General features: G+C 41.6%; 1 pseudogene; it reads left to right on the forward strand.

The window, feature by feature from the left end:
• Window positions 1-6,763: 6,763 nt before the first annotated feature.
• LOC126082512 (zinc finger protein 883-like) lies at window positions 6,764-44,131 on the forward strand (annotated as a pseudogene).
• The last annotated feature ends 27,958 nt before the right edge of the window (window positions 44,132-72,089 follow it).

Here is a 72,089-nt window from a genome sequence, read left to right on the forward strand (position 1 = left end):
TTATGCATCTATTCCATGTCTATTCCACATCAGTTCCACAACTATCCCATGACTATTTCACATCTATTTCATGTGTACTCCACATCTATTCCACATAATCTATTCGATGTATATTCCATATCATCTATTCTACTTCTACTCCATGTCCATTCTACGTCTATTCCAAGTGTATTCTACATGTATTCCACATCATCTATTCCATGTCTAGTCCACATCTATTCCACCACTATTCCACATCTACTGCACATCTATTACACCTCTCTATTACCCACATCTATTCCATGTCTATTGAACATCTATTTCAGTCTATTCCACATCTACTCACCGTATTCCACAACTATTCTACCTCTATTTCACCTCTACTCCACACCGATTCCATATCCATTCCACATCTACTCCACATCATCTAACCCATATTTATTCCACATCTATTCCACGTCTGTTTCATGTCTATTCCACATTATGTACTCCACGTCTATTCCAAGTTTATTCCACATCTATTCCAAGCCTATTCCACATCTATTCCAAGCCTATTCCACGTCCATTCCAACTCTATTCCACGACTATTCTACTTCTATTCCATGTCTATTTCATATCTGCTTCACCTCTATTTCACATCTATTCCACTTCTACCCTACATCTATTCCATATCATCTATTATACGTCTCTTCCACATCTATTTCACATCTATTCCACATCTACTCCAAGTCAATTCAACATCCATTCCAAGCTGATTCAGCATTTATTCCACCTATATTGCACATTTATTCATATCTGTTGTTGTTAGGTGCCATCGAGTCCATTCTGACTCATAGCAACCCTATGTACAACAGGACAAAACACCACCCTATTCTGTGTCATTCTCACAATCCTTTTTATGCTTGAGCCCATTGTTGCAGCCACTGCATCAATCCATCTTGTTGAGGGTCTTCCTCTTTTTCACTGACCCTCTATTTTACCAAGCATGATGTCCTTCTCCAGGGACTGGTCCCTCCTGATAACATGTCCAAAGTATGTGAGATCAAGTTTCAACAACCTTGCTTCTAAGGAGAATTCTAGCTGTACTTCTTCCAAGACAGATTTGTTTATTCTTTTTGCAGTCCATGGTATATTCAATATTCTTCGCCAACACCACAATTCAAAGGTGTCAATTCTTCTTTGGACTTCCTAATTTATCATCCAGCTTTCACATGAATGTGAGGCAATTGAAAACACCATCGTTTGGGTCAGGTGCACTTTAGTCTTCAAGATGACATGTTTGCTTTTCAACACTTTAAAGAAGTCTTTTGCAGCAGATTTGCCTAAGGCAATGTGTCTTTTGATCGTTTGATTGCTGCTTCCGTGGACTCCAATTGTGGATACAAGTAAAATGAAATCCTTGACAACTTCAATCTTTTCTCCATTTATCATGACGTTAGTTATTGGTCCAGATGTGATATTTGTTTTCTTTATGTTGAGGTGTAATCCGTACTGAAGGCTGTGGTCTTTGATCTTCATCAGGAAGTACTTCAAGTCCTCCTCGCTTTCAGCAAGGAAGGTTGTGTCACCTGTATAACACAGGTTGTTAATGAGCTTTCCTTCAATCCTCATGGCACATTCTTCTTTGTATAGTCCAGCTTCTTGGATTATTTACTCAGCATACAGATTGAGTAGATATGATGAAAAGATACAACCCTGACAAACACCTTTCCTAACTTTAAACCACGAAGTATCCCCTCGTTCTGTTCAAATGACTGCCTCTTGATCTATGTACAGCTTCCTCATGAGCACAATTAAGTGTACTGGAATCCACACTTTATTTGTTATGATCCACACAGTCCAGTGCTTTGGTATTCTCTGCTTTCAGCCAGGATCCATCTGGCATCAGCAATGGTATCCCTGGTTCCATGTCCGACTCTGAATACAGATTGAATTTCTGGCAGTTCTCTGTCTATGTACTGCTGCAGCCACTTTTGAATGATCTTCAGCAAAATTTTACTTGCATGTGATTTCAATGATATTGTTTGATAATTTCCACATTCTGTTGCATCACTTTTCTTGGGAATAGGCATAAATATGGATCTCTTCCAGTCCGTTGGCCAGGTAGCTGTCTTCCAAATGTCTTGGCATAGACAAGTGAGCATCCGTTTGTCAGAACATCTCAGTTTGTATTCCATCAATTCCTGGAGCCTTGTTTTTTTGCCAATGCCTTCAGTGCAGCTTGGACTTCATCCTTCAGCACCATTGGTTCCTGGTCACGTGCTACCTCCTGAAGTGGTTGAATGTCGACTAATTCTTTTTGGTACAGTGATTCTGTATATTCCTTTCATCTTCTCTTGAAGCTTCATGCATTGTTTAATATTTTCTCCCATAGAATCCTTCAACATTGCAACTCAAGGTTTCAATTTTTTCTTTGGTTCTTTCAGCTTGAGAAATGCCGAGAATGTTCTCCCCTTTTGGTTTTCTATCTCCAACTCTTTGAACATGTCATCATAATACTTTACTTTGTCTTCTCGAGCTACCCTTGGAAATCTTCTCTTCAGCCCTTTTACTTCATCATTTTTTCCTTTTGCTTTAGCTACTTGACATTCAAAAGCAAGTTTCAGAGTTTCTTCTGACATCCACTTTGGTCTTTTCTTTCTTTCCTGTCTTGTAAATGACCTTTTGCTTTCTTCATGTATGGTGTCCTTGATGTCATTCCACAACTCTTCTGGTCTTTGGTCATTAGTGTTCAACGCATCAAATCTATTCTTGAGATAGTCTCTAAATTCAGGTGGGATATACTCAAGGTTGGACTTAGGCTCTTGTGGACTTGTTCTAATTTTCTTCAGTTTCAACTCGAACTTGCATATGTGCAATTGATGGTCTGTTCCACAGTCAGCTCCTGGCCTTGTTCTGACTGATGATATCGAGCTTTTCCATCGTCTCTTTCCACAGATGTAGTTGATTTGATTACTGTGTATTCCATCTGGCAAGGTCCATGTGTATAGTTGCTGTTTATGTTGTTGAAAAGAGATATTTGCAATGAAGAAGTCATTGATCTTTCAAAATTCGCTCATGCCATCTCGGCATCATTATATTTTCCAACTACCGATCCTTCTTCGTTTCCAACTTTTGCATTCCAATCACTAGTAATTATCAATGTGCTCCAATTGCATATTTGATCAATTTCAGACTGCAGAAGTTGGTAAAAAAATCTTCAGTTTCTTCATCTTTGGTCTTAGTGGTTGGTGCGTAAATTTGAATAATAGTCTTATTAACTAGACTTCCTTGTAGGCATAAGGATATTATCCTGTCACAGCATTGTACTTTAGCATAGATCTTGAAATTTTCTTTTTGATGATTAATGCAACACCATTCCTCTTCAAGTTGTCACACCTACTGTGTGCTGTTGATTTTACATTCCTTATCTCTAAACTTCATAACAACTTTGGAAGATTAGGTATCAATATCCTGTAAAAATGATGTGGGGGCAGTGTCTGACCTCCTCCACCCCACAAGGGGAAGGAGAACCAAGATTAACAGCTCAAGGCTGACTCCCGTGAGGTCGGGGCCAGACAAGTCCCCTCTCTCCCCTATTTTTACAAATTCTAACACAAACCGTCGCTCACACCTCACTCTCCACTTCTCTGCTGTGTTCGATAATTCATTGCAATGGCCACACAGAACTCACAGAACTTACTCATGATTATGGAGTTTATTAGGGAAGTAACAGGTTACAATTCAGGCTCAGGACACTCAGGATACATTTCTCTCATCAGGACAGCCTCTTCCTAGCCGTGCTTGTAGGCATGCCTCTCCCTGGCCCTAGGCCTCTCCCTGAAGACACTCAGCTTTCTCTTTCCATGGGCCTGGAAGCCCACCGCACTGTCTCCTGCTACGGGGTCTCTGCTGCTGGGTCTCTCCTGTCACTGCTCCTCACCCTCTTTGGGGCTACAGCTTGCTCCCTATCTCCTGCTTCTAGGAGCTTCTCAGCTCAGGGATCCCAGGTCCAAATGACACTCTCTCTGCTCCTGGCTGTTCTTTGGTGGTGGCAGGATCCTCCTCTCTGCTCTGGAATTGGCTCTCTTTTAAGACAAAACTGACCAATTCCCTTGGTAGGCCACAATTACCCTATCACACAATCACTTGGGTGGGGGTTACAAGACCCTGGCTAGAAAAAAGTATTTAACCTGCGCCCACCCCCTGGCTTTTCTAGCCAAGGTTCTTTCATGTTTGAATGATAACTTCCACTCCCAATCATTTTACCACTCCAAAACTGCCCTGAGGGTGAGGCTGTTCAGGTTATTCAGGTACCAGCCATTCAGGTTTGCTGTAGGTGTCCATCTGATTTGGTCAGGCTCTCCAACAGTTCGTCTAGTCTTTGACTTCACCCTTTCTGGCCTCTGGTAAAATTTAACTGAGAGAAGATAATTTCCTTGCTCTGAGCCTCACAAGGTATCAGCATAACAAAACCTTTAACGGACTTTAGGTTCAGCCACTGTAATACAGCAGTGCCTCTGCCTTAGTCCACTTTTATACTTACAGCTTCTACAGTTATAATTTTTACAATCACGATTAACTCTGTTAACAATTAGCCCTCACAGCTGAATCATATAATCCTATCAGCATCTTCCCCCACCCTCTCTCCCCAGGCCCATCAGGAAAAGAATAGGAATCTATTCAGTAGGGATCCCCCTTTGTCCTCCTCATTTTGAGCGTAAGCACACTCACGAAAGCTTGTAAGCTAGCTGCTTCACACCTTTATCTCCTTCCCCCCATTTGAGATAATAGCCAATGTTTAAATTGCCCATCCCTATCAAACCAGTACTGAGGAGACAAACATGTTCCTCGGTATTGAAGATTCTTCTGTTCCAAGTGGAACTTTGAGCATCTACGTCCATAAGCAAAGTCCAGCCCAGGGCAAGTCATCAAATTGCAGCAATCTACACCAGCTCATGGTGTCAAACATCTTTCTCTTCATTTGGTTGAGTTCTGGTCAGCTCATTCCTAGCCATCCAAGCTAGGACATACTGGGAGTTCACACACACCTCTCGGCACTTCAGGCAGCCCCTTCACACACTCTCATCCCTGGCCCCCTTGGGTTAGGTCAATGGGTTCCACCCATAAACTTCAAGAGTCCAACAGCTCCTTTTACTTCTAACCAGCCAGACTTCCTCTTTCTCTCACTCCCTAGCCGCCATGGGCTAAGTCAATAGGTACCAATGGAAGATATCCAAAATCGGCCCATCTCTTCATTGCTGCATTTCTCCCACTTCCACTCATTGAGTGGACCCAGGTGGTCACCACAAGTGAGGAGACCGTACTCATAGGCTCCCTTTAACTTCCAGTCCTGGAAGAGGTTCCTTCCTATAGGCACTGACGTTTCCTGCCTGGATGCAACCATCAGCAAACCACTTGCTTGAAATTCAAAAAAGCAAAGCAACCAATTTTTTTTCCTGTAAATTCTTCCTTCAAATGCAATCTTCTGTTCTCTTAGCAGCTCTGGGTGGTTCTGCATGTTTTTTCAAATGCAAGTCTGGGTGGGGCTCTGGTTTTCAACCTAAGGCCCCAACTCTATACACAGGGCTACTGCATTCAACCAACATGTGCTTCCCTTGGGCAAATCCTAGTTCTCCTTTTAGCATATCCAATCAAGTATTAGCTGAAGGTGCAGTTGCACACTTTCTGTAATAATACCCAATATTCATTTCTAGTATACATTTAGGTCCACGTTACGACATTAGGTTAGAGAAACATTCAATATCCATAGTACATTCAGATAAATGCAAAATCCTAAACACATAACCTTTTGAAAACATTCCAGTTTAGTCATCTGTATACCTTAACTATCTTTCCTTATATACTTATGGCCTTGGGCCTCTGGTTAGGTGGAAACAGAAGAGTCTGGCTCCCCATCTGTCATCCTGCTTATCTGGCTGGGCTTTTGCCCCAGGCCAGCCACTTCAGATGCAGCTTTTCAAACATTACAAGTAATGACGACCAAAGTAGTGATCTCTTCAAACCTCTTCAAAAGTTTCACTTCCCAAACCCCTTCATTCTTTCTCTTTCAAAGTCCCATGCTTTCATGAGTCCAAAGCCATTGCAAAGAATCGCTCTTCTGATGCCAATTATAAAAATGGCTTGAGGGCAGTGTCTGACCTCCTCTTAATTCACAAGGGGAAAGGAGAATCAAGATCAACAGTGCAAGGCTGATTCCCATGAGGCAGAGGTCTGACATGCCTCCTCTCTCTGCCTTATTTACTAATTCTAACACCAATTCTTCCTCCCACAGCACTCTCTACTGGGTTCAATAATTCATTGCAATGGCCACACAGAACTGACAGACCATACTCACAATTATGGGGTTTATTAGGGAAGTAACAGTTACAATTCAGGCTCAAGAACACTCAGGGTACAGTTCTTCTATTAGGATAGTTTCTACCCAGCCATGCTCACAGGCACACCTCTCCCTGGCCCTCAGTCTCTGCCCAAAGGCACTCAGCTCTCTCTCCATGGGCCAGAAAAACCACCACATCGTGTCTTGTTGCCAGGCCTTCCCTTCCTTGGTGGTGGTGGGATCCTCCTCTCTGCTCAGGGAGATTGCTCTTAAAAGAGACAAAACTGATCAATCCCCTTGGTAGGCCACAATTACCCTATCACACAATCACCTGGGTGGGAGTTACAAGACCATAGCACAAAAGTGATTAATCAATAATCAATCGCACCACAGCTGCTGGTTTGGGGGTCCCTTGTAAGCTTCGCTGTCCAGCTGCGACACACACAAAGCTTGAGGAGGCGGTGGATGAAAGTCATCCAGGCTATCTTCGCCAGGTTTCCAGGCTCAGTGGAGGAGGTGGGGGTGGGAGAAGAGCTTCAGGTGTGGGGTTGGAAGCGGCACTGGGTTGCAAGACCTTTACAAACACTTCATTGTCATAATCCTCCTGAGGCAGTGGGGAGGCCTGCAGAATCAACTCGGATATTTGGAGGGAGATCCTCCCTGGACCCCTTGGGGCCCCAACAGGTATGTCTGGCTCAGAAGTGCTGCTTAAACTTGGAAGACTCTGCTGTTTTTTGCAGTGCTTCAGGTTTACAAACTCTGGTGACAAGGATTCCTCAGGAAGGCTGTCCTCTCGGACTGTGCAGGCCCATTTTACTGAAGGGGGACAAGGCCTCTGAGGCAGCAAGAACTTTTTCTCATCCCCTCCCTTATCCCGTTCTCTGGGCTGGTGGATTCCAGGCCTCTGAGACCCGGAGGCTGGGTCAGGCTGGGACCACTGGCTTCTGGAGGTTATTCCAGGGGTGCCTGGCTGTGCTTCCCAGCCTGCTGGACAGCAGCAGCCTGTGAGTGGTAGGTGGATGGCACAGTGGAAGTTAGAGTGGAGCTGAGTGGGGTCAGTGGTCCCATTCTGGTGTCTATAAGATTGCTCTGAATTCCTGCTGGCAGTGGCCTGGGGCAAGGTGTCCCGCTAGCTTGTCTACAAGGGTCCAGGGTTCTAGGACATTCACTGTGAACTGAGGGGCCACCAATTGCTCTGCAGCCTGCACTACCCCAACAAGGTCTAGGATGGTGTGTGAACAGTGGCATCTCTTCACAGCCTCTTTCTGAACAACTGAGTAACCTAGATCCAGGGCCAGCCAAGGAGCATGAATTCTTCACAAGAAGACCAAAGCTATTGTTGTCACTCAAAAGCATATCCTGATGCTTTTTGTCTGCAGCGGGAGATGACCTGGACTACACGTGGACAGGGACAGCCAGGATGTGTGAGTGCTCCAGCAGGTCCTCAGCTGACTTGGGCTTCCTGGTCCTCCCAGCTGTGGCTCCCCAGATGTATGTCTTCCCAGGGGTCCTGTCTACACTCTAGGGACCCTGAGGCCCACAATTGGCCTCTACCTCCACCGAGCTGCTTGGACCCAGTTGGCACCCTTGAGGCCTGGTGATCCCCATGCCTATTCCACATCTAATTCATGTCTATTTCGCCTCTGTTCCACATCAATTTCACATTTATTCCACACCTATTCCATGTCATCTATTCCACATCTTTTCCATGTCTTTTCCACATCCATTCCACATCATCTATTCCACCTCTATTCCATGTCTATTACTCACCTATTTCACATCGTCTATTTATACCACATCTATTCCACGTTTTTTCCACGTTTCACGTGTATTCTACGTCTATTCCATCTTTATTCCATGTCTATTACACCTCTATTTCATGTCTATTCCAAGTATGTCCCACCTCATTTATTCCACTTCTGTTCCAAATCACCTGTTCAAAGTGTATTCTTCACCTACTCCAAGTCTGTTCCATGTTGATTCCATGCCTATGCCACATCATCTATTCCATATCTTTCTACATCTATTCCATGCCTATTCCACGCCTATTCCATACCTATTTCACATCTATTCCACATCTATTGAACATTTATTCCACATCTATTTCATGCCTATTCCACACATATTCCATATCATCTATTCCACATCTTTTCTAGGTCTATTCCATGTCTGCTTTGCATTGAATTGTTTCCCCAAAAAATATGTGTCAACTTGGTTAGGCTCTGACTCCCAGTATTGTGTGGTTGTCCTCCATTTTGTGACAGATGTAATTTTCTTATGTGTTGTAAATCCTAACCTGCCTGTGGTTAATGAGGCAAGATTAGATTATGTTAAAAAGGATTAGGGTGGGATGTAACACCCTTACCCAGGTCACATCCCTGATCCAATGTAAAGGGAGTTCCCCTGGGGTGTGTCCTGTACAGACTTTTATCTCACAAGAGACAAAAGGAAAGGGAAGCGAGAGTTTAGGAACTCATACCGCCAAGAAAGCAGTGCCAGGAGCAGAGCATGTCCTTTGGACCTGAGGTTCCTCTGAGGAGAAGCTCCTAGACCAGGGAGAAGATTGATGACAAGGACCTTCCCCCAGAGTTGACAGTGAGAAAGCCTTCCCCTGGAGCTGGCACCCTGAATTCAGGTTTGTAGCCTACTGGACTGTGAGAGAATAAACTTCTTTTTGTTAAAGCCATCCACTTGTGGTATTTCTGTTCTATCAGCACTAGAGGACTAAGACAACATCTATTTCACGTCTATTCCATGTCTACTCCACATCTATTCCATGTCTATTGGACATCTATTTCAGGCCTATTCCACATCTGTTCCATGTCTCCTCCACATCTATTCTGTATCTATTTCACATCTATTCCTCCTCATTTATTCCACTTCTATTCCAAATCAACTATTCCACATCTATTCTACATCTATTCATAGTCTGTTCAATGTCGATTCCACGTCTATTCCACATCATCTATTCCACGTCTATTTTGTGTCTGTTCCACCTCTATTTCTCATCTATTTCACATCATTTATTTCACATCTATTCCACATGTATTTCACCTCTATTCCACACCTATGCCACATCATCTATTCCACATCTTTTCCACATCTATGCCACATTGTTTCCACACCTGTTTCATATCATCTCTTCCACGTTTATTCCATATCTATTCCATGTCTTTACCATGTCTATTACGTGTCTATTTCATATCTATTACTCATCTATTCCACACCTGTTTCACATATATTCCAAATCATCTATTCCACATCTATGCCGCATCTATTCCACATTTATTTCATGTCTATTTCTCGACTATTTCATCTATTCCATGTCTATTCCACATCTCTACCACATCTGTTCCACCTCTATTCCGTGTCTATTATACATCTATTACTCATCCTTTCCAAACCTATTCCACAACTATTTTATAGTTATTCCACATCTATTCCATGTTTATTCACATGTATTTTATGTCTATTCCACCTCTATCCCATAACTATTAACACCTCTACTCCATGTCTATTCCACATATATTTCACATCTATTCCAAATATTTTCCACAACTATCCCACATTCATTCCACATCATCTATTCTATGCCTATTCCTTATCTTCTATCCCATGTCTATTCCACATACTCTATTCCACTTTTATACCACGTCCATTCCATGTCTATTCCACCTCTATTACAGAGCTATTCCGCATCTATTCCACATTGTCTATTCCATGTCTATTCTTCATATATTGTATGTCTACCCAAGTCTATTCCTCGTCTATTCCACCTCTATTCTACATCTACTCCACAGTTATTTCACATGTATTCCACCTCTGTTCTACCTTTATTCTACATGTATTCCAACTTATTTATACCATTTCTATTCCACATCATCTATTCCACATCTACTCTACGTTTATTCCAAGTCTATTCCATGTCTATTTCATGTCAATTGAAATTCTATTCCACATCTATTCCACGACAATTACAAATCTATTCCACGTCTATACCACATCTACTCAATCTCTATTCCACGTCTATTACACATCTACGCCACCTCATCTCTTACACGTCTATTTCACACCATCTGTTCCATGTCTATGCCCCGTCTATTCCACTATTCCACCCTTATTTGACATCTATTCCACAAATCTATATCAATTCCACATCTATTCCACACCTATTCCACATTTATTCCACATCGTCTATTTCACATCTATTCCACATCATCTATTTCATACCTATTACACATCTATTCCATATTATCTATTCCATGTCTATTTCACATCTATTCCACTTCTATTCTACTTCTACTCCACCTCATTTATTCCACTTCTATTCCAAATCATCTATTCTATGTCTATTCCCAGTCTGCCCCATGTTGATAACATGTCAATTCCATATCCTCTATTCCATGGCTATTCCACATTGATTCCACATTTACTCCACCCATACTCCATACCTATTCCATATTTATTCCAAATCATCTATTCCACACCATTTATTCCACATCTTTTCCACACCTATTTCACAGTTTTCACATCTATTCCATATCATCTATTCCACATCTGTTCCACATTTATACCATGTCTATTCCACCTCTATTCCACGTCTACTTCATATCTATTACTCATCTAATCCACATCTATTACACACCTATTTCACATATATTACACATCTATTCCGTGTCTATTGCACTTCTATTTCACATCTATTCCAACTCTCTTTCACCTCTATTTGACATATATTTCATATCCTACATCTATTCCAAATCTGCCCCAAATCAATTCCATATCATCTATTCCATGTCATTGCCACATCATCTATTCTATGTCTATTCCACATCTACTATTCATCTACTATTCCACGTCTATTTAACATCATCTATTCCACATTCATACTCTGTCTATTCCATGTTTATTCCACGTTTTTTTCAGGTGCATTCCTTGTCTATTCTACATCTATTCCACGACTATGCCACATCTATTACACCTCTACTCCAAGTCTATTCCATGTCTTTTCCATCAGTATTCCATCCCTGCTGTTGTTGTTAGGTGCCTTCCAGTTGGTTCTTACTCATAGCAACCCTGTGTACAACAGAACGAAACACTGCCCAGTCCTGTTATCATCACAATCATTGTTATGCTTGAGCCCATTGTTGCAGCCACTATGTAAATCCATCTCATTGAGGGTTTTCCTCTTTTTTGCTGACCCTCTACTTTACCAAGCATGATGTCCTTCTCCAGGGACTGATCCCTCCTGATAACATGTCCAAAGTATGTGAGATGTAGTCTCGCCATCCTTGCTTCTAAGGAGTATTCTGGTTGTACTTCTTCCAAGACAGATTTGTCCATTCTTTTGGCAGCCTGTGATATATTCAATACTCTTCACCAACACCATAATTCAAAGGTGTCAATTCCTCTTTGGTCTTCCTTATTCATCATCCAGCTTTCACATGCATATAAGGCAATTGAAAGCACCAAGGCTTGGGTCGGGTGCACCTTATTCCTCAAAGTGACTTCTTTGCTTTTCAACACTTTCAAGAGGTCTTTTGCAGTGGATTTGCCCAATGCAATGTGTCTTTTGATTTCTTGACTGCTGCTTCCATGGCTGTTAATTGTGGATCCAAGTAAAATGAAATCCTTGACAACTTCAATCTTTTCCCCATTTATCATGATGCTGTTTATTGATCCAGTTGTGAAGTTTTGTTTTTTTTTTTTTTTTTATGTTGAGGCATAATCCATACAGAAGGCTGTGGTCTTTGATCTTCATCAGTAAGTGCTTCAAGTTCTCTTCACTTTCAGCAAGGAAGGTTGTGTCATTTGTTGTTAATGAGTTCAGGTTGTTAATGAGTCTTCCTCCAATCCTGAGGCCCGTATTTCTTCACTCAGTTCAGTTTCTGAGATTATTTGCTCAGCATACAGATCAAATAAGTATGAAAAAAGAGTACAACCCTGATGCACACCTTTCCTGATTTTAAACCATGCAGCATCTCCTTGTTCTGTTTGAACAACTGCTTCTTGATTTATGTATACGTTCCTCATGAGCACAATTAAGTGTTCTGGAATCCCCATTCTCCACAACTTTATCCATAATTTGTTATGACCCATACAGTCGAATGCTTTTGCATAGTCAATAAAACACATGTAAACATGGTTCTGGTGTTCTTTGCTTTCAGCAAGAATCCATCAGACATCAGCTATGATATCCCCAGTTCCATGTCCTCTTCTGAATCCAGCTTGAATTTCTGGCAGTTCCCTGTGGATATACTGCTGCAGCCCCTTTTAATGGTCTTCAGCAAAATTTTACTTGCATGTGATATTAATGATATTGTTTGATAATTTCCACATTCGGTGGGATCACCTTTCTTGGGAATAGGCATAAATATGGATCTCTTCCAGTCGGCTGGCCAGGTAGCTGCCTTCCAAATTTCTTGGCATAGACAAGCGAGCACTTCCAGCATTGCATCTGTTTGTTGAAACATCTCAATTGGTATTCTGTCAATTCCTGGAGCCTTGTTTTTTGTCAGTGCCTTCAGTGCAGCTTGGCTCTCTTTCTTTAGTACTATCAGTTCCTGATCATATGCTACCTCCTGAAATGGTTGAACATTGACCAATTCTTTTTGGTACAGTGACTCTTGTGTATTCTTTCCATCTTCTTATGATCCTTCCTACATTGTTTAATATTTTCCCCATAGAATCTGTCAATATTACAATACAGATTTAAGTATAAAAACTAGTATTCTAGATTGCTTTAATCTTAATTTTCAAAGTTCTTGTTTTAGTTTAAAAACCATAATGAATTTATTCTTTGTTTCATTAGTTTTATCCTGTTTTTGTAGCACGTTTACAGCACAAATTAGCTTCTCATTCAAAAATGTATACACAAATTGTTTTGTGACATTGGTTGCAATCCCTGCAATGTGTCACAAAAACAATACAAGAAAAAAAAATGACAGAATAAACAGGCTGCTAGAAACCATACAAAAGCAACAACTCAAAATCCAAAAGATGAGCAACAAACTTTCAGAATTAGATAACTCAATAGAGGGTGATAGGAGCAAAATTGAGACAATGAAAGTCAGAATTAGTGAAATTGAGGATAAACCTTTTGACTCCAATTTGTTGGAAGAAAAAACAGAAAAAATAATGAAAAATGAAGAACACCTAAGAATTATGTGGGATACTATGAAAAGGAAAAATCTATGACTGATTGAAGTTCCAGAATAGAGGTGGGGGGCATAACAGAAAACACAGAGAGAACTGTTGAAGATTTGCTGGCAGGAAACTTCCCTAATATCATAAAAGACAAGAAGGTATCTATCCAAGAAGCTCAATGAACCCATATTCGGTATATCCCAAGATCACCAAGACATAATGATATGGATTGAATTGTGTCCCCCCAAAATGTGTGTCAACTTGGCTAGGCCATGATTCCCAGTATTGTGTGATTATCCACCATTTTGTCACCTGATGTCATTTTCCTATGTGTTGTAAATCCTATCTATCTCTATAATGTTAATGAGGCAGAATTAAAGGCAGTTATGTCAATGATGCAGGACACAATCTACAAGATTAGATCACGTCTTAAATCAATCTCTTTTGAAATATAAAAGAGGGAAGTGAGCAGAGAGACGGGGGACCTCCTACTACCAAGAAAGCAGAGCCAGGAGTGCATGCCCTTTGGACCCAGAGTCCCTGCACTGAAAAGCTCCTAAAACCAAACCAAAACCAAACCCAGTGCCATCAAGTCGCGTCTGACTCACAGCAACCCTATAGAACAGAGTAGAACTGCCCCATAGAGTTTCCAAGGAGCGCCTGGCAGATTTGAACTGGCGACTCTTTGGTTAGGAGCCTAGCACTTAACCACTACGCCACCAGGGTGGTGTAACCAGTGGTTAAGTGCTACTGCTGCTAACCAAGAGGTCAGCAGTTCAAATCCTCAAGGCACTCCTTGGAAACTCTATCGGGCAGTTCTGCTCTGTCCTATAGGGTCGCTATGAGTCAGAATCGACTCGATGGCAGTGGGAAAAGCTCCTAAACTGGGGAAAATTGATATCAAGGAACTTCTTTCAGAGCTGACAGAGACAAAGCCTTCCCCTGGAGCTAGTGCCCTGAATTCGGACTTTTAGCCTACAAGAGTGTGAGAGAGTTCATTTTTCTTTGTTAAAGCCATCCATTTGTGGTATTTCTGTTATAGCAGCACTAGATAAGTAAGACACATATCATAATCAAACTTGCTAAAACCAAAGAAAAAGAAAGAATCCTGACAGCGGCTAGGGATATCAGAAAATAACCTACAAGGGAGAACCAATAAGACTAAGCTGTGGTTACCGAGCAAAAACCATGCGGCAAGAAGGTAACTGGATGACATATATAAACCCCTGAAGGACAAAAATTGCCAGCCAAGAATTATATATCCAAAAAAATTGTCTCTCAAATATGATGGCGATATTAGGTCATTTCCAGGTAAACAGAAATTAAGGGAATGTGTAAAAATCAGACCAAAATTACAAAAAATATTAAAGGGAGTCATCTAGTTAGAGAAGCAAAAACACTAGACAACAATCTAAGACTAGGACACAGGATAGATCAACCAGATACCAACCCAGAGAGGGACTCCTCAAAAATAAAACAAAGCTAAAAGACTGAAAATAGGGAACCAGAGACTTAAATATGTAAATGACCACAATATCAGAAAACAAAAACAAGGCAAAAAATGATGTAGTCATAGAACTTCCATACGGAGAGGACGTCAAGGTGATATCAAGTAATAAAAGACTGGTTTAAACTTAGAAAAATAAAGGTAAATTTCAAGGTAATCTCAAAGGATGCTAAGAAACCTACCCATCAAAATAAAAAAGAAGAAAAACATAAAAACTTAACAAACACAAAGTCAACAATAATAAAATAAATGAAAAGAAAATTCATAAACACAAAAATTAAGCGGAACAAAGACTCTGTCTGCCCCGCAAAAGAAAATTACAGCAGTAAACTCACACCTATCAATAATTACACTGAATGTAAATAGCCTAAATGCACCGGTAAAAGACAGAGAGTGGCAGAATGGATTAAAAAACAGGATCCATCTATATGCTGTCTACAAGAGACACTCCTGGGACACAAAGACATAAACAAACTAAACCTGAAAGGATGGAAAAAAACATATCAAGCAAACAATAACCAAAAAAGACAGGAGTGGCAATGTTAATCTCTGATAAAATAGACTTTCAAGCAAAATTCACCATAAAGCATAAGGAAGGTCACTCTATAGTGACTAAGGAGGACATACTCTTAATAAAAATGTATGCACTCCATGACAGGGCTCCAAAATACCTAAAACGAAGTCTAATGGCATTGAAAAGACAGTTCCACAACGGTAGTAGGAGACTTCAACACAGGAGACTGGGTGAAAAGACACAAACATCTAGAAAGTAGCTCAGTAAAAAAAAGGTCTACTGCCGTTGAGTCAATTCTGACTTATAGTGACTCTAAGGACAGGGTAGAATTGCCCCATAGAGTTTCCAAGGAGCACCTAGGCGGATTTGAATTGCTGACCTCTTGTTTTTTTTTGTTTAGCAGCCATGGCACTTAACCACTACGGCAGCAGAGTTCCTTGGGGAAGCACACAGCTCTAAATGGAGGAGTGGAAAGCTCAGGCCGGGCGGGGCCCAGCGCACCCCTGCCCCGCCCAGTCTGAGGCCCCGCCCCACCATTTCCAACCCCAGGCCCCGCCCCCTGCGGCAGCCCCACCACGCCTCCTGCACTGCTCCGCCACGCCCCCCGCACGCCCCCCCATCGGCCGCGCCAATCCGCCGCTCCCTGCCCAGCCCCGCCTGGAGCGCCATTTCCTGCCGACTAGGCGGAGGCTCGCTGGAGCGGCGGTCCCACGAGGGTGAGTGGGTGTTGTCTTTCTAGTTCACACGCGCGCTCCGCGTTGCCTCCTCTACCCCTCCTCTCCGCTTGGGGTCCCGGGATCCCTGTGGACGTTCAAGTCCTGGCGCCCGCCCGGCTGTCGTCCCGGGTCCCCGTCCGTTTCTCGTTAAAGGAGCCCCGAGCCGGAGCGCCCGGCCTTCCTGCCTCCGAGGGTGATCCGCCTGCCCCCTTTCCTGTTGGACCGCTCCCGCCACCTCGCGCCAGCGAAGGCCCCTCGGGGCTTGTCGCCTGCGCCCCAGCGCTGTCTCCTATGCTCTCGGGGCGGCCCCAGCCGCGCCCATGGCCCGGGGATGCGAGTCAGAAAGTTTTGTTCAGTTTATCATTTTCAAATAATCTGTTTATTCCTTTCATTCCTGAAGCTTATCATTTCTTGAAAGTTTTATTGATATTTGCTTAATTTTTAATGTGATATTTGGGTTTCCTTTTTCCCTCTCTTGCTTTACAGATTTGAACAGTCGGTTTATTTGTTTTCAGCCCCTGCAGCCCCCTTTTTTTTTTTAAAGGTTCCAGGGTGGCTCAAACGTTTGCGCTGGTGTGCTGAGCAGTTTGAATCCACTCAGTGGCACCGCGGGAGAGAAGCCTGTTCCTTTGTAAAGACGACAGCCAGGAAAACCCTGTGGAGCCGTTCTTGGCTGTAACACATGGGGTTGCCATGACCTGAACTGACACCAGGACTATTTTTTGTTTTTGTGTTTCCCCTTTCTTTGTTTTTAGTATTACGTTTTTAAAAAATACATTTATTTCAAGATTAGGGCTTTGACCACATTACCTGGCTTTGAGTACTTTGATTCTTCGTGGTGACAGTGGCTTCAGGTTGTTCGTTTACCAGTTGTCACATAGGTCATAAAAACTTTTCTTAGGATCAGATTCTAAGTATGTAAACTATAATTTTGGTTTTTGATTTTAGTTTTGCTTCCACTATATGATTTTTATTTACTTTCATTTTGATTTAGCTCTGCAACAACTATGGTAGACCTCATACTGCCTATTCTTTTTTTTTTTTTTTTTTGAGCTTGTTTCACAGCTTTATTTCTAATTGAAGACAACATAATATTCAGTGATAGGAGAATTGTTAAATACGGTAACATATTGTCTTATTTGAAATTAGCTGACATTTTCTCAGTGACTCGATACGTGGTCATAATTGATGAATGTTTAATTGGTATATCCGTGTCTTTGATAAAGGTTCAGTGTGTATTCGCTAATTTGTTGTTGTTAGGTGCCCTGAAGTTGATTCTAACAGGTAGTGACACCATGTGACAAAAAACTGCCCCATAGGATTTTCTAGGCTCTAATCTTTAACGGGGAGCCCTTGGTGGCACAGTGGTTAAAAGCTCAGCTGTTAACCAAAAGGTTGGCAATCCGAATCCACCAGCTGCTCCTTGAAAACCCTGTGGAGCAGTTCTACTCTGTCCTGTAGGGTTGCTATAAGTCAGAATTTACTCCATGGCAAGGGGTTTGCTTTGGTTTTTTGTAATGTTTAAGGGAGCAGATTGCCTGGTCTTGGATTCGAACCGGCACCCTTTCATTTAGCAGCTGGGTGTGTAACCACTGCACCGCCAGGGCCCCTTATTCACTAATTCAGATATACTAAATCTTTAGTGGAAACCCTGGCGGTGTAGTGGTTAAGAGCTACAGCTGCTAACCAAAGGGTTAGTGGTTCAAATCCACCAGGCGCTCCTCGGAAACTCTGTGGGGCAGTTCTCTATTTTAATCCTCAGTTTGCTTACGTTTTATTGTATTATGTTGTTGCTGCTGTTAGGTGCCGTCGAGTCTGTTATGACTCACAGCGGCCCTGTGTACAACAGGATGAAATACTGCCCAGTCCTGCGCCATCCTCATTATTGTGGCTATGTTTAAGCCCATTGTTGTAGCCACCGTGTCAGCCCATCTTGTTAGGGTTTTCCTCTTTTTTGCTGATCCTGTACTTTACCAAGCCTGATGCCCATCTCCAGGACTGGTCCCTCCTGATAAAATGTCCAAAGTACATGAGTTGAAGTCTCACCATCCTTTCTTCAAAGGAACATTCTGGATGTACTGCTTCCAAGATAGATCTGTTCTGGTAGTCCATGGTGTATTCAATATTCTTCGCCAGCACCACGATGCAAAGGCGTCAGTTCTTCTTCCGTCTTCCTTATTCATTGTCCAGCTTTCCCATGCATATGAGGCGATTGAAAATACCACGGCCTGTGTCAGGTGCCCCTTAGTCCTCAAAGCAGCATCTTTGCTTTTCAACACTTTTTAAAGAGGTCTTTTGCAGCAGATTGGCCCAGTGCAATACATCATTTGATTTCTTGACTGCTGCTTCCATGGGCATTGATTGTGGATCCAAGTAAAATGAAATCCTCAACAACTTCAGTATTTTCTCTGTTATTGTATGCATTACAACCAAAACATGTTGCCATCAAGTCGATTCTGACTCATAGCGACCCTACAGGACGGAGTAGAACTGCCCCATAGGGTTTCCAAGGAGCGACTGGTGGATACAAACTGCCAGCCTTTTTGTTTAGCAGTTGAGTGAGTTCTTTAACCACTGCGCCACCAGGGGTCCATATGCATTATAGACATGGTGATTTCAGTGGGAATTGTTTTTAATTTTTCCCTTCGAGCTTGATTAGTCAATTTTTTTAAATTTGTTTCCATTTAATCATGTTTCCGGCATACATTTTTATGTGCATACGTAGATGCGAAATATCCTATCTTCTTGTTTAATTTTCCTTTTTGCTAGTTGCCATTGAGTTGCTTTCGTCTCACGGCAACACCATGTGTTACAGAGTAGAACTGCTCCATAGGATTTTTTATTGACTGTAATCTTACTGGAAAATGAAGGCACTGTTTGTATACTGTACCTTCTTATTGCAACCAAACAAAAACCCTTTGCCAGCAAGTCAATTCCGATTCGTTGTGACCCTGTAGGACAGAGTAGAACTGCTCCAGAGGGTTTCCAAGGGGCAGCTGGTAGATTCACAGTACCGACCTTTGGTTAGCAGCTGGGCCCCCCTTATTGCAGCGGGGTTGCTCTAATGGGTAATCATGTATGGATTTCCTTTGTAATCCACACAGATGTCCCAGGAACAATCTTTATTCTTTCTCCTTTTCTTTCAAGAAAATTAAATAAAGCACTACCGGATTTCGTACAACTATAGTTAGCCAAACTCCAGGTTAAGGGCACTGGCCTCCAGACTGCCAAATCTAAGACTTCTGATACCAACTACAAGTTAGGGAGTTTACCAAAACCACCCTTAGATTCCAGGTAAAAATACTCTCAGAACTCACTGGAAGCTGTTATACTCATGATCGCAGCGTTACGGGGAAAACATAGAAATGAGAACCAGCCAAAGAAGAGACACAGGGCAGAGTACAGGAGGATTCCAGATGTCAAGCTTCCACACCCTCAGGTAATCATACCTGTGGAGTATTGCCGGCCCTAGATGCTCACACGCACTTCACTGTCCAGAGTCCTTTTATCTTTTTTTATTTTTTGCTTCTTCATCACACTGATGTGATTGATTGACTTATTGCCCACGTGGCTCAACTCCAGCCCTCCGCTTGCATTCCCATCCCCTAAGTCTGGCTGGTATCATGGTGGGGGCCCAGAGCCCTGTCATAAGAAACCCAAACTTCCTTTTGTAAATGCCTCTGCATCCCTTTTCTTCTAGCCTGTGGTTAAACATTACATATTTCAGAAGAGCAGACTGCTTGGCTTCCTAATCAACTCACCCTCACGCCCCCGTGCAAAATCCCAGATAACCGTCCAGAGACAGTCCCTCCCCTCATTGGCTTTCCCTTCCCCCCGACATGTCACATCTGGGCATCCAGGTCAGGACCTCATGCCTTCTCTGCCAAATTCGTACTTCCCAGACCCCCCGTTTCCTACCACTTATTTTAAATTAGCCAGTCGTCCCTATGCTCATGAAATAAAATGTCTTCCCCCCTTTGGACCCTATTAAAGGCTGAGCCTAGGTCTGTTTGCGAGCTTTGATTCTCTACTTCTTTGGCTCTCACTGTGTGGCCCTCGAGTGTGCTCCCCCCCCGGGCCCTGTGAGTCATAAACAGTCATTTCCTCGTTTTGGTTGTTGAATGTTAAAGTGCGGCTTTGTAACCAAATAAAACCTCCACCTAATTTCCACTCAGTGGTCTCTCCAGCTGACCCCGTTCTGGGTGGCCGTGTGTTTCCTCCTACAGTGGGCTCTCATTTACCTCTTCATATTTGTCTAACGTTAACACGAGCCGCAACTCTTTGATCAAATGATTGGTCTTTCTGGCATGACCAGCTTCCACTCTGTCACCTCTTTAGTATAAACTATCAGGCAAGGACCAAGGGGCCTACCAGGAATCACAAAGGTAGCGCTGTCACTCTGGAAGTTCCAAGGGCTTAGAGGTTACTCCCAGGAGCCAGGACAAAGGGCAGAACTCTCTTCGTTGTTACTAGTTGCCATTGGGTCCATTCTGACTCATGGCGACCCCATGTGTTCAGAGTAGAACTGCTCCATAGGGTTTCAAGGCTGTGCCCTTTTGGAAGCAGATCGCTAGGCCTTTCTGTCTTCAGAGGCACCCTTGGGTAGGTTTGAACTGCCAACCTTTTGGCTAGTAGCCGAGCACTTGACTGTGCCACCCAGCTGCCATAGCTCCCTCTCCTTTACTACAGAAGTAGAATTTAAATACGTTCATTGTACTAAAATGCTGAAAAACATCAACGGAAAATGATGATGAAAATCCATTGCTCAAAGACAGCTGCTCTTTTTTCGGTTAATTATACTGTTGGTGTGCATGCACCATCGGTTTCTATGAAAGACATTTTATCATTTCATAAACAAGTTTTACATATTTTTCCCATGGCCTTAAATATTTTTATACTATCATGTCAATAAGGAGCCCTGGTGGCGAAATGTTTAAGCGCACAGCTACTAACTGAAAGGTTAGCGGATTACGCCACCCAGCTGCTCTGTGGGAAAAAGACTTGGCAATCTGCTTCCAACTCATAGTGACCATATAGGACAGAGTAGAAGTGCCCCATAGGGCTTCCCAGGAGTGAGTGGTAGAACTGCCGACCTTTTGGTTAGCACCTGAGCCCTTACCACTGCACCACCAGGACTCCCTCATAAAAATTTCGTCCTAGAAAACCCTATGGGGCAGTTCTGCTTGGTCATATGGGGTAACTAGGAGTCAGAATCAACTTGATTGCACCTGACAACAACAATATCATCATGTTAATAGTAGTAAAAATAGCAACTAATTGTATATAGCCATGTACGTGTACATACGTAATGACTTTTTAACTAATTCTTTGTTGTTGGTTTTTAACTTGTTTCAAGCTTTCTCAGTTTGGAAACCCTCTGCCAGTGTCCTTTCAGTGGTGTATAATTTACTTGACTTTTTGATTCTTTGGGCTCGGTTCTAGAACCCAGCCACCTGCTTTCTGCCATTTGTTAAGATGTTTGACCCAAGGCAAGTTGGAGTCTGTGACACAGTTTTGTTCTCCCTCAGGTGAGAACAGGTCATTTCTGTTACGATCACAGGGTTAGATCCTAACCTTTCTTTTAAGCCTCTTACGGACTCTTTGTCATGCTTAGTGAAATGAATTGTTGGTCTTGTTCATCTGAGAAATTATACCTCACTTGGTAAATAGAACGTAATATTTATCACTTGGTTAAAGAAAACCATATGTTGGATTGTTTTTTCATTTGTATATTTCTTTTACCATCCACACAAATATAAAATCCATAGCAGATCTTATAGTCTCAGCAATAACTCCCCGTTCTCCCCTCCCGAGTCCCTGGTAGCAATAAAGTTTGGTCTCTATGCTTTGATTATAGATTAAAATTAGGGATCTATAACTTATTCACGATTATCTTACCCATCCATACCCTTACCTCAATCAAAGCTGATTCATATGCTTCTTGACTCCCCATGTGAAAATAAGAACAACCCCTCCGACACCACCAACACCACACTGTGGGCACTTGGTGAAATGTGTTTTTCATGTTAACTACCGTTGATGTTGTTGATGAATAAAGAAGACCGAAGAAGAATTGACACCTTTGAATTGTGGTGTTGGAGAATAATATTGAATATACTATAAAAAATGGACGGCCAAAAGAACGAACAAATCTGTCTTGGAAGAAGTACAACCGAATGCTCCTTAGAAGTAAGGATGGCAAGACTACATGTCACATACCTTGGACATATTGTCAGGAGGGATCAGTTCCTGGAGAAGGACATCATGCTTGGTAAAGTAGAAGGGTCAGCAAAGAAGAGGAAGCCCCTCAATGAGATGGATTGACACAGTGACTGCAACAATGGGCTTAAGCATAACGACGATTGTGAGAATGATGCAGGACCGGGCAGTGTTTCATTCTGTTGTACATGGGGTCACTATGAGTCAGAACCAACTCAACGGCACCTAACAACAACCACTGATAATACAAGGATTTGTCTGTCCGTAGATTTCCCCCAGAAGGAGTGGGTATGTTGTGTCCTGCTTAGAGGGCTTTGTAAAGGGACATAATATTGGTGAACTACGGGAACCTGGTCTACCTGGGTGAGGTAGGAGAAGCCAGGATCTGCACTTGGATGTCTTTGCATTTTACATTGTGAGTCTCTTGAGAGCCTCTGCCTTTTTTGACTGAGTTTCCATTTCCTTCTTTATGGCAGTGATTGAGGCTTTGTCAATTCAGAACTGAAGAGCTTCATAGCGTGGCATGTGAACTTTTACCTTCCCCTTTCTTCAAATGATCTGCCCTGGGTTGATGGTGGTTCCGGAACTTGAGCGTACATAAAACCTGTGGCCGGCATTTCAGACATCCAGTGTCCTGGTCACTCCTCTGTGCTTTTGATTTAGCAGTTCATAGAAGAGTGCTTAGAGGTCTGCACCTTTAAAACGATCCCTAAGCATTTAGAAGGAAGAGGCCAGTGGCTCCTTTTTTTAAAAAAAGTATTGTGGTAAAATATATATAACTAAAATTTTACCATTTTCACTATTTATAAGTGTATTCTTCAGTGATATTAAATACATTAATGCTGTGCAGCTGTCTCCATCATCCAATTCCAAAACTTTTTCATCATTCAGACAGAAACTTACCACCCCTTAAGCAATAACTTCCAGTTCCCTTCTCCCCTGAGTCCCAGGCAGCCACTGATACGCTTTGGTGTCTATGCTTTTGCCTGTTCTATGTATTTCATGTAAATTATATAGAATTTGCCCTGTTATGTCTCACTGATTTTACTTAGCACAGGGTTTTCAAGGTTCTTCCATACTGAAGCATGAACAGAATTTCTCTTATGAATGAATAATATTTCATGTTTTTTTTTAATCTATCCGTATGTTAATGGCACTTGAGTTGTTTCCTCCTTTTGGCTACTGTGAGTAATGTTGCAGTGAACATTGGTATACAAGTATCTTTTGAATCCCTGTTTTCAAGTCTTTTGGTTGGGTTCAAACTGCCAACCTAGGAGTGGAATGTCTGGGTCATATGGTAATTCAATGTTTAACTTTTTGAGGAACTGCCAAACTATTTTCCATGGTGGTTGTACTGTTTTATATTCTCACCCACAGTTCGTGATGGTTCCTGTTTCTCTACGTCCTTGCCAACACTCATACTTTTGCATTTTTCTGATAATAGCCATCCATAGTGGGTGTGAAGTGGTATCTCATGTGGTTTTGATTTGTATTTCCCTAAGTGACTAGATGACATTGAGCGTATTTTCATGTGTTTATTTGGTTATCTTCTTTGGAGAAATGTCTAAGTCCCTTGACCATTTTTAAAATTTGCAAGTAGATTGCCAGGCCTTTCTTCTGCAGTGACTTCCATAGGTCTTATTAATTTGTTTCTGTAATGTTTTATAGTTTTCCCTGTACAGATCTTTCACCTCCCTGGTTAAATGTATTCCTGTGTTTTTTTGCTTTTGGATACTATTGTAAATGGAAGGGTTTTCTTAATTTCCTTTTTAAGTTGTTCATTGCTAGTTTATAGAACCACAGCTGATTTTTCTGTATTGAACTGTCTTACAACTTTACTGAATTAATTTATTAGCCCTAGTACTTGTGTAAATTCTTTGGAATCTTCTGTATATAGGATCATATCATCTATGAATAGTTTTACTTCTTCCTTTCCCATTTGGTTACCTTTTATTTCTTTTTCTTACTAATTGCTGTGACCAAAACTTCCAGTACAATATTGAATAGCAGCGGTGAAAGTGGACATACTGGTCTGGACTGTCCTTCCCCCAAAAAACATCGATTCCAAACCATAGTGACCCTCTAGGATAGAGCAGAACTTACCCATAGGGTTTCCAAGGAGTGGCTGGTGGATTTAAACTGCAGACCTTTTGGTTAGCAGCCGATAATCTTTCTCTATTGAGTATGATGTTAGTTGTGGGTTTTTCAAAAATGCCTTTTAGCACATTGAGGAATTTCGGTTCTATGTCTAGTTTGTTGTAGTGTTTTTATCATGAAAAGGTCTCAGATTTTGTCAAATGCCTTTTCTGTGTTGATGGAGACAATAATGTGATTCTTTTTCTGTTCGTTAATGTGGTGTATTACATTCATAAGGGAGATTGGTTTGTAGTGGTGTCCTTGTCTGGCTTTGGTTTCAGGGTATTGCTGGCCTTGTAAAAAGAACCATTAAGTGTTCCCTCACAGTCATTGCTATGTTTGAGCCCATGACTTGAACCTAAAACAACAAAAATAAAAATGTATTTATTTCTACTGCCTGGGTTCTCTGGACTCCAGCTGCCAGGATCTTCAGCTTTAGGCATTCTTATAGTTTGGCTGGAAGTCCAAGTCCCCCATGGAGCCTCACTTTGATTCCATTAGTTTTAGGCCTCCCAAGCAGCCTGCAACCCACCCAGGTCTTGACCCCTACCTCTCTTAGGCTGGGTCATGGAGACTGGAGGATCGTCCCCTTCAGACTAGAGTCCTGCCCTATCTGCCATCCCCCTGCCAGATGGAGGGTCCCTCACCCCCACACTGAGCCACTGTCCTCAGACTAGGGCATGACCTTAGGAGAGGGGCTGCCACAAGGGATGCTGGGCAGGCCTTGCAGAATTTCTTCCACCTCCCCTTCGAGGGAGAGGTAGAAATTCGTGAGGAGTTGGGATCCTTTGGTGCTGTTGAAGTCACCTTGTTTCTTACAAGGTTTACAAACAGCAGAAAGTGGTTCCTTTTTAAAAAATGTGCTTAATTTCCAGCAGATGTCACTTAAGGGGTTTCCCATTTGATACCCATGAGGGTCATTTCTTTGAATACCATCGGCACGCTCGCCCTTTGTACATGTCTTGGATAAGGAGAGGTGGCTTCCATAGCTACTACCAGCTTCTTGTTGCTCTGGAATTTTCCTTAAGACTGGAAGGAGTTAAAAATGAATCAAGTTTCAGAGCAAGAGCCGGCCAAGGCTGGGCCTGGAGGTTGAGCTCCCTCTGCACCTTCCCTGCCTCAGAGCTCTGGAACTGAAGCCTGGCCTTGAGGGGCAGGGGAGCTGTGAGATTCACAAGGCGAATGTGCATGATGGCAATGTAAGGGAAGGAGTCTAAAACAGGTTGTGCACTTCTGGCCTTTGCAGATCAGTTTGCGATGGTCCCTCCCCTAGCCCCCGTCCTGTCACTGCCACCTCAGGCCTCCCAGCCTTCCCCATCTCCCTGAGGGGGTGAGAAAAGGGCAGCAGAGCAGAATTTCAACGAGCCCTCCCTATGCTGTGACCCTTTCCTGTCCTCCAGCACAGCGTTTCCCCCACACATTCCTTTTGTCTGCCCTGCTCTCTCCAGGCTCCTGGTAGGGCATGAATCACAGTCTCCAGCCTGTACATGAGAGCTGGGCACTGGTCTCCTCCCCTACCCTAGGAGAGGGAAGCCACGACAGGAGCACCCTGGAACCCAGGTCAATTGCACCTCTCTCCCAGCGTGTGCCATCTGCTACCTGTCAGCCTCTCTTTGCAGGCTTCCATCCCAGGCCTCAGTCAAGATGGTGGAGCAGCTGATCTGCCCCTCTTTCCTGGATCTTTCCCAGGCACCTCGTGGCCTCTGCCCTCACCTTGGCTTTTGGCACCCCCTCTCCACCTAACTCCAGCCATCCCTCAGCCTCAGGGGTCAGGCCCCAGTCTTTCCAGGAAGGCTGAGATACTGGACACCCTCAGACTCATGAGCTAGGTAGGGCAGGAAGGAGGCAGCCCTCAGGGCCTATGTCCCAGTTATGGGATGGCTCTCTCCTGGCCCAGGCCCCTACAGGGATTCTTGCTCTCTGTTTCCGGTGTCTAGGTGTCCACCCTGTGGCAAGTTTCGCTGCTAATCCGTACTCTACTTTGGAGACAGCCGTGGGCGGGCGCATGGGCCCTCCTTCCCTCAGGCATTTCTCTGCACACTCAAACCAGTGTGCTCTAGCCGCGGGAGTCTGAGGAGACTAGGGTGGCATCTACCTTCAGTGATGAGTGCAGCCCGGGCCAGGAGGCTGGGAGAGGCAAGCAGGGCCCAGCTGGGCCACTGAAGCCAGCCTAGGTGTAGGAGGCATGAACCTACCTGGTGGGCGGGCTGAGACAGGGCATCTGTGATAGAATGTTCCTTCCTTCAGTGAGTGCTTGGATGTGGGCACCCCGGGGGTCTTGTGAAAATGTGGATTTTTCTCTTGGGTGGGGCATGAGAGTCTCTATATCAAACAAGCTTTGCGTTTATGCTGAAAATATTACAGAAATAGGATGTGAATTAAAACTAGAGAATGCTTTTAGAGGAATTAATAATAGGAAGGGTAATACTTAAAGAGGAGCCACTGGTATACACACAGATCAAGCAAGTGAGAGAAGAGAGAAGACATTTGCACCAAGACCAAGAAATACAAGAGTAGGAGTCAGCTGGGTGGGGTACAGGGGAGGAAAGACATGAGAACAGACGTGGGGACAGCTCCTTAGGGAAAACTTAATGATTTTATGATTTATTGGTTGATCGATTATTATAAGTTTGAAAGAGAATGTGTTCAGTAATTCTCTGAGATTTCTGGAAAGCTTGGGGAGTGGTGGTCTCATGGCCAGAGAATGAAGGAAAAAAAAAAAATTAAGAAAGAAATGTTAGTTGCAAAATCAGGAAAAATGCCGATCACATATTACCATGCTATAAATGAAAGTTTAAAAAAAAAGCACAACAGAAGAGTTTCAGCTGCACATAATGAAAAATCAGTGACACGTGATGAGTTCATTGACATGAACTTGAAAAATACATTCTCCCTGAAAATTTACCCATGTTGATATCGAAAAAAGCGTGTGGGTTGTTCTACAAGGTGAACCCTTAACCTCATAGGTGAATCCTCAGCCCAAGCGGTAGACATCTAAGACCCTGGAGGAAGCCAGTTCACGATTTCCAGCCTGGTCAGGCCTGGGTGCCTCTCATGCTCTGGGATGAGGAAGCCCCTCCCTCTGTGACTTTTTTGCCAGAGGAAGAGGCCTGTGGAGCTGCGTGAAGAGTGCGTGTGCTCTGGAAGGCTGGAGCAGGATCTGCCTTAAATGCAAATATCCTCAGAGTGGAGCATGGCCTTGAGCCTGGAGGGAAGCCCTCTCCAGGGAAAGAGCTGGAGGCCAAGAACCTGTCACTCCTTCCTTACCCAACACTGTCTCCTCCTTCCATTTCAGGTTCCAGGTGTGGTGCAGGGAGAGCTAGTCCAGTCAGGCAGTGGGGGACGGAGGACGACCATCTTGCATATCCATGCAATCATAAGTAAGGATTTTAATTGCTCTGACTGGCTCTGTGGACCAAACATCATTTGTCTTCCTGCCAGCTGCCTAGTGGCCCTGCTTACACTACCATCCCTCTTCCTGGAGTGGCTTCTTGGGCTTAGAGAGCACATTCACTTAGACCTCCAGAAGCTGGAGCCAGGAAATGGTGAGTACTGCAGAGAACTGGGGTATTGTTACCATAAAGGGTGAGACTAGGTATGAATTGTTAGAGAGTGTGTGCTCTGGGCCCTGAGGTTCCTCACAGAGGAGGCCAAGGGACTGAGCCCTAAGAAGCATCCTGAGGTCCTGCTGCACGGTCACTGACCTCTTCACACATGTGGATTTTCAAGCTTTGGATGACTGGGGTCACCTTCCTTCTGTGACTCTGAGGGCAGGCACCATGGGGCTTTAATATCCCCATCCTTGGCCTTGGTTCTCTGTGTTGAATGACAGAACCATCTGACCAGAGTCTGAAGATGGAGCTGCTCTGGCTGAGGAGACTGAGCCCCATGCCCTCCAGAGCCGTCCTTGTCCCATCCCTGCAAACAGTTTTCTTGGCTTTTCCCAGGCACTGGAGCCTTTTCTGTGCAGTTCTAATACACATCACACTGTGTGAAGTGGTAGAAAACGGGGAAGAGAGTTGGTAGTAAAAGTCCCTGACTGTTAATGGGGTCCTGGGTGGGGCTTGGTTCTCTCATAAATTCATCAATGAAATGAGGCAGGGATACTGAGTCCAGCTGGATCCCATGTGGGGTCTGCAGATCTGTCCTTTTTGGAGGGACGCTTTTCCCTTGAGGCTTTCAAGTACGTGGGAAGCGTGTTTCCCCCAGTCTAAGTCTTGCCTAGAGCTGGTGTTAAGCCCTATAATTTTCACCTGTTCTCCACAGTCTTGAATGGGAATCGAAAATAAAAGTTTTTTTTTTGTTTTTGTTTTTGCTAGACAAGGTCAACAGAGGAGATGACGTACTTAACTTCTTGGGTTTAAAGTTTCCATTGGAAGAAAATTTCTAGATCAGTTTGTGTTTCTACTGAGAATTTTTCCATTTAATGAATATAAACTTCTCACACACAGAGGAATGCCTGTTTTAACTAATTTCTAAGATCCAGGTATCAAAAGTTTAGGCATGTAAGGCCTTCTGAACTAAGACAAATCAAAATAAACGGGTTTTCACATGACTTTGTAAAGTTATTATGTGCAAGTTACATTTCTTTCATGTTTTAAGCTGTTGCTTTATGGCTTTATTGTCAGATGTCTCATAACCAAGGAGTGCGTAAACTGTTGCTGTGTAGTTTAATTAACAGGAATCTACATCCCTGATAATAAATAGACTTTTTCAGTTTTTATGACTTCCCAGTGTGTCCTACCCTGGTCTCATCAACTTTCTGCCTGGAGATTATTGCTATCTGTATTTGAGAAGTTTATAATTGCTGGTAACAATAACTCTGACACTCCAGTCTCTTTATTTTTTTTGTTCATAACATTTTATTGTTTTTTTCAGTGAACATTTACACAGCAGATAAGTTCCCATTCAACAATTTTTACACAAATTGTTCAGTGACATTGGTTACATTTTTTATAATTCGTGAACATTCTCTTTATTTCTGTTCTCATTGTTCCCTTTCTATTAACTTAGTGTCCCCTGCCCCCTTACATTCTTATCTTTGTTTTAGAACAATTGTTGACCTTTTGATCTCATATCCCAGTAAAAACAAAAAACCCAGTGCCATCGAGTCGATTCTCATATAGATGATTTTTTTAATGGAGCATTGTACTCTCAGGTGATAGTCTTTATTTTGTGAGCCAATCTGTTATTTAGCTAACAGGTCACCTCAGGGGCTAGTTTTGGTTCAAGGGGTAAAGAGCATCTCAAGGCAATAGTCTTGGGGAGCCCTCCAGTCTCAACCAGTCCAGCCTCTCTCTTTTATATTACTTTTAGGAATTTGAGATTCTGTTCCATATTATTCTCCCATTGTGTCAGGGTCCATCTGTTGTGGCCCTGATCAGAATGGTCAGTGGTGGTAGCCAGGCACCATCTCATCTGCTTCTTCTGGTCTCAGGGTAGGTGAGGCCATGGTACTGTAGACTAGTTTCTTCTTTGAGACTATGGTTTCCTTCTTTGTCTTTTGCTCCAGATGGATAGAGACCAATAGTTGTATCTTAGATGGCACACACAAACCTTTAAGACCCAGACACTACTCACCAAACTAGGACATGGAACAATAAACTTTAACAATACTATGCTGCATGACTGAGATGTCCCACAACACTATGGTCCTAATCCTTCAAACCCATGAAACCAGTTCCCCGGGGTGTTTGATTATATCTAAGAAGTATCTGTAAATGTGACACCCAAGTCTTAATCCATAATCTCTATACCTTGTATTGTTTAGTTTTGCCCCTTTGGCACTCTCTGTAAATTTCATTATAACTGTGACTTGTTTCCCTCAGAATGCTTTTGGGTTTCATACATGTTGGTGTCTGTAGCTCTAGCCTACCCGTGTTGCTGTGTACGCATGCTCCCGTTGTATGAATGGGCCAGAATTTACCTACCTATTGTAGAGTCTATAGGATTTGGGTGGTTCAAGTCTAATTTTTGCTCCTGTGAATATTCTGCTCTTAATCTCTTCATTCTCTTTCCAGTATCCAAGTGCTCTTGTGCAATAACTCTCTAGAGAGGGGAAATCAATGAATTGTAGACTATAGCCAACTTCAAATTTACTAAAAGAACTGATGTATTTTACAAATTTTCCCTTCCACAAAATAATGTATATATATTTTATTTGTTCCATTTCTTAATCTAATGAAGTAATTTTTGCTCTTATAATCAGTGTCTAAAACATGCTCTTATAATCAGTGTATAAAACAGTATTTTACTCCTGAAAAGGCTGTGCATATTTCCCACTTTTAATTTACATTTCTATGACTCTTTGGAAACCCTGGTGGCATAGTGGTTGAGAGCTATGTCTCTCAAAAGGTCAGCCATTCAAATCCACCAGGCACTCCTTGGAAACTCTATGGGGTGGCTCTACTTTGTCCTATAGGATCGCTATGAGTCAGAATTGACTCAATGGCAATGGGCTTTTTTGGTTTTTCTATGACTTTTTAGCACTTTTTTAATAAACTTTGGAAATTTTTCCCTACAGTATAAATTTTTACACTCATTTTTGCTGCCGTTTGAGGAATTGTGAATTTTAATGTAGTTGAATTATGAATTATAAGATTTTTTCTCTATTCTGATGTCATAAAGTCATTTGCTTATAACCTCTGAAAGTATTATAATTTTACATTCTCATAATTAAAGCTGATTTACCTGGAATTGATTTTTACATATGGAGTACACAGGAATAGACTATTCCAATTAGATAATTATTTGATAAAAAACAAAGCTTTTGCCTTCTACTTGATTCCAACTTACGGTGACTGCATTTGTTGTAGAATAGAACTGAACTCCATAGGATTTTCAATGGCTGATTTTTTTGAAATAGATTGCGAGACCTTTCTTCCAAGGCATCTGTACCTTGCCTTCAACCTCCAACCTTTTGCTTGGTAGCCAAGCACTTAATTGTTTATGCAACCCGGGGACTCCAATTAGTTGATTCTGCCCCACGTATTAAAGTGCAGTGCCTTCTGTCACTACCCTGCGCTGCTTGCTGGATCTTGAGTCAACTTTCCATAGAGATTGGTGAGCCTTTTCTGGGACTGGCTATTCTTTTCTGCTTGTCCATTGTGTATTCATATAATGATACTATACTGTCTAAAATATTATAGCCCCATTTATAAAATAAGTATACATGAATATAATTTTATATGTGATATATGTGGACTAGCTCAGGCCTTATTCCTTATAATTCCTGGGCTATTTATGGACATTTGCAATTACAAAGACATTGGAAGAATTTTTGTGATGTTAAAAAAAAATAAAATTGAAATTTTATGGAAGTGCATTGGAAATAATGATCTGTTTGTGGAGAACAGTTATCTAAGAGTATGTGCTATCTTTTCATTTATTTCAGTCTCTTTGGAGACCATTTAATAAGGTTTTATGATTTCCTCATTGGAAGAAATTATGACGTAAAAGAGCTGAACAGAAGATTTCAAAAGCTTGAGAAGACAAAGTGTTATAATGAAATGTGTGAAGACCTGGAGTTAGAATACCAAAAGGGAAGACCACACTCGGTATTTCTCAAGCTGAAACAACTGAAGAAAAAATTCAATCCTTGAGTTGCAATTTTGAAGGACTCTATGGGCAAAATATTGAATGATGCAGGAAGCATCAAAAGAAGATGGGAAAGATACACAGGGTCACTATACCGAAAAGAATTGGTCGATGTTTGACCATTTCAGGAGGTAGCATATGATCAAGAATCAATGGTATTGAAGGAAGATGTCCAAGCTGCCCTGAAGGCATTGGAGAAAAACGAGGCTTCAGGAATTGATGGAATATCAATTGAGATGTTTTGACAAACAGATGCAGTGCTGGAGGTGCTCACTTGTTATGCCAAGAAATTTGGAAGACAGCTACCTGGCTAAATGAATGGAAGAGATCCATATTTGTGCCCATTCCAAAGAAAGGTAATCCAACAGAATGTGGAAATTATGGAATAATGTCATTAATATCACGCTCAAGTAAAATTTTGCTGAAGATCATTCAAAAGCGGTTGCAGCAGTATGTTAATAAGGAACTCGCAGAAATTCAAGGGGGACTCAAAAGAGGATGTGGAATGAGGGATATCATTCTGATGTCAGATGGATCTTGGCTGAAATCAGAGAATACCAGAACAATGTTTACCTGTGTTTTATTGACTATGCAAAGGCATTCGACTGTGTGGATCATAACAAATTGTGGGTAACAGTACAAAGAATGGGAGTTCCAGAACACTTAATGTGCTGATGCTGAACCTGTATGTAGACTAAGAGATGGTCATTCGAACAAAACAAGGGGATACTGCGTGGTTAAAAATCAGGAAAGGTGTGTATCAGGGTTGTATCCTTTCACCATACTTATTCAGTCTGTATGCTGAGCAAATAATCCAAGAATCTAGGCTGTATGAAGAAGAATGAGGCATCAGGATTAGTGGAAGACTCATTAGTAGACTGATACATGCAGATGGCACAAACTTGCTTGCTGAAAGGGAGCAAGACTTGAAGCACTTACTGATGAAAATCAAAGACTACAGCCTCCAGTATGGATTACACCTCAACATAAACAAAACAAAAAACCTCACAACTGGACCGATAAACAATGTCATGATAAAAGGAGAAAACATTGAAGTGAAGGATTTCATTTTACTTGGATCCACAATCAACGCCCACGGAAGCAGCAGTCAAGAAATCAAACAATGTATTGGGCAAATCTGCTGCAAAAGACCTCTTGAGAGTGTTAAAAAACAAAGATGGCACTTTGAGGACTAAGGTACGCCATGATATTTTTAATCACCTCATATGTGTGCAAAGCTGGACAGTGAATAAGGAAGACCGAAGAAGAATTGATGCCTTTGAATTATGGTGTTGGTGAAAAATATTGAATATACCATGGACTGCCAGAAGAATGAACAAATCTTTCTTGGAAGAAGTACAGCCAGAGTACTACTTGGAAGCAAACATGGCAAGACTTCAACTCACATACTTTGGATATGTTGCCAGGAGAGACCAGTCCCTGGAGAAGGACATCATATTTGGTAAGATAGAAGGTCAGCAAAAAAGAGGAAGACCCACAAGAAGATGGACTGACACAGTGGCTGCAACAATGGGCTCAAACAGCGATGATTGTGAGGATGGCCCAGGACTGGGCAGTGTTCTGTTTTGTTGTACATGGGGTTGCTATGAGTCAAATGGCACCTAACAGTAAAAACAGTTTCCTCATTAGAATCTCTTATTAATGCCATTCCTTTTTGATACCTTTTATCCTTACTAAAAATATATCTTTTTAAAATTGATTTCTCAACTGCTTGGTGCTAGTGTATATAAACAAAATATTTAAAATAACCCTTACCTGGATATTTATTTTATAACCTGATTACTGTCAGTCCTATAATCATCTATACCGTCTTTAGGGGTTCTACATATATAATTATTTAACCTAAAATTGTAGTTTTTTTTTTTTTTTATCTTTAATGTTCTTACCGTCTTTACTTTTTTTCTTCTCTCTTTTTTGATATCTATCAGCTACAATCTCTAGGATAACATTGAACATGAATGGGATAATGGGTATCCTTGTTTTTTTTACCTGCTTTTACTAGAAAAGTGTTGAAGTATTCATTACATATTTTCTTTGATGTACATTTTTTGTATATACTCATTTTCATCATTTCTTACCTGATTATGGCCATAACCTTCTAACATATCTCCCAGATTTTACATTTGCCCCTACCCGCGGTTTCTTTAAATTCTTTAAGAACTACTATATCATTTTCCATCTCTGACCAAAGGGGTAAAAAGTGCTATGCATTTTACTCAGGTTAGAAGCCGTAGTCTTTTCAGAAACCGGCATGTTTCCCAGAACATGATAAGCCCACTGGCTCCAGTCACCTCTCCAGATTCCTCTGTTGTTAGGCTCCAGCATCTCACCCTGCTCTGGTCATGGTGGGGTTTGGGTCTTCCTAAAACATACCAGGCACACTCCAACCTCTTGGCCTGTGCCCTGGCGTTTCCTCCTCCTAGAATAATCTCTTCTTAGCTATCCCTTGGGTCATTCCTTCACATCTTTCAAGTCTTAGCTCAGATCATTCTTTTCAATAAATTCAATTAATTAGGTTATGGAAATCACAGGGCAAACAGCTGCCCCCCAAACTGCAGGGTCAAATAGAAAATGTGCTCCTGGGCCTCTGCTCTGGAATGGTTGTATCTGCCCAAGTGTCCCTCCAGTTTTGGGGTCAGTCGTTTGTCCTGTGACCTCAATACCATGAGTTTAGTATGTTCAGCATTTTTCTTGTTGTGAGGGCAAGAGCGATGCTTCCAGGCTCTTTGCATATTGGATCAAAACCGGAAAGTCTTCATTTGTGTTTTGTATCATTACTGTTATCTACTTTCTTTATCTTTCTTGATAACATTTATTCATGTTGCTTTTATTTTTCCAGTGCCCTAGTTTGAACATTTACTCTTTGCTATTGATGTTTTTGTTTTGTGAATAACCAGTGTATTTTCCCTTTCTCAGACCTGAAGGTCAGTGGCGCTCTTTGACTCCTGTGCCTCTCCGTTGGGAGTTGCTGAAGTCGATGAGTACGAGTGTTTGCAAAATCATCACAGAGCACTTCCAGGTTTTTAGAATTGAGAGTGCAATTTTTTTCTTTCCCTTACTAAGCCAGGTTTCACTAGCTAGTGTTTCCTAAAATGATTATTTTACTTTCCCCTGCACTAACTTAGTAAAAATAAGTGTGCTTATGTTACTGCTCATCCCGACTATGCTGCATTTTTCCTAGCACTTACCACCACGTGCTGTTATGTTTTTGTGGTGGTTGTTAGTTGCTGTGGAGTCCATTCCAACTCATAGCAACCCCATATGTGCAGAGTAGAGCTGCTCCGTAAGGTTTTCTAGGATGTGACCTCTCAGAGAAGATTGCCAGGCCTGTCTTCCAAGGAACCTCTGGGCAGCTTTGAACCACCGGCCTCTTGGCCAGCAGTCAAATGCTCAACTATTTGTGGCACGCAGAGGACCTGACATTGTATTTCATTTATTTACTGCCCACACCCAAAGAAGTTATGATCCATGTGCATCTGGATATTGCTGTTTTGCTCAGTGCTGTATCTGCTTTGCCCATGTGAAGTAGACTGTGTGTCAGTATTATCTAAATCAGTTTTAATAAGTGGAAGAGCCTGTAGGGAATCAGCCTTGCCTGAGACACACAGCTCTGCCAGGAGAAGGAGCTCCAGGTTGTCTGAATTGAATAGAATGTTTCCTTGGTCTCCTCTCCCTACTGCCCAGCAGATGATCCACGTAATTGAGGATTAACAACCAGAATAACAAGCACATTGTAGGCATATGAACAAAAATGTAATTGTCAGGAATTTAGTCTTAGGCACATTGATCTGCATTCAGGCCCTGGCTCAGCAACATACCATTTGGGCAGTATGGAGCGTGTGATTCATTGATTGTGTCTTTTCTCGGCTATAACCCGTTTGAAGCAGTATCTGCTAAGGAGAGGCATGAGGATTAAATGAGCTAGTGTGGTGAAAGCATTTTGCATAGCCCTTCAAATACTGTAGTTACTCAATAAATGCAATATTTTATCTTGAATATATCGTAGGAATGGAAGTTAGGATTTTTGAAGGCTTTAAAATATGTAACCTGGCCCACTGCAGTGAAGGAGACTTTTGAACGTGGCACTGGATCAATGTTTGCTGTGACACTGTCATACCAGGATTGATAAGGGATGACCTTGACAGCTCACTTCACCACTAGCCTATCTATTCTACAGCTGCTCAGCTGTTGAGTAAAATTGTAGCATCGAGAGTGCAGTGTAGCAGCCGTTAGTCTGCTCACTACGTGTGAGAGCCAGAGGGTAGATGCCATTTCACAGAGGCCAGTCCTGCAGCCCAGACAGTGGTCAGGGTTCAGGTAGCCATGATTGTGTGCCTTCTCAGGGCTGCAGATGAGTTCAGCGTCTAGAGGATTGATGTGTAAGTCTGCTTCCTGGGATGCACAAGCCTTTCAACAGCTGAATCCTCTGGACTTCAATGAACTTACTGGAAAATGTGAATATTAACCTCTTGCTCACAGTCAGCAAACACTAGGGCGTGCTATTCTGGTTCTTCAGAGATTGGGCTCTTTGTCTTCTTGTAACATTAGCCCGTGTTTGTGTGGGTGTCTCTGTTGAGGGGAGCAGTCACTAGTAATTGCTGTGCAGTAGCTTTGTGTCTCAAAGTTTGGAAATTGTGATGGTATCTGGATTCTTTTGTTTCCTGCCTCTCACCTGAGCTCTGTTTACCTTTTCAATACCCTTGCCTAGCTCCATGAAGGGACAGAGTTCATGACAGCACAGCCACAGGGTTATAGAAAAGTCAGTGACAGCCATGCAAAAATTCATAGTTCTCTTTTAAGCAGGAGGTGTTGTCAGCTCCTGATCACCTGGAGTTCTTTAAGAAAATACGACAAGCTTAGGGCCTTGGGTTTCCAGTTTGTTTGTACAGGCCACATGGCTGGTGAAGGGTGGGCAAAAGGGAAAACTGCCAGTCCTGCAGTGTTTCCCAGTTGTGAACATCTCGTCCTGCTTTCACCTCATGCTTTACGTTTTGTTAAATATTCTGGTGGACCTTGTGCAAGGACGTGAACTTTTTTTTTTCCCTGCAAGGAATTGATGATCCTGATGTGGAAATAACGCTTTCATTTTAGAGCATTTCTCCAGTTTATGGTGTGTGTTCTGACTGTTCTAGACCATATAGATAGAGAAGAATGAGAATAGAATTGATCACTGTCAAACCGTGGAGAGAACTTCATTGCGTTAGTATTGTTAAATCTCTGAGACAGGATGCAGTCAGTGAGGAGGTGAATGCAGACAGTGAAGGGATGAGGCTGATGGCTAAACTCTGGAGTAGACCTTAGTGGAACACAGAGCCCTGTGTCAAATCTCCGTGAAATCTCAGTTCCCCAGGGCCGTCAGCCTCACCCTTCCTTTCACACACACTGGAGTGCATGGTACCTTGCTGAACCAGAACATGTGGAACGTTTCAGGATTCAGCTTTTGAGGATGTGGCTGTGGACTTCACCCAGGAAGAGTGGGCATTGCTGGATCTGTCTCAGAGGAAGCTCTACAGAGATGTGATGGTGGAAACCTTCAGAAACCTGGCCTCAGTAGGTATGGATGGCTTCTTGTTTTAAATTTATTCTTTAGTGACGAAATATACTCATCGATATTGCTCTGGTGTGTGGGCTTTGGAAGGGGAATACATTGTTAAATGAGACAAGTGTGGACATTTGCTCTCTGAAGCATGCTTATACTGCCTTCCCCATGAATACAAAGCTCTCTGTATTAAACTAACTTCTCATTTCTATTGTGGTTAATAGCCTTAAGGCTCTTTAAATGTTTTAAGTGTGAGCATTGATTTCAGGGGTTTCTATGGAGATAGAGTAAAATTTGTAGTCTAGGATCTTGTAAAAGGGTCCTCCTCTATCTCCAGAGACCCTGAAGACCAAAGTATTGGCTCAGCGTCAGGGAAATGTTCATCACCCTTCCCTGTCTTCCCTCATGATACGCCTTTCTGCATGCTCACCATGTCAGCTACACCCATTTGTCCTCCCAGAGTAGCAAGAGAGCACTCACCTAGAACCACTGCGTTGGGGGGCACTGGGAGGCAAGAATCCTTTCAAAGACCAGGCCAGCATGGAGGGAGTTATATTTGAATAAATCAGAAAAAGTCTCTTTTGGATTAAAGAGTATGTTCTTCACAGATACCTGAGCTTGCTTTTCTGGCTTTTATCAATCCTAACACACCTGTGTTCATGGAAAAAGACCATCCCTTTTTCCTCTTTTAATGTTCCATGTGCATTGTAACCTTTCTCCTTTGCTATCCTAATTATGCACTGTTTATGTCACAGTCACCCTTAATCTTCATGGATGTATTTCCTGGTAAATTGCTTTTTGAAAATTGCCAAAGTACTGAAACAGCAAAATGTGTCAGAGTCTTTCTGTTCTTACAGCTGCCTTTTCCCTCTGAGTAATTCCTTTCCTTTTTGTTTCATATTGTGAACCACAACTTAAATCATTGGGTCAGTTTCTCAAAAACTTAACAATGGAGAAAAGCTATCCACTGAAAATATATTACGATTCACGAAAAATGACACCTGGTCCTCCATGGTAGTAGAAATGTGCGAATTACATGGCATTGAAGATCAAGATAACAACGAGAAAACACATGTGAGGTGAGTGTCATTCACTAGAGAGACAGCAGTGCTTCAGGAGAGTCTTAAGAAGGTGTCATGGCATTAAAATATTTATATGTGATGGAAGGAACCCAGGTGGCACAAATGGTTAAGCACTCGACTACTAACCAGAAGATTGGAAATTCGAACCTACCCACTTACTCTGCAGGAGAGATACCTGGCAGTCTATTTCTGTGATAGTTACAGCCAAGAAAACCCTATGGGGCAGCTCAAGTAGAGCTGTCACATGGGGTCACTATGAGCTAGAATCAGCTCAACAGCACCTAACAACAAAAACAATACATGCATACACATATGTATATATGGAGCCCTGGTTGCACAGTGGGCTAAGAGTTTGGCTGCTAACCAAAAGGTTGGCAGTTCAAACACAACAGCCGCTCCTTGGAAACCTCATGAGTTGCCATGAGTTGGCCTCTCAACCCTTGACTCAACAGAAATGAGTCTATATATATATGTGTGTGTGTATGTATGTGTGTGTGTGTGTGTGTATATATATGTATAAAAACAGAACAAAACCTGTTGCCATCGAGTCAATTCTACCCTATAGGACAGAGCAGAACTGCGCCACAGGATTTCCAAGTTGCAGCTTGTGGATTCAAACTGCTGACCTTTTCTTTTTTTTTGGTGTAGCAGCTGAGCTCTTAACCACTTGGATCTATACATATATACATATATATATGGATACATATCCATATATGTGTCCATATATATATACACACATATACAGTCACAGATCACTTAATGTCCACAGTACATTCCGTGAAGTAGGCTTTGTATGTTGCGTGAACACCACATTATAATAGGTAGTCCCTGGGTGATGAATATCTGACTTATGCCAGCTTGTGTACAGCCTGTAGGTATGAACCAACTCTTATAAAACTTACTGTATTAAAAATTCAAGGTACATACAGTGATTCATAATAACGAACAGACACTACTTTGCAACATGCATCAGAACATTATTGTTATTACTGTGCTATTATGGTAAAGATATTGTAGCGTATCAGAATTTCTGGACTCAATTATAACCTTATGGGACCATGGACGTACATGTGATCAGCTATTGCCTGAAAATACATTTTGAAGCGCTTTACGTGTATTTCAAACTTGTTACCATTGAGTCTATTCCAACTCATGACAGAGCTGCTGGGTGAATTTGAACCACCAATCTTTAGGTTCTAGTCAAGGGTAAATCTTTTCTGCCATCCAAGTATCTTATATTTGTATGTAAAACCGGGTCTTATATTGTGTGTTCATAGAACTTTCACAGTATACTATTTTCATAAATGTGAGTCAAATATTGAGTATTTGAAACATATTTCACTTATGTATAATTATCAGAAAACCCGATATTTTAGAAACAGAGTGAAAATAATAGTAGCCGCACTGCCAGATGATTTAATCTATGAAACATGGGACAATTTAGGGCAAAAAAATACATGTTTACCATATGTGTTAGTGGTGAAATGGTTACAGATTTGTATCCAACAACATGCTGCCTATTTTTGACAGGAAGCATATGGTAGAGAATCTCTGTGAAAGTAATGAAGACAATCAGTGTGAACAGACCTTCAACCGGATCCCAGATCTTTCTGTGCTCAGAAGAACTCCTATGGAAGCATACCCTTCTGAATGCCTTGAATGTGGAAAATCCTTGATGGATCATTCATCACTTACGCATCATATCAGATCTCACTCCAGATGCAGTGCCTCTCAGTGTAGGGAATGTGGAGAATCCTGCACTTGTCCCTCTTACCTCAGCACTGCTGTGAGAACTCTTACTGGAGAGAAACCCTATGCACATAAGGAATGTGGGAAAGCCTTTCATAACTCCTCAGGCCTCACTGGACATGTAAGAATTCACAGTAGAGAGATGCCTTATGAATGTAAGGAATGCGGCAAAGCCTTTTGTCATCCTTCAAACCTGAATAGACACATGAGAATTCACAGTGGAGAGAGGCCTTATGAATGTAAGGAATGTAGCAAAGCCTTTAGTCAGTTCTCACACCTTACTAAACATATAAGAAGTCACAGTGGAGAGAGGCCTTATGAATGTAAGGAATGTGGCAAAGCCTTTCATCAGTCCTCCAACCTCACTACACATATGAGAACTCACAGTGGAGAGAGGCCTTATGAATGCAAAGAATGTGGGAAAGCCTTTAGTCAGTCCTCAAATCTCACTGCACATATAATAACTCACAGCGGAGAGAGGCCTTATAAATGTAAGGAATGTGGTAAAGCCTTTCGTCATTCCTCACACCTCACTAGACATATGAGAATTCACAGTGGAGAGAGGCCTTATGAATGTAAGGAATGTGGCAAAGCCTTTCGTCAGGCCTCAGACTTCACTAAACATATGAGAACTCACAGTGGGGAGAGGCCTTATAAATGTAAGGAATGCGGCAAAGCCTTTCGTCAGTCCTCAGACTTCACTACACATATGAGAACTCACAGTGGAGAGAGGCCTTATGTATGTAAGGAGTGTGGCAAAGCTTTTAATCAGTCATCACACCTCACTGTACATATGAGAAGTCACAATGGGGAGAGGCCTTATGAATGTAAGGAATGTGGCAAAGCCTTTAGTCAGTCCTCAAACCTCACTGAACATGTGATAATTCACAGTGGAGAGAGGCCTTATGAATGTAAGGAATGTGGCAAAGCCTTTAGTCAGTCCTCAAACCTCATTATGCATAAAAGAACTCACAGTGGAGAGAGACCTTATGGATGTAAGGAATGTGGCAAAGCCTTTCGTCATTTCTCACACCTCACTACACATATGAGAGTTCACAGTGGAGAAAGGCCTTATGAATGTAAGGAATGTGGAAAAGTCTTTACTCAGTCCTCAAACCTCACTATACATATGAGAAATCACAGTGGTGAGAGACCTTAAGTAAAGAATGTGGGAAAACCTTTAGTCAGACCTCTAACCTCACTATACATATAAGAAACCACAGTGGTGAGAGGCCTTAAGTAAGGAATGTGGGAAAGCCATTAGTCAGTCTCCAGTTCTTACTGAGCATAAATAACCTCGCAGTGGGAGAGAGTTTGTGAATATAAGGAATATGGGAAAGCATTTAGTTGTTATTCCTTATCCTTCACTGAATACATAAGAAATCACCCTGGGAGAGAAACATTTTGAATATATGGAATGTGGGAAACTCTTTTATGAATCCTCAAACCTTACTAATCACATTAAAAAATCACAGTGGAGAGATAATTTAAATGTAAGGAATGTCAGAATGTTTTCAGATGTCCCACTTCCTTTGGAACACATCTGAGAAAGATAGTGGAGAGAAACAATGTGTGTTTCAGTAATGTTGGGTAGCTTTGATCTTTTTTTTTTTTTCTTACCTGAAAGAACATATATGGCAGAGAAACCATGTAAGTGTAAGGAATGTGGGGAAATTTTTTTTTCTCTTGTATTTTCAAAGACGTTCTAATTTGCACGCATGGGAAAACCTTCCCTAGGCATAGGAGTTGTGAGTAGTGACACTGGAGAGACATCATGTAAATGTAAGGTTCCTGGGAGCACCTACAAGTCTTTTTAAATTCTTAGATGTCGTGAGCTACTACACTGTGGATAAATCCTATGAATGTAAAAGATGATGGACGCCTTCAGTGTCCCTCCTCACTCAGGACACCAATGAAGCCTCACACACTAGAGAGACACTGTGACTATAAGCATTGTGCAAAAGCCTTCATTCACATAATTTCTGTTCTTGCGCACAAGGAAATTCATAGTAGGGAAGAAATCTTATCGAAGTTAGAAATATGGAATTTTCCACTGTCTTATCGCTACGTGCATTACTTTACACTTTTTATTTTCTGATGTAAAATTAGGTGAAAAATATCAGCCTTCGTCTCCTTTCAACCTTAGGACGTGAATTTTGATAGTGTTTGCAGTTTTCTTCATTTATATAAAAATTCTCTTTGTTAGAAAGTCTCATCAACACATGTGTTTTGAAGCACATTTTCTTTTTATCAACTATGTTAAATTTTAATTTTTTTTTTCAGAGTATAAAGCAATGTGTTCTCATTGTAGAAAATTTGACTTTAATTGAAAAGAGTGTGGAAAAAGCAGAAATTACTTAAAATCTCACCACTCTTGTGTGGTCAAATGAGTTCTTTTCTGTGGTATTTTTACTTGGTTCTTTGGAAAAACAGCTTGACGAATTTTTTTTGCCCGTAAACCCTGAGGAGTTATCTTTGCTCTGGTTTTCTACCCCTGAGAATTTTTTGCCTTTGTCCAGGTTGCTATTTCCTGGGTATGCTGTAAACAACTTGATGATTTGATACTTTTTATTTAGCCCTGGGATGCAATCTGCCCTGTAATTGGTCTATTTTATGCACTTTGAGGGATTGGTCAACGTATTATGCAAATTGAGTGATTTGCAGTGCACCGAAGGGATTGATGTCTTTGTGGTCCTGCTGGGAGGGCCATACCTTGAGACTGACAAGGAGTTTGCTTATATATGCAGCCAGCCCACAGGTTTTTAGAGGCAAGAATGGAGAAGCAGAGAGAGAGAACGCAGGGAACCTCCTAAAAGAGCTGTAACACTGAAGCCAGCAAGGAGCCCAGAAGGGGGCCTGTGGCAGCGATGACTGCAGAAAGCTACTATTAGGAAAGTAGCTAAGAGCTAAGCAAGCTGCTACGCTGGTTGTGTGTTGGGCCAGTTGGCAGCGGAGAGGTCGACAAAGGCAAAGAGGCCTTTGTGGCCTTGTAGGGGCATGCAGTGTCAAGAGGGAGCATGCATGACCAAGAGGAGGCCTTCACTACCGAGAGAAGGCCTGTCCTGATGGGGCCAAGAGGAGGTTTGTCCTAAGGGTTTGAGAGAGGATGGGCACTACCAAGTGGGTGCAGGCATGGCCAAGAGAAGGGCCTCCCTGCTTGCATAGCCAGGAAGAGCTGAGAGAGCTGTCCCACATCGAAGAAGCTATGGAAGGGTGTGCTCACCACTTCAGGAAATCCAGAACTTGCCCATGTGCTTCCCGATCCTGATCTCAAGTTGTTCCTGTTGCCTCCAGGCTGATCCTGATCCCAGGTTGTAGCCTGTTACTTCCCTAATAAACCACATAACTGTTGAGTATGGCCTGTGAGTTATGTGTGACCATTGTGACAAATTATCAAACCCTTCAGAGAAGTATGGAGTGCCATGGCAGAAAATGCCCGGCGTCAGAAATGATGAAGTTTGACCTCCACCTCATAGGAAGCAGCTCTGCCCTGATCCTGCTTCTTATTGTTCCTCAGGAATTTGGAAGATTCCTTGAGCCAGAACACGCTTGGTAGTTTGGTTATTTTTTTTCAGCCTTAATACAAATAAATGTTTTTAATAGAATCAGGGTTGTACTGTGTGTTTAGTGTAGTAGTGGATATTTTTGCATTCCCCTTTCTCCCTAAACACTATCATGATCCCTGGTGGACTGATGAGGAAACTGCACAGAAAGTTTTAACCCAAAATCATTCCGCAGAAATGCACCTGTCTGAAATAGCAGTGTGGCAAGCAGGGTTTGTATGGACAGATGGCTCTTTCTGGGGTCCTAGGGCAATGATGGGTCCACACAGAGCCCCAGTGTGACCTGTCTGCAGTGGTACTTCTGTCCCATACTGACACAGAGCCTTGTCGGGGTAATTCTGACAATCCAAGGGTGTGCCGTGGGCCAGGAATTGATGCTGCAGTTGCTGGGCTTCACTGGAATACTGGTTCCTGCCTCACCTGCAGAGCCTGGAAAGTATGGAAGCCCAGCTAGAATTCCTGTATTGGGGGGGACAAGGCAAGGGATTGTTGGACCTGTAGGTTCCCACACTGAGCTGGGAGCTGCCTAACTGACTCCTCATGTAAGGGGCTGGGGAAATGGTGTTTGCAGGTAGCAGAAGCCATGATGGTGCCTATTGATTGTAGTGATAGACAGTGGAAACCATGAAAGTCAGTGCCCACCACACAAAGAACTGTTACATAAATGCCTATTCACACATCAGGATATTAAATTGCGACCAAAAGATTTTTTTTTTCCAAAAAATTCAAAATAGTAATTCGCTTTTGGAATGTGGATTGACAAATGCATTAAGTCTTACAATCAGTGGCACAATGAAAGTACAGAATAGTAACTCTCTTCCCCCCGCCAAAATCCCTTGTGCTGTTCCCTTTAAGTAAAACCCTCCCTAACTCTGAATCCCTGGCGGCTGTTCCTGTACATATGCACTGTGTAACATTTTTATTCTGGCTCCTTGCACTTAGCAAATGCATTTGAGAGTCATCCAAATTGATGAATGTATGGATAGTTTGTTCCTCTTCCTTTACAGTATTCCGTTGTATAGACATACCATGGAAACTATGGTGGTGTAGTTGTCTGAAGTGAGTTTTCTCATCTTGGTAATAGGCTGAGTCCAGATGTGGCCCTGTGGGAGCTGGAGGTTCCAAAAGTGATGATGCGGAGGTCAAAGGTTGTTGGTCCCATAGGGGAAACTCCAGATTGGTGGCCCCTTTTCCAAGAGCCTAGCTATTTTTGGCCTTACCCACCTAGGTCTCAGCTCATCCCACATGCTGGTATAATGGCCATCACCTGGGGCTTGGGTCGTGAGGCAGGTTGGGAAACATGGGGAGTGCCTTTTCGACTACTAGGCTCTACCCTACCAAAGCCTTCAAAGCAATATTTATGTCCTTTCACCAAAAGAAAAAATCTCCACCTTTCTGGTCAGGGAGACTGTCTCAGCCCTATCATCTCCTCCTGGAATTGGCAAGTCTGTCCTGTTCTGCTGAATGCTGGGTATAATTTCACTGACTTTGGGTGTCAGGTTATCTTAGGTATCTAATGCTGCTATAACAGAAATACCATAAGTGGGTGGCTCTAACAAATTTATTTTCTTACAGTTTAAGAGGCTAGAAGTCCAAATTAAGGGTGCCGGCTCAAGGGGAAGGCTTTCTCTCTGTTGGCTCTGGGGGAAGGTCCTTGGCCCTTGGCTCCTTGGTGGTCTTCATGTGGCATGGGGGTCTATCCTCACTCCTCATCTCTGCTTTGCTTGCTTCTTTAATCTCCTTTATATTTCAAAAGAGACTGACTCAAGATATAACCACAGGCTGTTATGGATTGAATTGTGTACTCAAAAAATATGTATTGTAAATCCTAACCTCTTTGCCTGCCATTATAATCCCCTTTGTGAATGGGTTGTCTTGATTATGTTAATGAGACAGGATTAGTGTAGAGTGTCTTGAGTCAGTTTATTTTGATATAAAAGTAATTAAATAAGCAAGCAAGTGTGCAGAGATGGGGTAAGATAGGTGCCAAGACATACGGAGACCTCCAAGGAGGCAGAAGCTGAAGAGAAAAGGACCTTCCTTCAGAACGCACAGTAAGAGAGATAGCCTTCCCCTAGAGCTGGCACCCTGAATTTGTACTTCTAGCTTCCTAAACTGAGAAAATAAATTTCTGTTAAAGCCACTCACTTGTGGTTCCTCTTATAACAGCACTAGATAAGAAAAACACAAGCATAGAGATCAGAATTTATAACACATTTTGGGGGGACATAATTCCATCCATAACATTCCACCTTTTGGCTCCCGAAAATTCATGTCCTTGCCACACATTCACTCTAGCACATCATCCCAAAAATCGTAAAGCAACACCAAGTCCAATATCTCATCTTCTGAATCATCTAAATCAAATATGGGTTAAACTTTAGGTGTATTCCATCCTAGCACAAAATTCCTCTTCATCTGTGAACCTGTGAAATCTATAATACAAGTTATCTGTTTCCAAAGTACAATGGGGGAACAGGGACAAGGTAGACATTTCCATTAAAAATCAGAGAAATTGGAGAAAAAGAAGGGATAACAGGCACCAAGAAAGTCCAAAACCCAGCAGAACAAATTACATTAGCTCTCAAAGTTTGGAAATAATACTCTGTGCTCTAAGACCATCTGGGGTAGGGCCCTGCCCTCCAGACTCTGGGTTTTGGCCGTGCTGTCTGGATTCTGGGTGGAGGCACCTCAACCCTAGGCTTCAGCTCTGCCTTCCAGGCCCACTGCTGGAACAGCAGCTCTGCTCCCTTGCCTTTGGGCAGCCCCATTCTCCTAGTTCATCTGAATGGTGGTCCCACCCCCTAGCTCCCATCAGGCCCAATTCTTCTGTCCCTTGGGCATGGAAACCCCACCCCCTCAGCTTTGGGCAATGGCACCATCCCCCTGGCACATCTTAAAGGCAGTCCCACACTCTGGAACTAAGTTGGTGAATATCCCACTTTGAAACAAGAGGCTGTGGCCCCACCCTTTGAGATCAAGGAGACCCTGGCCCCACCCTTTGAAACCGAGAAGGCCCAGCTTCCTGTGCTTCTTCTAGCAGTTCTCCTGATCTCCAAACTCCTCCAGGGATGGTTCTTTGCTTGGAGGACAACAGATGTAACTCGTTTGGCCTGTTTTCTGCCTCTAGAATTCCAATAGGCAGACAACCTGCTCTCCTTTTGTTCTTTCTCTGTCCCCTTAAGTCTAAGCTGATGGGTTTTCTGCTGTGATAGCTGGTTAGATCCATCAGTTGCAGCCTTAATCTTTTTTAAAAAAGATTGTGTAGCCATGTCCTTGGTGAACATTCTAGGATATGTGTTTTTAGTTTATACAACAAAATTTTCTAAATCTTTAAGTTCTGTTTTTGTCTTGCACAGTTCATTTATAAGCAGCAAGGAGAAACCATGCAGCCTCTTTAGGATTTTCCTTAGAAATCTCATCAGCCAGAAATCCAAGTTCATAGCTTACAAATACTGCCTTCCACCAAACATCTGAATATAATTCAGACAAGTTCTTTGCCACTGCATTAAAAGCATCGCCCTTCCTCCATTGTCCTATCACATGTTCATCATTTTCTTTTAAAGCTTCACCAAAAGTGCATTTAAAGCCCACATTTTTATCATCATTCTGTTGTTGGTGCCATATGTATTCTTTAAGACAATAGAGACTTTATAGCTCTCTTCACTTCTTTCTGAGCCCTCATCAAAATTGACTTTGATGTTTGCAATTCTACCAACAGTATTTTCAAGGCAATCTAGGCTTTTTCTATTAGGCGCCTTAAAACTCCTCCAGCTTCCATTCATTACCCAATTCCAAAAGCACTTCCACATTGTAGGTACTTGTTAGAGCAGCACACCACACTCTTGGTACCAAATTCTGTCTAAGTTATCCAGTACTGCTATAACAGAAATATCATAAATGTGTGTTTTTAACAAACAGAAATTTCTCATAGTTTAGAAGTCCAAATTCAGGGTGCTGGCTCTTGGGGAAGGCTTTCTCTTTTTTGGGTCTCAGGGGAAGTCCTTATTCTTTTGCTCCTTGGTGCTCTTCATGTGGCATAGGGGGTCTGTCCTCTCCTCTCATCTCTTCTTTGCTCTCTTGTTTAATCTCTTGTATCTAAAAAGAGGTTGACTGAAGTTATACAGTAATCCTTCCTCATTAACATAACAAAAGCAACCCATTCCCAAATGGGATTATATTCACAAGCATAGAGGCTAGGATTTATAACATTTTGGGGGGACATAATTCAGTCCATAACATGGTTTTTGAAGTTTCATAAATTATATTCAGGTGAAAAAGGATTTCAGATTATTACAGAACCCATGGGTCTAAATAAATCCATAAGTGAATGAATGAATATAAGTAACACATTTACCACAAAGAAAAACTCCTCAGCTGTGTTCTCAAGTCATTTCCAACTCACCACACTTCCAGAGCACAGAAAATCCTTCACAGCTTTAAAAAACAGCTGTCTCTAAGAAATAATATAAAGGGGCAGGACAAGATGGTGGAGTAGAAAGTTGCAAAATAAGAATCCCCATAAGGAGATTGAAAACATTAAAAATAAAGAAAAAATGGAACTGAAGAGTAAAATAAATTAGAAACTGCAAGAGAAACATGCAACAGTAGATTCAGGGAAACAAAATAGAATGTATGATGGTTACGGTTGTATGTCAGCTTGGCTGGGCCATGATTCTCAGTGGTTTGGCAGTCGTATCATGTGATCACCTCCATGATGGAATCTCCTATGAATAGCCAGTCAGTTGAAAGGGGTTTCCTTGAGCATGTGGCCTGTATCAAATAGAAGTGGTCATTCTGGCAAGGCTCATGGGCTTTCGCTTGTGCTGGATCCTGCAGCTGGCTCCTCTTTGTCTGACCTCCAGTTTTTGGGACTTGAGCTAGCAGCTTACCTACCGTCTTTCCTGCCCATCTTGAGATTCGCCGATCTTCACAGCCTGTGAGCAACAGCCCGGCTCTCCGAGCTGCCCATGTTGGGTTTACAAGCCCCTGCAGCTACTAGAATCAGCAGAAGACTCTATCCTGACCTATGGTCTTGGGCTGTTCCAACCTCTACAACCATGTGAGCCATTTCCTTGATATAAATCTCTATGTATATTAATACGCTTTACTGGTTTTACTTCTCTAGAGAACCCAGCCTAAGGCAATAAGTGAACTAGAAGACATAGTAACTGAACTTATTAAGTCTCCAAAGAAACAAGAGAAAAGAACAAAGTAATCAAAGGCAAATTAAAATATGGGATGTAATAAATATAATTATTGACATTCGAGGGCTTCATGATAATAATAAATGTATAGAAAGATTTTCCAAGAAATAGTCATGGAGAATTTTCCAGACCTGAATGATGAACTAATCCTGCAAATACAGGGAGCTACACTAACTCCAGACAGAAGAAATACAATGAGGTCTGCTCTAAGACACATCATAATAAAATCTTGAAAATCAAAGGCAAGGAGAAAATTCTGAAAGCAGTAAGAGAAATGCACACTAAAACACACCAAGGATCCACCTTAAAAGTTACTACAGATCTCACCCCAGAAACCCTGGAAACCAGAAGACAATGGAGAGGGATATATAAAATATTGAAGGAAAAAAACTGCCAACCAGGTGTTTTTTCCTAGCAAGGCTGTCATTCAAAAATGAAGGGGAAATCAAGACATTCCCAAATAAACAGAAGTTTTGGGAATCTGCCACTACCAGACCGGCTCTGCAAGTATTACTTAAGGGAGTTCTACAAGAGGAAAAGAAAAAACATTAAATACTTGAATCTGCAGATGAGAAATAAACAGTGAGAGAGAAAGAGAGGGAGAGATCTCCAAAAACCATAGCATCATGGGCAAATATAAGGACCAGGTAGACAATATTTGCAGGGAAGAAAATAAGTTCCACAATCGGTACATCAACTGAGTAAGAAATAAGTACAAATTTAACTTACTGTATATAGAATATACAGTGATGTCAAAGGAGAATCACCAGCGGAAGAGGTGGCGGGAGGAGCAAAACAGGAATAGTTTTAGTATGTTAATGTGTGTAACTTATTGTTTGTATGTTAAATATTGTCACAGTTGCAACTTGTATAATGTAATATTCATGATACCACTAAGAAAACAGCTAGAAAAAAATCCACAGAAGAAATCAAAAAGGCTGATCACAAAAAAAGCAGTGAAACACAAAAAACAAAGTTGAGATAAAAAGACGAAGAACATATAAGACACTCAAAACACTGAATGAAGTAGATACTTCATTTTTCAGTAATAACCTTAAATGTAAATGATCTAAACTCCCCATGCAAAAGGGATAAAGTGACAGAATAGATTAAAAAGAAAACATTATTTTCCTTCCTACTAGAAACACAGATCTAAGTACAAAAACAGACTGAAAATAAAGGGGTGGAAGAAATAATTCCATGCGAACAGTAAACAAAAGAGCAGGAGTGTTCATCCTGGTATCAGATAAAATAGCCTTTAAATCAAAATCTATGACAAGATATAAAGAATATATTTTTTATTACATAGTAATAAAAGGGTCAACCCATCAATAGCATATATGAGTTATAAATATATATGCACCAAATATCAGTTCTCTAAAATATATGAAACAAATACTAATATGAAAGGAGAAATAGATAACTTCACAATAATAGTTGTGGACTTCACCATACCAGTTTGAATTCTAGACAGAACATATAAAATGAAGATCAGTAAGGATGTTGAAAACGAAAATAAAACCGTAAGCCAATTTGACCTAATGGACATACAGAACACTCCACCCACAGTCAGAACAATACACGTTTTTCTCCAGTGCACATGGATCATTTTTCCAGAATAGACCATATGCCGCGACACAAAGCAAGTCTCTCGAAATTTTTTTAAAAACGAAATACAAAGTGTAATCTGTATGCTGAACAAATAATACGAGAAGCTGGACTATATGAAGAAGAAAGGGGCATCAGGATTGGAGGAAGACTCATTAACAACCTGTGTTATGCAGATGACACAACCTTGCTTGCTGAAAGTGAAGAGGACTTGAAGCACTTACTAATGAAGATCAAAGACCACAGCCTTCAGTATGGATTACACCTCTTTATGAAAACAAAAATCCTTACAAGTGGACCAATGAGCAACATCATGATAAACGGAGAAAAGATTGAAGTTGTCAAGGATTTCATTTTACTTGGATCCACAATCAACAGCCGTGGAAGCAGCAGTCAAGAAATAAAAAAACGCATTGCATTGGGCAAATCTGCTGCAAAGGACCTCTTCAAAGTGTTGAAGAGCAAAGATGTCACCCTGAAGACAAAGGTGTGCCTGACCCAAGCCATAGTATTTTCACTCCCATTATATGCATGTGAAAGCTGGACAATGAAGACGGAAGACTAAAGAAGAGTTGATGCCTTTGAATTGTGGTGTTGGCGAAGAATATTGAATATACCATGGACTGCCAAAAGAATAAACATCTGTCTTGGAAGAAGTGTGGCCAGAATGCTCCTTAGAGGAAAGGACGGCGAAACTGTGTCATACATACTTTGGACATGTTGTCAGGAGGGATGAGTCCCTGGAGAAGGACATCATGCTTGGCAGAGTACAGGGTCAGCAGAAAAGAGGAAGACCCTCAAAGAGGTGGATTGACACAGTGGCTGCAACAGTGAGCTCAAGCATAACAACGATTGTAAACATGGCGCAGGACCGGGCAGTGTTTCATTCTGTTGTGCATAGGGTCACTAGGAGTCAAAACCGACTTGACAGTACCTAACAACAACAACAACAACAAATAAAGCACTACTAAAAAACTATTGCATCATAGAAGAAATTAAAAGTGAAATTAACAAAAATACTTGGAATCAAATAAAAATGTAAATGCAACGTATCAAAACCTTTGGGAAACAGCAAAAGCAGTACTTAGGAATTCATAGCAATAAATGCCTATGTTAAAAAAGAAGACAGACCCCAAATCAATAACTTAAACAGACAACTTGAACAAATAGAAAAGGAAGAGTAAAAGAAGGCCAAATCTCCCAGAGGAAAGAAAATAATGATCACAGCTGAACTGAACAAAACAGAAAAACAATAGAATCCACAAAACCAGAAGTTGGTTCCTTGAAAGGATCAAAAAAAATAGAGAAATTACTGGCTAGACTTCTAGTAGGAAAAAAAAGAAGCGGTAAATAACCAAAATGAGAAATAAAATAGGAGACATAACAACAGACCAAAATGAGATAGAGGATCAGAACAGAACACTATGAAAAAGTGTACTCCAACAAATTTGAAAACCTAGAAGAAATGGACAAATTCCTAAAAACACACTACCTACATAAACTAATGCAAATACACATAGAAAATCTAAACAGACCCATTACAAAAGAAGAACTTCAAGATATCATCAAAAAACTACATGGATAAGAAGACTCAACATTGTTAAAATGTCTCTTCTACCAAAAGTGATCTGTAGATACAATGAAATTCCAATCCAAATTCCAATGACATTTTTTAACGAGATGGAGAAACAAATCACCAAGTTCATATGGAAGGGAAGGAGGCTCAGGATAAGTAAGCATTACTGAAAAAGAAGAACAAAGTGGAGGCGTCACACTACCTGATTTGAGAAATATTATACTGCCTCAGTAGTCCAAACAACCTGGTACTGGTATAACAACAGATACATGGACCAATGCAACAGAATTGAGAATCCAGACATAAATCCATCCACGTATGAGCAGCTTATATTTGACAAAGGCCCAAAGTCAGTTAAGTGGGGGAAAAGACAGACTCTTAAACAATTGGTGCTGGCATAACTGGATAAACTTCTGTGAAAAAAATGAAACAAAACCCATACCTCACACCATGCACAAAAACAAACTCAAAATGGATCAAAGACCTAAATATAAAATCTAAAACAATAAAGATCTTGGAAGAAAAAATAGGGACAATGCTAGGAGCCCTAATACATGGCATAAACAGTATACAAAAATTACTAACAATGCACAAACACCAGAAGAGAAACTAGATAACTGGGAGCTCCTAAAAATCAAACATCTTTGCTCATCCAAAGACTTCACCAAAAGAGTGGAAAGATTACCTACAGACTGGGAAAAAGTTTTTAGCTGTGACATTTCCGATCAGTGTCTGATCTCTAAAATCTACATGATACTGCAAACACTCAACAACAAAAAGACAAATAACCCAATTAAAAAATGGGCAAAGGATGTGAACAGGCAGTTCACCAAAGAAGACATTCAGGCAGCTAACAGATACATGAGGAAATCCTCACAATCATTAGCCGTTAGAGAAAAGCAAATCAAAACTTCAGTGAGGTACTATCTCACTCCAGCAAGGCTGGCATTAATCCAGAAAACACAATAAGTATTGGAGAGTTGTTCAGAGACTGGAACACTTACACACTGCTGGTGGGAATGTAAAATGGTACAACCACTTTGGAAGTTGATTTCACGCTTCCTTAAAAAGCTAGAAATAGAGCTACCATATGATCCAGCAGTTCCACTCCTTGAAATATATCCTAGAGAAATAAGAGCCTTTACACGAACAGATATGTGCACACCCATGTTGAACGCAGCAGTGTTTACAATAGCAAAAAAGATGGAAGCAACCAAGGCGCCCATCAATGGATAAATGGACAAATAAATTATATTCACACAGTGGAATACTACGCATCGATAAAGAACAGTGAATCCATGAAACATTTCATAACATGGAGGAACCTGGAAGGCATTATGCTGAGTGAAATTAGTTGCAAAAGGACAAACATAGTATGAGACCACTATTATAAGAACTCAAGAAATAGCTTAAACAGAAGAAAATATTATTTGATGGTTACAAGGGTGGGGAAGGAGGGAGAGAGGTATTCACTAATTAGATAGTAGACAAGAACTATTTTAGGTGAAGGGAAAGACAACACAATACGGGAGAGGTCAGCACAACTGGACTAAACCAAAAACAAAGAAGTTTCTTGAATAAATCAAACACTTCAAAGGCCAGAGTAGCAGGGGCAGGGGTCTGCGGACCATGGTTTCAGGGGACATTAAGGTCAATTGGTATGATGCAATTATTGGGATGCGGAGCCAAGATGGCAGAATAGACATACTCTTCTGGCGAGCCCTCTTTACAACAAAGACCGGAAAAAACAAGTGAAACGTGTATATTTGTGACAAGCTGGGAACCCTGAGCATCAAAGGCAAGCTTAGACAATGAACTGAGGGGCAGGAGGAGGAAGAGACCGTTCAGAAGTGGAGAGGAGTTACTGGACCTGAATCAAGGGAAGCCCTCAGGCACCATTCCTGGAGTGGCGGCAGTGGCAGCAGCAGGCTGGTACTAGCGTTTGGCCGCAGTTTCTTCAGGGAGAAGCAGCCAGCCACACAGCCTACTCACACCTCCGGAACCTGAGGAGAACGGCGCTCCCGGCAAAAGCTAAGTACTTGCGTATATGTTACTGTGCCCCCCGACCCCCAAGCCAGCTTCAGCAGCTGAATCCCTGGGCTTGAGATGGACCCTGGTGAGCACCTAGAGCCATCCTCCCGGCCATGGGGAAGGAAAAAATTTGCAATTACGTGGAAAAGATGATTTCCTGGCTCCGTTAAGTGGGGGAGCTCAGGACAGAAGCGGCTCCTGTCCAGGCATAAACGCCCGTGGACCTTGAGTACATTTCCCTTCTGCATGGACCTGTGTGGGCCTATTTCGGGAGAATAGGCCCTTGTTGGCAAACTCCAAACATTTCAGCTGTGCGGTGGGGAGGTGGGTGTTCGATGTTGGACATTGCTTTGCCTATTAAACAAGGTCCTCACCTACCCACATCAGGGCCCTAAAGACTGGTAGCTCCACTCAGGTCACCCAGCCACCTGCGATGGGTCCAGAGATAACCGGTACCTCCCTGTCCTTACAACCAAAAACTTTGAGTGCCCGTGGTCCCTCTGCAGAACCCATCCACCAGCATGCTTTAGGGAACAGAAATGCGTTTTCCTCAGAGACACTTGGGGGTTAGTTCTCAGCCCCCTGCCTTGTTGACTCCCTGCTGCAATCAGATACCGGTATATACGCCAATCACCCCTGCCCCTCTAAGACTGTAGGACAGAGCCTGTACCACACGATGATCAGTTACCTGAAAACCTGAGCTAATTCATACATGTAAACTGAATGGACTCCTAGGCTGATATACCTGATAACAGCTCTAGCCAGCTGGGGACAGGACACCAGAGCTCCAAAGGCAAAAATAAGCTAGTTCATTCAGGCAACCCATAGGGGCATACAAAACAAAGCAAAGCAAGCAGCTATGACACATTAATCAAGCATAAACTAATACAATAATTTTTAGATGGCTCGGAGACAACAGTCAATATCAAGTCACATAAAGAAACAGACCATGATCACCTCAACAGGCTCTCAAAACAAAGAATCCAGGGATCTTCTAGATGAAAGTGCATTCCTGGAATTACCAGATGCAGAATACAAAAGTTTAATATACAGAACCCTTCAAGACATCAGGAAAGAAATGAGGCAATACGCAGAACAAGCCAAGGAAACACAGATAAAGCAATTGTAGAAATTAGAACAATTATTCAAGAATATATTGAAAAGTTTAATAAGCTGGAAAAATCCATAGACAGACAGCAATCAGAAATTCAGAAGATTAACAATAAAATTACAGAAGCAGACAACTCAATAGAAAGAGGAGCGGAGTTGAGCAAGTAGAAGCTAGAATTTCTGAACTCGAAGATAAATCACTTGGCACTAATATATTTGAAGAAAAATCAGATAAAAGAATTTTAAAAAATGAAGAAACCTTAAGAATCATGTGGGACTCTTATCAAGAGAAATAACCTACGAGTGATTGGAGTACCAGAACAGGGAGGGATAACAGAAAAAACAGAGAAAATCGTTGAGGATTTATTGGCAGAAAACTTCCCTGATATTGTGAAAGATGAGATATCTATCCAAGATGCTCATCAAACTCTACATAAGGTAGATGTTAAAAGGAAGTCACCAAGACATATTATAATCAAACTTGCCAAAACCAAACATAGAGAATTATAAGAGCAGCGAGGGATAAACGAAAAGTCACCTACAAAGCAGAGCCAATAAGAATAAGCTCGGACTACTCGGCAGAAGCCATGCAGGCAAGAAGGCAGTGGGATGACATTTAAAAAATTGAAGGAAAAAAAATGCCTGCCAAGAATCACATATCCAGCAAAACTGTCTCTTAAATATGAAAGTGAAATTAAGACATCTCCAGATAAACACATGTTGAGGGAATTTGTAAAAACCAAACCAAAACTACAAGAAATACTAAAGGGAGTTCTTTGGTTAGAAAATCAATAATATCAGGTATCAACCCAAGACTAGAACGCTGGGCAGAGCAACCAGAAGTCAACCCAGACAGGGAAATCCAAAAACAAAAAGCAAGATTATATATATATAAAAAAAAGCCCAAACCAGGTAACAGTGATGTTATTATATAAAAGAAGACAACATTAAAATAATAAAGAGGGACTAAGAAATGTAATCATACACCTTCCATATGAAGAGGAAGATACAAAGAAATAAGTTAGTTTTAAATTTAGAAAAATAGGGGTAAATAATAAGGTAATCACAAAGGAGACAAACTATCCTACTCATCAAAATAAAACACCAGGGAAAAATACAGACTCTGCAGAAACAAAATCAGCAACAACAAATATGAGGAAAGGACAATATATAAGGAAAATCTACTCAGCACATAAAACCAAGTGGGAAAAAGAAACTGTCAACACACAAAAAAAGACAGCAAAATGATAGCACTAAATTCATACCTATCCATACCCAGAAAACCCAGTGCCGTCGAGTCAATTCTGACTCATAGCAACCCTATAGGACAGAGAAGAACTGCCCCATAGAGTTTCCAAGGAGCACCTGGCGGATTTGAACTGCCGACCCTTTGGTTAGCAGCTGTAGCACTTAACCACTACACCACCAGGGTTTCCATACCTATCCATAATTACCCTGAGTGTAAATGGACTAAATACACCAATAAAGAGGCAGAGAGTGGCAGAATGCATTAAAAAACACGATACGTCTATATGCTGCCTACAAGAGTCACACCTTAGAGACACAAACAATTTAAAACTCAAAGGATGGAAAAAAATATATCAAAGAAACAACAATCAAAAAAGAGCAGGAGTGGCAATATTTATTTCTGACAAAATAGACTTTGAAGTTAAATCCATCAGAAAGGATAAGGAAGGACACAATATAATGATTAAAGGGACAATACGCCAAGAAGATATAACCATATTAAATATTTATGCACCCAATGACAGGGCTGCAAGATACATAAAACAAACTCTAACAGCATTAAAAAGTGAGATAGACAGCTCCACAATTATAGTAGGAGACTTCAACACACTACTTCCGGTGAAGGACAGGACATCAGAAAGAAGCTCAATAAAGACACGGAAGATCTAAATGCGACAATCAACCAACTTGACCTCGTGGACATATACAGAACACTCCACCCAACGGCAGCCAAGTACACTTTCTTTTCTAGTGCACGTGGAACATTCTCTAGAATAGACCACATATTAGGTCATAAACCAAGCCTTAGCAGAATCCAAAACATTGAAATATTACAAAGCACCTTCAGTGACCATAAGGACATTAAAGTGGAAATCAGTAACAGGAAAAACAGGGAAAAGAAGTCGAACACTTGGAAACTGAACAATACCCTGCTCCAAAAAAACCAGATTATAGAAGACATTAAGGATGGAATAAAGAAATTCATAGACTCCAATGAGAATGAAAACACTTCCTATCAGAACTTTTGGGATACAGCAAAAGCAGTGCTCAGAGGTCAATTTATATCAATAAATGCACACATCCAAAAAGAAGGAAGGGCCAAAATGAAAGAATTATCCCTACAACTTGAACAAATAGAAAGAGAGCAACAAAATAAACTCACAGGCAACAGAAGAATACAGATAAGAAAAATTAGAGCAGTACTAAATGAAACAGAAAACAGAAAAACAACTGAAAGAATTAACAAGACCAAAAGCTGGTTTTTTGAAAAAATCAACAAAATTGATAAACCACTGACCAAACTGACAAAAGAAAAACAGGAGGGGAAGCAAATAACCCGAATAAGAAATGAGATGGGCAATATTACAACAGACCCTGCTGAAATTAAAAGAATCATATCAGATTACTATGAGAAATTGTAATTTAACAAATATGAAAACCTAGAAGAAATGAACAAATTCTTAGAAACACACTACCTACCTAAACTAACACAAACAGAAGTAGAACAACTAAATAGACCCATAACAAAAGAAGAGATAGAAAAGGTAATCAAAAAACTCCCATCAAAAAAAAAAAGCCCTGGCCTGAATGGCTTCACTGCAGAGTTCTACCAAACTTTCAGAGAAGAGTTAACACCACTACTACTAAAGATATTTCAGAGCATAGAAAAGGATGGAATACTACCAAACTCATTCTATGAAGCCAGCATATCCCTGATATGAAAACCAGGTAAAGACACCACAAAGAAAGAAAATTGCAGACCTATATTCCTCATGAACTTAGATGCAAAAATCCTCAACAAAATTCTGGCCAAAAGAATTCAACAACATATCAAAAAAATAATTCACCATGACCAAGTGGGATCCATTCCAGGTATGCAGGGTTGGTTCGACATTAGAAGAACAATTAATGTAATCCATCACATAAATAAAACAAGACAAGAATCACATGATTTTATCAATTGATGCAGAAAAGGCATTTGACAAAGTTCAACACTCATTCATGATAAAAACTCTCAGCAAAATAGGAATAGAAGGAAAATTCCTCAACATAATAAAGGGCATTTATACAAAGCCAATAGCCAACATCACCCTAAATGGAGAGAGCCTGAAAGCATTACCCTTGAGAACAGGAACCAGACAAGGATGTCCTTTATCACCGCTCTTATTCAACATTGTGCTAGAGGTCCTAGTCAGGGCAATTAGACTAGACAAAGAAATAAAGGGCATCCAGATTGGCAAGGAAGAAGTAAGATTATCTTTATTTGCAGACGACATGATCTTATACACAGAAAACCCTAAGGAATCCTCAGGAAAACTACTGAAGCTAATAGAAGAGTTCAGCAGAGCATCAGGATACAAGATAAACATACAAAAAATCAGTTGGATTCCTCTACACCAACAAAAAGAACATCGAAAAGGAAATCACCAAATCAATATGATTTACAGTAGCCCCCAAGAAGATAAAATACTTAGGAATGAATCTTACCAGAGATATAAAAGTCTTATACAAACAAAACTACGGAACACTTCTGCAAGAGACCAGAAGAGACCTACAGAAGTGGAAAAACATACCTTGCTCATGGATAGGAAGACTTAACACTATAAAAATGTCTATTCTATCAAAAGCAATCTATACATTTAATGCAATTCTGATCCAAATTCCAATGACATTCTTTAATGAGATGGAGAAAGAAATCACGAACTTCATACGGAAGGGAAAGAGGCCCTGGATAAGTTAAGCATTACTGAAAAAGAACAAAATGGGAGGCCTCACTCTACTTGATTTTAGAACCTTTGATACTGCCACAGTAGTCAAAACAGCCTGTTATTGGTACAACAACAGATACATAGGTCAATGGAACAGAATTGGGAATCCAGACATAAATCCATTCACATATGAGCAGTTGATATTTGACAAAGGCCCCAAAACAGTTAAATGGGGAAAAGACAGTCTTTTTAACAAATGGTGCTGGCATAACTGGATATCCATCTGCAAAAAAATAAAACAAGACCCATACCTCACTCCATGCACAAAAACGAGCTCAGCATGGATCAAAGACCTAAATATAAAATCTAAAACGATAAAGATCATGGGAGAAAAAATAGGGACAACGTTAGGAGCCCTCTCATTGCCATTGAGTCGATTACGACTCATAGCCACCCTACAGGACAGAGTAGAACCGCCCCATAGAGTTTCCAAGGAGCACCTGGTAGATTTGAACTGCCAACCTTTTGGTTAGCAGCTGTAGCACTTAACCACTACACCACCATGTTTGTAGACATGTATGTAAACAGTATACAAAACATTATTAAGAATGCAGAAGAAAAACTAGATGACTGGGAGCTCCTAAAAATCAAACACCTATGCTCATCTAAAGACATTACCAATAGAGTAAAAAGACTACCTACAGACTGGGAAAAAGTTTTTAGCTGTGACATTTCCGATCAGGGCCTGATCTCTAAAATCTACATGATACTGCAAAAACTCAACTACAAAAAGACAACCCAATTAAAAAATGGGCAAAAGATATGACCAGACACTTCACTAAAGAAGACATTCAGGTAGCTAACAGATACATGAGGAAATGCTCATGATCATTAGCCATTAAACCCAGCGACCCAGAGAAATGCAAATCAAAACTACAATGAGATTTCATCTCACTCCAACAAGGCTGGCATTAATCCAAAAAACACAATAAATGTTGGAGAGGCTGTGGAGAGATTGGAACACTTATACACTGCTGGCGGGAATGTAAAATGGTACAACCACTTTGGAAATTGATTTGGTGCCTCCTTAAAAAGCTAGAAATAGAACTACCATAGGATCCAGCAATCCAACATCCTCAGAATATATCCTAGAGAAATAAGAGCCTTTACATGAACAGATACTTGCACACCTATATTTATCGAAGCAGTGTTTACAATAGCAAAAAGATGGAAACAACCAAGGTGCCCATCAGTGGATGAATGGATAAATAAATTATGGTATACTCACACAGTGGAATACTACTCATCGATAAAGAACAGCGATGAATTTGTGAAACATTTCATAACATGGAGGATCCTGGAAGGCATTATGCTGAGTGAAATTAGTCAGTTGCAAAAGGACAAATATTGTATAAGACCCCTAGTATAAGAACTTGAGAAAAATTGAAACTGAGAAGTAAACATTCTTTTGTGATTACGAGAGGGGAGAGGGAGGGAGGGTGGGAGAGGAGTATTCACTAATTAGATAGTATCTAAAAACTACTTTAGGTGAAGGGAAAGACAACACACAATACAGGGGTGGTCAGCACAACTGGACTTAACCAAAAGCAGCTTCCTGAATAATCTGAATGCTTCGAAACCCGGTGTAGCAGGGGCAGGGGTTTGGGGACCATGGTTTCAGGGGACATCTAAGTCAATTGGCATAATAAAATCTATTAAGAAAACAATCTGCATCCCACTTTGAAGAGTGGTGTCTGGGGTCTTAAACGCTAACAAGCAGCCATCTAAGATGCATCAACGAGTCTCAACCCACCTGGATCAAAGGAGAATGAAGAACACCAAGGACGCACGGTAATTACGAGCCGAAAAGACAGAAAGGGCCACATGAACCAAAGACTACATCATCCTGAGACCAGAAGAACTAGATGGTGCCTGGCTACAACCGATGACTGCCCTGACAGGGAACACAACAGAGAACCCCTGAGGAAGCAGGAGAACAGTGGGATGCAGACACCAAATTCTAGTAACAAGACCAGACTTAACGGTCTGACAGAGACTAGAAGGACCCCGGTGTTCATGGCCCCCAGACCTTCTCTTGGCCCTAGACAGGAACCATTCCTGAAGCATACTCTTCAGACATGGATTAGACTGGATAAGGGGTTGGAGAGGGATGCTGGTGAGGAGTGAGCTTCTTGGATCAGGTGGACACTTGAGACTATGTTGGCATCTCCTGCCTGGAGGGGAGATGAGAGGGTAAAAGGAGTTAGAAACTGGCGAAAGGACACAAAAATAGAGAGTGGAGGGAGAGAGCGGGCCGTCTCATTAGGGGGGGAGCAATTGGGAGTATGTAGCAAGGTGTATATAAGTTTTTGTGTGAGAGACTGGCTTGATATGTAAACTTTCACTTAAAGCACAATAAAAAGTATATTAAAAAAAGAATGCACATATCACTGATTGGTAACTAGTCAACAAAATCTCTTTAAACCAATCATTGTAAAGATCCCACTTTTATTATCCTGCCTTTGAAAATGATGTATCAATGAATAAGCAATCAGAATATTGAAGTCTCTTTTTTTTTTTTTGAGCCCTATAAAAATGTTTTTATGATTACTGTGCCTTGAATCTCATGGTTCCAATTTCATGGGCTACAGAGATCCCCAGTTTGAACTGTCTTGAACCTTTAATAAACCTCTGTATTTTAGTTCAAACGAACAAACGGAGAACTTTCCGCTTGAGAATGCGAATGAGACAAGGATGCCCATTATCACAAAAAAACCAACTCTTATTCAATATTGTACTGAAAGTTGCAGCCAGAGCAATAAGGCAACAAAGACAAACAGGGTATCCAAGCTGGAATGGAAGATGTAAAACTATCTCTTTTCGCAGATGCCATGATCCTGTACATAGGAAATCCTGAAGATTTCGCAAGAGAACTGCTGGATCTAATAGAAGAATTCAGCAACTTTGCAGGCTACAAGATCAGCATGCAAAAATCATTTGGGTTCCTTTACACTAGCAAAGAATATTCCGAAAAGGAAAACAGTACGATTTACGATAGCTTCAAAATGATAAAATACCTAGTAATTAACCTAACCAGGGGCATGAAAAATCTATACAATGAAAGTTACAAAATACTACTGCAGAAGACTACAAGTGCACTACATAAGTGGAAGGACATTTCATGCTCATGGGTTGGAAGACTTGTAGTGAAAATGTCAATAATACCTAAAGCAATCTACGGATAAAATTCAATCCAATACAAATCTCAACAACGTTTTTTACTGAAATAGAAAAACTAATGACCAAGTTTATGTAGATACTTCTATCTGTGCAATCATGTACACACCTGAGGCCCTGAATAGCCAAAGCAAGATTGAATAAGAACAAAGTAGTAGGACTCACACTCCCCAGTGTCAAGGCATACTATACAGCCACTGTAATAAAAACAGCCTGGTACTGGTTCATTGATAGACACATAGACCAGTGGAATAGAATTGAGAACCCAGAAGTAAATCCATCCATTTATGGATAACTGATTTTTTATTATGGGCCAACATCCATTCAATGGAGAAGAAACAGTTTCTTTGATAAATGATGCTGGCAAAACTGGATATCCACTTGGCAGAAAAGTGAAACAAGATGCATATATCACACCATACATGAAAACTAACTCAAAAAGGTTAAAAGACCTAAATGTTGGACCTAAATTATGACGTTCCTGGAAGAAAACAGAGAGAGAAAACATGGGACTTAATTTAAAAAAAAAAGGCTGGAACCATTCCCAAAGCCAACTCTTCAGACATGGATTGGACTGGACAATGGGTTGGAGAGGGATGCTGGTGAGGAGTGAGCTTCTTGGATCAGGTGGACACTTGAGACTAGGTTGGCAGCTCCTGCCTGGAGGGGAGATGAGAGGGTGGAGGGGGTTAGAAGCTGGCGAAATGGACACGAGAGTGGAGGGAACGGGCAGGCTGTCTCATTAGGAGGAGAGTAACTGGGAGTGTGTAGCAAGGTATATATGGGTTTTTGTGTGAGAGACTGACTTGATTTGTAAACTTTCACTTAAAGCACAATAAAAATTATTAAAAAAAAAAAGGCTAAGAAACATAACTACAAATGAACAAATGTTGTTGCCTTCAAGTTGGTTCAGACTCATAGCGACCCTATGTACAACAGAATGAAACACTGCCTGGTCCTGCATCATCCTCACAACCATTGTATTGCTTGAGCCCATTGTTGCAGCCACTGTGCCAGTCCATCTCGTTGCGGGTCTTCCTCTTTTTGCTGACCCTGTACTTTACCAAGCATGATCTCTTTCTCTAGGGTCTGGCCCTTCCTGATAACATATCCAAAGAATGTGAAACAAAGTCTAACCATCCTTGCTTCTAAAGAGCATTCTGGCTGTCTTTCTTTCAAGACAGATTTGTTCATTCTTCTGGCAGTTTCTGGTATATTCAGTATTCTTTGCCAACACCATAATTCAAAGGCATCAATTCTTTTTTGGTCTCCCTTACTCAATGTCCAGCTTTCTCATGCATATGAGGTGATTGAAAATACTGTAGTTTGGGTCAGGTGTACCTTAGTCCTCAAAGTGACATCTTTGCTTTTTAAAACCTTAAAGAAGCCTTGTGCAGCAGATTTGCCTGTTGTTTGATTTCTTGACTGCTGCTTCCATGCATGTTGATTGTGGATCGAAGTAAAATGAAACCCTTGACAACTTCAATATTTTCTCTGTTTATTATGATGTTGCTTGTTGGTCCAGTTGTGAGAATTTTTCTTTATGTTGAGGTGCAATCCATAATGAAAGCCGTAGTCTTTAATCTTCATCAGTAAGTGCTTGAAGTCCTCTTCACTTTCAGCAAGCAATGTTGTGTCATCTGCATAACGCAGGTTGTTAATGAGTCTTCCTCCATTTCTGATTCCCCTTCTCTGATTATTTGCTCAGCATACAGATTGAATGAGTACGGTGAAAGGATACAACCCTGATATACACCTTTGCTGACTTTAAACCATACAGTATCCTCTTGTTCTGTTTGAACGACTGCCTCTTGATCTATGTACAGGTTCCTCATGAGCACAATTAAGTGTTCTGGAATTCCCATCCTTTGCAGTGTTATCCATAATTTGTTACAATCCACAGTCGAATGCCTTTGCGTAGTCAGTAAAACACAGGTCAACATCTTTCTGGTATTCTCTGCTTTCAGCCAAGATCCATCTGACATCAGCAATGATAGCCCTCGTTCCACATCCTTTTCTGAATCTGGCTTGAATTTCTGGCAGTTCCCTGTCAATGTACTGCTGCAACTGCTTTTGAATGATCTTCAGCAAAATTGTACTTGCACATGATATTAACGATATTGTTTGATAATTTCCGCATTCTGTTGGATCATTTCTTCAGAATGGGCACCAAGATGGATCTCTTCCAGTCAGTTGGCCAGATAGCTGTATTCCAAATTTCTTGGCATAGAATAGCGAGCACATCTATCCCTGCATCAGTTTGTTGTAAGATTTCAGCTGGTATTCCATCCATTTTGGGGGCCTGCTTTCTTGCCAATGCCTGCAGTGCATCTTGGACTTCTTCCTTCCGTTCCATCGGTACTGAGTACCTCCTGAAGTGACTGAACAGCCATCACTTCTCTTTGGTACAGTGACTCTATGTATTCCTCCCATCTTCTTTTGATGCTTCTTGCGTCAGTCAATATTTTGCCTGTAGACTCCTTCAATATGACAACTCAAGGCTTAAATTTTGTCTTCAGTTCTTTTAGCCTGAGTAATGCTGAGCATGTTCTTCCCTTTTGGTTTTCTAACTCCAGGTCTTTGCACATTTCATTATAATATTTTCCTTTGTCTTCTCGAGCCACCCTTTGAAGTCTTCTATTCAGTTCTTTTACTGCATCATTTCTTCTATTTGCTTTAGGTACTCTATGTTCAAGAACAAGTTTTAAAGTCTCTTTTTACATGCATTTTGATATTTTCTTTCTTGCCTGTCTTTTGATGACCTCTTAACTTTATTCACGTATGATGTCCTTGATGTCATTCCACAACTTGTCTGGTCTTTGGTCATTAGTGTACAGTGCACCAAGTCTGTTCTTGTGATAATCTCTAAATTCAGGTGTGATATACTCAAGGTAGTACTTTGGCTCTCATGGGCTTGCTCTCATTTTCTTCCATTTCAGCTTGAACTTGCATATGAGCAATTGATTGTTCTGCAGCTGGCCCCTGACCTTGTTCTGAATGATGATATTGGGCTTCTCCCCTCTGATAATCCTAGGCACTAGGTGACTCACAGAATACCTTGAACCTGCTGCCAGACTGCATTACATTTGCCTTTTGCATACTACTCTCCCAGCGGGAGACCCTCTTTTTTTTTGCTTCCTTAATTCACATCTTAATGCAAGATGGTGCTCCAAAGCTAGTTCTTTCTACCAAGAAGCTTTTCCAGTTCACAAGTAGAGAGGAGCTCTCCCCTCATCTGAACTCTCAGACTCTTCGATTGGTTATAGACAAGTGTTCTTTCATCTCCCATAGGTAAACAATCCCCACTCATTCACGTGATAAAATCCTTGCCAGCAGGAGTCCATCTCTAACACTATGTCCTGGAATTCCTTACATGGCCCAGCATAGTAGTTATGAGAATGGACTTGGGTACTATACAGCCCCAGGTCCTAGTCCACCCAACACACTTTGAGCACTCAGCATAGTGTCTGGAACATAGTAAAAGCTTAGCAAGTAAGTGCAGAGTCAATGTTAATTTCTCACACAGCTAGAGAGCATTTTTACAGTTTACAAAGCACCTCTCTCTACTATTTTCTCCAAGTCTCAAAACAATTCTGTCGCTTTTATCTTTACTTTCTAAATTGGGTAGACTAGAGAAGAGCTGGAAATATCCTGTGTCAGGTCACATCGGTATGCCCAAGACTCATCCAGACATTATACACAGTAAAGCATGCATCTGAAACAGTCAAGCTTCCTGTGTACAGGATCAGATAAAAGCTTGGGTATGTTGCTTGATTCTAGATAAGCTCAAAAAAAAATTTTAAATATAGGATAATTAATGACAAGACCAAATCTAAGTTTTAAAAGTTCCATGTATACAAAAGACTCGAAGCAGCAGCTGATTATCCAGTCAAGAATTGCTGTTTTACTTAAGTGTCTTAGCTTTCTATCATGTCAAAGTAATTTTGATCATGTTATACAGCGACTTTGATTTGCCTCGGGAATGAAAAAATGTATTTTTACGGCTAGGATTACTGCCTTAAGTCTGAACCTAATTTATTTCTTATTGTCATGGATTCAATCATGTCCCCCAAAATATGTCAACTTGGCTAGGTCATGATTCCCTTGTATGATTGATTGCCTACCATTTTATCTTCTGATGTGATTTCCCTATGTGTCGTAAATCCTATCACTATGATGAAATGAGATGGATTAGTGACAGTTATATTGATGAGATATACAAAATTAGATAGTGTGTTAAGCCAATCTCTTGAGATATAAAAGAGAGAAGCAAGCAGAGAGACAGGGGGATCTCATACCACCAAGAACACAGCCCCAGGAGCAGAGCACGTCCTTTGGATCTGAGGTTCCTGCGCTGAGATGCTCCCAGATCAAGGGAAGACTGATGACAATGACCGTCGTCCAGTGCCAACAGAGAGAGAAAGCTTTCCTCTGGAGCCGGTGCCCTGAATTCAGACTTCTAGCTTACTGGACTGTGAGAGAATAAACAACTCTTTGTTAAAGCCATGCACTTGTGGTATTTCTGTTATAGCAACACTAGATGACCAAGACACTCATGTACTAGCCCAGCAGTATTAGTTAGACCAGTTCCCTCCACACAGAGCATAACTTAGCTCATTAACAAGCAAACCACCGAGGGAATTGATTGATATGGTACCTTATCATGTATACCTTTATGGAAAGCAACTTTGGGCCTCTAAATCCTTTTCAGTGTTAACAAGGGTTGAGACAAAGATGGCCAGAAACCCAGCTGTACATTCTAAATCCAGATGTTTGTAATGAGTGGGGATAATGCACAATGGAGAAGGTACTAGATGTGGTTTTTACAGAAGAAATGTCAGAGGGCCCACCTTATGACATCTCAGGTAGCCACTTTGTAATGTTCAGCACCACTATGAAGTTATTTATTCCAACACTCTTGGGATTAAAAATGCTTCCTGTTGATTCTGGGGGTTCAGGATTGAGAATCATGTATTCAACATGCCAGGCAGTACATTAGGTATATGGCTGACATGCAGGCATCACCTTGCCTGTCCTTTATTATCTCTCATCTCCAAGAGACTTTCTCTCTTGAGTGAGTCCACCCTCACTCTCTTCCATACCCACAACTCTCCGCTGTGGCCAGAATTGCAGCATCTCCCCCCTGACTTTTGGAATCTCCCAAAAGGACACGCAAGTGTGGGTACCAACCCCCTGGGAACTAACAGCTGTAGCCCAAAGGTTTTTAAGGGCTCAATGAGACCATGAGTACATTAATAGAGCTACTTGATCCATTAACTTTGACACAAAGTCTAGACTTCATTAATCTCTAACCTTGCCTTTGCAACTTCTCTATTACCACGAAAATAAACATCATGACGTGAGACTTGTCTGTCTTAAGAGATCTTTGCTATACAATCCAACCTAGAGCCCACCCAACCAGTGACAAGGTGCCCTAGTCCTTCTCCAGGCTCAGCTCAAGCTGCGGGCACTGAGGTGGAGCCACCATTATCCTCCAGCTGCATGTAGATACAGAAGTACTTTTTAGCCATCCTCGTAGGTCTGAGAAACGGTTCCCAGAGCCCCATGGGTAATGGCAGGAGGTGGGGAGAGCAGCACCAGACAACAGTAGCCCCCAGAGGAGATGAAATACTTTGGTGGCTATTTGAAAGGCCACTATTTCATGACCTTTTTCCATTTTTAAGGACAACAGCTTGGGCTATGAAGAAAGCAGCCTTGAACTTGAATCCCAGCTACACCATTTATTTGCTTTTGAACTTGGAGGAGTCATAATCTCAGATCCTCACTTGTACATCGAGTGCTAAGTGACAGCGTGCAAGCCAGCATCTGGCTCACAGAAGGTATTCAGTGTGAGGGTGAAGAGGCTGCTGGTCCAGAAAGGGCTTCTTGGGGAAGCAGGCTTGAGGACAGGCCAGAGGACAGGAGAGTTCAGGGCTCCCAGGTCACCTGCCCTACAGCACCATGTCTCAGGCTGCAAGGACAGATAGGAGACGGCAGCTGCATTCTTCAACTCACTGGGGCTCTTCTTTCAGCAAAAGGAAAAAAAAGAGGGTATGGGGGATCGATTAACTGGCCCAGAGCCCCTTCAGCTCTATGAAAGAAATTTGAGTGAGGCAGCAGAGGAGGCAGGCTTAGATCCCCGGGTCTCCAAGGCAAGGTTTGTAGACACCAGCCACTTAACCCTCACCTGACTTTGGAAGGATCATCATCAGATAATGGAGCTTAGATGTCTATGGGGTGACTCTTTAAAAAGAAAATAGGTCAGTAACTTAGTAAATAAGATGTATTCATTGAACTGTGCTGTGTTAAAACTAGCCTTAATGCTATGCCTGTTTTATTGAATTCTCCTCTTAGAAGTGCGTCCACTGTATGTTATACCCATTTCTGTCGAGTCGATTCCAACTCATAACAACCCGATAGGATAGAGTAGAACTGCCCCATAGGGTTTCCAAGGAGTGGTTGGTGGATTCGAACTGCCAGCTTTTTGGTTAGGAGCCATAGCTCTTAACCACAGCACCACCAGGGCTCCATATCTAATGTAGATAACCTTGAACAGGAAAAAGTCCAACTTATGCACAATGAGAATGTGCAGTGATTTGAAAATTGCTGCAGCACTGGCTATAGATTCATCTGTTTGCAAAGCCCTGCGTGAGTAGTGGATGTTCAATTGAAAACAAATGGTACTTAACAAATAGACACAACCAAGGAGGGATTCAGTAGCAAGTTCCCACTTAAAGCTGGGGAAGTGAATTCACTTGTTCTTCCCTGGGAACCAGAGGTTTCTATAGGTTTATATTGACAATTCCAATTTCTTCTCCGTTTATCACTATGGATGGCCACTTGCAACAATAGGCTTTTATAGGCAATTCGGGGGGCTTTGTGTCATGGAGAATAAAACCTAACAGTCAATGGCTTCTGGGATAATGGCCCACTTCTCAATAGTTCTCTCTTCTAGGACAGCACAGGTCCCACCCCAGATTTCCAGAATCACAGCGGGTAGCTACCTTGTAGCTAATTTTCCCTTACATGACTCCACCGCCATCCCCAGTCATAGCCAATTGAAGAGAGGATCCTGCTTCTGATCTAAGCAGGGCCAGATATTCTGAGAATTTGGAAATAGACCTGGAAGAGTCTGTGTAGCCAAGGACAACATGTTGACTCAGTAGTGGGCAGCCATTTTCTACCCTGGCTCAGACTTCCTTTAGCGAGTTTGTTTGCAACCATTTGCTGGGCCTGCTCCTGCTGCAAATTGGAGGTGTTGACAGTAAGGCTGATCTAAGGTGGTGGAAATGGAGGGCAGGTGATCTATTCCAGAGACATTTCAGAGATGGAAGAGATAGTCCTTCAGTGTGGCTTACATGGGCTTGCTTACAAGCCACAGGGAAGAAACCAGGGGAGAGGGACTGGAATTCCTAGAGGGGAAAGGCTTCCAGAAGGCAGGGCCATGACAGGGGAGTCTCCTTCCAGAAGGGGGTCTTGTCCACACTAAGCTCTTGGAGGGAGGAATGGCATCTATCTTCTTCACTGCTGCTCTTCTGCACTGCCTGGGGCAAGTTGCCCTTTGTAGGGGTTCATACATTTAAAAGAAAAGGAACAAGGAGCTCCCTTTTCTCTGAGCCTGGATGTAAGAACATGAGAGTTGAAAATGAAGGAGGGAGGTTTATAGGCCTTGGACTGAAGTTCAGAACCCCTTTCATATTGTTCCTCTCCATTCCTCCCCAAAGCTTCCAAGAGCATGACCCGTGCACATCCCAATTTACGGAAGAGGAAGCAAGGGCTAAGAGACAAAACAGGCTTCAAGGACAAAAAGGACTCCTGTAGAGTCAATTCCTGCGCCCTTTAGTTTCATGACAGAGCATTCAAGTAGCATCAAAGTGAAATTATTTTCTTTTCCAAAGAGAAAGATGTTAAGACCAACCTCATGAACTCACCTGAGCTCAACCTAAGGACTGTCAAAATTATCCAACTCATGTAATTGAAATGAATTTACTGAAGCTAGCCTGAGGTGTTTCCTCAAGAAATATTTGTCTTAAGAGTTGCCCCAAGTAGTATGATTACATTTAAAAACACTACTTTATGTTTGTGAATTAAATGCAAATTCAGATGATGTTTATATCTCTCATTCCTCACAGGGATATAGTTCATCAGCAGCTTCACTCTGATTGGCAGGCCCTGTGCTAAGCTAAATTTGGAAAAACAGATGTGGCCTTGTTCTCGTGACCAGATGCTTTCATGGTCTCTGTGGGAAGACCAATGCGTTAATCCAGGAGTCGCAGAGTAGTGAAAGTATGTAAGTATAGTTTGAGAATGCACAGTTGAAGGGACTGGCCCTGCAGGGGCCCAAGGCAAGGGCTGCCGCTGAAGTGCCAGCTGCACTTGGATCTCCACAGGGAAGCTGTTTGCCAGCCTCCCACAGCTGGAGAGGGGTGTCTCCAAAATCATAGGCAGTGACCCTAAGGGCAACAATTTTCTTTATACCAGTGGAAAGTGCATCATCCTAAGGAACATTGATGTAACACTCTCCTTCCTCTCTGGCACTGGGTTCCATGTCTATGTGCTACCTATCAGAGTCTTAATTCTCCTTCCTTTTCCACTCTACACCTCCAGCCCAGTGGCTGAGCAGGGTGAGGGTGCCATGCCCCCTCCACCTGGGGACCACATCCTGGATACCTGGAAACTGGTTTCAGTTCACCCAGTCCTAATTCTTTTTCTTCATGTAGAGACTGAAACTGAGATTAGTTGAGTTATTAAGAGTCAGGGCTCTGGATTTGAGGGATCAGATGGATCCCACCAGTTACTACTTTGGAGTGGTGACTTGGTCCTCTCTGATCCTGTTTCCTCATCTCTAAGATGGAGATGATAATCACCCCAAGTTTTCCTGGCTGCCTGTGCAGAATGAATGAGATATGAGATGTCCCCCAAACCCAGCTGGTGCCTGGCACTCAATGGGCACTTGGGCAATGGCAGTTACACATAATCATTATTAATATTCCCTGTGTGACCCAGCCGGGATGAACACCCAGGCCTCTGGCCTCTAGCCCAATCTGCCTCCTACCAATCTGAGCCCCAGTGCAAAACCAGGAACCATTTTATTATTCCCATGAGTCATTCACTGCAGGCATCCTGTACCCAGGCTGAAAATGCTTCTAGAGCCAGCTCCTTGGGAATTCCTTGCAAATTCATGTTATTCCTCTGTAATCCCTAAAATGTCCAAATCTGCTTTTCAGCCTACCTCAATTTCAGAATTGCATATTTAAATGTTGCTTGTCCCTTCCCCA

This window comes from Elephas maximus, chromosome 9 (genome assembly GCF_024166365.1).
Source record: "Elephas maximus indicus isolate mEleMax1 chromosome 9, mEleMax1 primary haplotype, whole genome shotgun sequence".
Taxonomy (NCBI): domain Eukaryota; kingdom Metazoa; phylum Chordata; class Mammalia; order Proboscidea; family Elephantidae; genus Elephas; species Elephas maximus.